General features: G+C 42.0%; 1 protein-coding gene, 1 long non-coding RNA gene and 1 pseudogene across 3 annotated transcripts; 1 reads left to right on the top strand and 2 right to left on the bottom strand.

Annotated features, from left to right (window-relative positions):
• Positions 1–24721: 24721 nt before the first annotated feature.
• On the bottom strand, positions 24722–28870 carry LOC147611985 (acetate--CoA ligase CCL3-like). Of its 2 annotated transcripts, XM_086783834.1 has the most exons (4): positions 28836–28870; positions 28470–28726; positions 27459–28049; positions 24722–25879 (listed from the first exon to the last, which is right to left on the bottom strand). In XM_086783834.1, the coding sequence occupies exons 2-4, from the start codon at positions 28668–28670 to the stop codon at positions 24986–24988; spliced, it is 1686 nt and encodes a 561-aa protein (XP_086639960.1). In that variant the 5' UTR covers positions 28671–28726; positions 28836–28870; the 3' UTR covers positions 24722–24985. The 2 variants fall into 2 exon arrangements, with proteins under 2 accessions (XP_086639960.1, XP_086639961.1); XM_086783835.1 differs by lacking the exons at positions 28470–28726; positions 28836–28870 and adding an exon at positions 28284–28449.
• Positions 28871–46604: 17734 nt separating this feature from the next.
• Positions 46605–54868, top strand: LOC147611986 (acetate--CoA ligase CCL3 pseudogene; annotated as a pseudogene).
• A 410-nt stretch (positions 54869–55278) lies between these two features.
• LOC147611987 (uncharacterized) lies at positions 55279–56169 on the bottom strand. Its single transcript, XR_015263695.1, has 2 exons — positions 55670–56169; positions 55279–55388 (listed from the first exon to the last, which is right to left on the bottom strand). It is a non-coding gene; the product is annotated as an uncharacterized LOC147611987 (long non-coding RNA).
• Between the last annotated feature and the right edge of the window lie 15920 nt (positions 56170–72089).

The raw sequence follows: 72089 nt of genomic DNA on the forward strand, positions 1-72089 counted from the left end.
CTCAAGTTTGGTTATCATTTCTGCTGCGTATTTTGACATGGTATCAGAGCCTTGGGCTCTTGATAGATCTTGGGAGTTTTCTGAGCAAGAGGGGGATAGTTACGTTGCTGATTGGTGGACTGTTAGGACTGTTCGGGAAGAGAAGTTGCAAGAGGAAGGCGGGCTTAAGTGTTGGACAGCCACTTGCAGGTTTAGAGTTTTTTTTCCCACCCACCTACCCTTTTTCAGTTACATCCCCGTGATGGCAGATTTGCTAGAGATGGCTGAGAAGCATGTGAAGATCCCGACTCTCCTCACGTTCCCAGTGGACCATCAGTTGGACGGGAATAATTACGGCATCTAGAAGGTGATGATGGAGTCTGTGCTGGAGTCATATGACCTTGCTGATTTCATCGTTATCGGGGTTCCACGGTCGGAAGCAGAGGAAGGGGAGTTATTGTCGATGAATAAGGACCGAGAGGCACAGGCACAGATGTGGGATCGTGTCAACGCTAGGGTCCGGTCATTTATTTTCCTCAATTGCAGACCACAAGTGATCAATCACGTAAAGCACATGATGCTGGCCAGAGGCATATGGCAACACTTAGCTTCTCTTTATAACAGGGTATCACCCATGAGGAGGATCTCCTTGGAAGTGTAGATGCGGGTTACAAATCCGGCTAAGTCATCAACGATGCGGGAGCACATTAACAAGCTGCAGGCTCTTCAGCAAAGTCCTCCAGGCTGGGAAGGAGATATCATCTGAAGACATGGCCATTACTTTGCTGTCCCACTTGCCTGCTCAGTATTCCACTTTCTACTCCTCTTTGATTACAAGTGGCAGGCTCAGCACCATTACTTGGGAGGAGCTTGTGCCCATGGTCTTGGACCAGGAGGAACGTTTCACGAACCCTCCTCACAGCGGAGGTTCGGAGGCCTTAACTAGCCAACGGTCGAAAGGCCGGAATAACAACAAGGGCAAAGGGAAGGCTTCACCGGAGAAGTCTTCTTAGAAGAAGCCCGACTCAGAACGAGAGAATCTGAAGTGCAATGATTGTGGCGAGAAAGGCCACTATTGGAGGAAGTATCCTAAGCGGACTGGGAAGAGTGCTGATTCTTCAGCCTTAGCTGCAAAGACTCCTGCATTTGTGCACTTAGAGATAATGGACTCCGATGCTTCATCGTCTTCGAGCGAGGAGGCAGTTGGCTTCACCGCGAAGGATACCCGGGAATGGATTCTTGATAGTGGTGCTTCCAGGCACATGACTCCGTCCCGTGACTTCTTTTTGGATCTGAAACGGCAGTTAGGTTGCATCTTTATTGGCGACAACTCCACTATTCCGATACGCAGTGAGGGCCGGATGGAGATTATTCCCGACGGCAAGGGGGGCAAGCATGCTTCCCGTGTTCTTCATGTCCCTGCTCTGGGTTTTCATCTTCTGTCAGTGCATGAAGTATGCAAGACTGGCTTTCGGGTGGAATTTGAGGAGCATTCAGTTGCTCTACGGGACCGTGAGACTAGGTTGTTTGGAAAGGCGGTGTGGAGAATGGTATCTACATGCTCTCTGCACTCTCCTCGTTGACAGGTTCTAAGGTCGGAGATCTGTGACACTTTCGTTTTGGCCACTTAAATGTGGACGCACTGCAGTGAGCTTTCCGAGACCAAATGGTGGTTGGCTTGCCAGATGTTGGCAGTAGGCAAGGACGTTGCAGTTCTTGCATACGTGGTAAGCAGCACAGGAAATTCTTTCCGAAGCAGGCTTCCAGGCGGGCTTTGAAACCGTTGGAGTTGATTCACACTGACTTGTGTGGACCTCAGCAGACACCATCATTGGGAGGATCTCTCTATTTTATGTTGCTTGTTGATGACTGTACTAGATTCACGTGGGTCTACTTTCTTTCACAGAAGGACCAAGCTTTTGCACGGTTCAAGGATTGGCACGTGATGGTGGAGAAAGAGTCTGGATTGCAGGTAAAGACTGTTAGGGCTGACAAAGGAGGTGAATTCTCCTCGACTGTCTTTCTCAGATTTTGTGCAGACCATGGCATCAAGAGGGAACTGGCCAATACCGGATTGCCCTCAGAGAATGGAGTTGTAGAACGCAAAAACAGGACTGTGGTGGAGATGGCGAGGACCATGCTGGAGCATCGTGATCTTCCTCGTCCACTTTGGGGAGAGGCTGTGGCAACGGCTGTCCATACCCTCAACCGATCTCTGACGACTTCAGTACCTAACATGACTCCGTTTGAGGCATACTTTAGCAGGAAACCTGATGTCTCGCATTTCCGTGTTTTTGGGAGTGATGCGTATGTACATATTCCGAAGAAGCAGAGGGGGAAGCTTGACTCCAAGTCCTGGAAGCTTATATTTGTGGGGTATAATTCTCTTTCCAAGGGATACAAATTGTATGATCCAGATAGGAATGAGATTGTTGTCATGTGGTCTTTGATGAGCATGTTCCAGTATCCATTGTCGAGGAGCCACCACTTCTTGGAGATCCAGAAGAGTCTGATGATGATTCCCAGACCATTGCTCCAGTTGATCATCCTCAGTCAACACAGGAGGTTGAGCCCGCAGTTGGAGTAGAGCCCCCGGAACCGCAGGAGGCTCCACGATCTGTTCGAGTACCTAGGTGGTTGTTGGACACCCTTTCGGGAGTTAGGTGTCACGGAGTTACCCTCCGAGTGGACCACAGAGGATGGCCCTCGAAGATCACACAGACTCCGAGACAAAAGCAATACAGGGAGCTTCTTCAGGTAAACTATGCTCTGATGTCTCGTATTATGCGGGACAAGGAGCCCACTTCCGTCAAGGAAGCCCTCTCACAGGATACTTGGAGAAAAGCCATGCAGGTGGAACTTGATGCCATCGAGAAGAACAACACATGGGAGTTGGTACCGAGGCCGTCGAAACGGTCAGTCATTGGTGTCAAATGGGTCTTTAAGACCAAATATGCGTCAGATGGGTCGGTGGACAAACACAAAGCCAGACTTGTGGCTAAAGGTTATGCTCAGTGGCCAGGCATCAACTACGAGGATACCTTTGCACCGACAGCACGGATGTCCATGATTCGGATCGTTCTTGCCCTTGCTTCTTCTCAGAGGTGGCCCATGTATCAAATGGATGTAAAATCTGCGTTCCTTAATGGTGACCTGTAGGAGGAGGTGTATGTTGAGCAGTCTCCAGGCTTTGTTCTTCCAGGATCAGAAGGGATGGTTTACAGGTTACGTAAGGCCTTGTATGGTCTTTAGCAGGCTCCCAGGGCTTGGAATCAGAAGATTGATTCCTTCTTTGTTCGGACTGGATTTCAGAGATCGGTTGCAGATTCTAACCTGTATCTCTTTCAAGAACGCGGCATGGTTACGATTATCATCCTTTATGTGGATGATCTCATTCTAACTGGCGGTCATGTGGAGCACATTGGTGTGACGAAGGCTGCCTTGTCAAAGGAGTTTGAGATGACCGACTTAGGCTTACTCCACTTCTTTTTGGGATTGGAGATATGGCAGACCTAGAGGGGGTTTTTTGTCTCTCGGCAGCGGTATGTTCATGAGTTGCTTGAGGCCTTTGGGATGGAGAACTGCAAGCCTATTACTTCGCCGATGGACCCCAACACAAAGTTAACCGTTAATGATCCTTGTGAGCTAGTTGATGCCTCACAGTATCGGAAGTTGGTTGGTTCATTGATCTGGTTGCTGAACACCAGATTGGACTTGAGCTTCTCCGTGGGGCTGTTGAGCTCTTTTATGCAGACGCCATTGAAGTCTCATTGGGACGCAAGATTGCGGATCTTGCGGTATCTGCAGAGTACGAAGGATCTAGGACTCTTTTACACATGAGGGGATGGAGTCAAACTCCAAGGTTGGAGTGACTCAGATTGGAGAGGAGATCCAGACACGAGGAGATCTACTTCAGGTTACAGTATTACCCTCGGCTCAGGAGCAGTTTCTTGGAGCAGTAAGAGGCAGCCAACTATTGCCCTTTCTTCGACAGAGGCAGAGTACCGGGCTGCTTGTGGTACTGCTTGCAAGGTTGTGTGGTTGCGGAGGCTGCTAGGCGAGATTGCGTTTCCACAGAAGGAGCCCACAGTCATCCAGTGCGATAACCAGAGTCAGCAAAATATTGGCCTCTTCACATGAGACACCGGCCTGGCCTCAAGTGAACGAGACACAAAAACTGGAGATGGACCAAATGTCGGCCAATTGGTGACACCTACCGACTAGCATCAGTGAGGGGTATAAATATCCACTGCATAATTAAGTTCCAATCATCTCATATTTCACCAAGTGCTGAAGCTGATCAAAGGGACAGGACAGCCAACGATAAGCTAATGCAGAAGGGGTGAGGGATTGAAGGTCAAGGGCAGAGGATTCTCCTCAGGCAAGAAGATTCAGGTTCAGTCTTTATTACAATTTTGCATCATTCTAATAAAAGCAAATACACCATTCGTGGTGGGGGCCCTACAGAGGGTATTCGGGACCCAATACTGTGTCCTCTTCTACCCCCCCCCCCTCTCTCTCTCTCTCTCTCTATTTTTCTGCACATCTACATTGAGTTTTGTGCGTTAATTTCATCGCGACAAGTGTGCTGTTTTTTTGAACATTGAAGTTATCAATGTTAGCATTATTCATCTCTTGGTAGTGTGCCCAAGTTGTGTATTAGGGGTGCCGAGATTTATCTTGGGCAGCACCATATTTTTTCCCTCTGTTCAGGGCCCCTGGGTTGGCCACCCATCTCTCACATGTTTATTTTGTCCAGTAGTGGGTCTTTTTCTAGAGTAAGTCGGCCAGCTCCAATAGGGGCTATATAAGGCCAGGCTCTTACTCACTTGTTGTCACATGCACTCTGCATTGTAGTGCATGGTGACAAACTGGCTCATCATCATCAATGCAACATTGTAACAATATTAGAACCCAGCAGGATGATATTTGTTGTATGCCGTGACCCCATTGTAATCCTCAGTCCAGGATAAGTCAGGCACGAGCTACGTAGGTCATTCTCAACCATAGCAAGTCAGTCAGTGAGTCTAAGTCCCTTAACCCACTTGAAGAGACGCATTCATGCATGTACAATCAGTAGAAACCTTAGGGTTTGCATTAGAAAGCATTCTACATATTGCACATCATTCATTCATGGCATCTAAACCATTGCAGAAACCCCAGATATCATCTAGTATTTATCAGGATATTTACTAGGAATTTTCTGGTATTTTTGCATCATTATTTATGCATTTATTGTGCACATGAGCAGTCGGCCAGCTCTATAGCCAACCGATTGGCTCATTGGGTCCATATAAATAGATCAGCATCATATTCAGCCATTCATTCAATCCTATTCAGCAATCAGCATTCAGGCGCATCAGTCTTCAGCCTTGCATTCACTTCAATCCTATGCGTTTTGGAGAAGCATGTCATCCTACAGCAAGAGGAGCATCAACGCTTGTGCATTCAGCCCTCCATCAGCAAACGCAGCAGTTCTCAGCATTCAGCCATGAGTAAACCTTGCGTTTTCGGCATCCACAGTTTTCAGCATTCATCATATCATCGTTTTGCTCTAGCCACTTGGTGAAGGTAAAACACAGCATTCATATTCATTTACAGCATTCATACTCAGTCTAGAACAGTCCCAAGCAGCCCCTCTCTGAGCCTCAGCTTTGCATCCCTCCCTCATTCCATTGGGAAGAGTGCATAGGCTCAAGATTGGACATCTTTGGTACTTCTACAACAGTGCATAGTTCAACGCAACACTTGGTCTTCAGAGGTCTTGCATTTGGCTTATTGTCAGTCACACCGTCAATCTCTTTAAAGATAATAAAGCAAATACTATCTTGGTAACGGGATAGGGGGCCCTTCAGTGGGTAATTCGGGACCCCATACGGTGTACAGTTCTCATCTCTCTCTCTCATATCTCTCTAAAGTTTGAAGTATTAAAGTGGATTGCTAAACTCGCGAAACTCAGGATACAGAAGACGGTGTGAGCATTTGTGTGACAGGATCCTCCAATACGAATACTTCCGCTGCATGTTACACTTGTAGACATCTTGACAGGGGCTTCCAGGCCTGGGTCCTCCCTCAGGGGAGTTGCTCATCATGCCCTCACTTAGGGGGACCACCCCTTGCATAGGGCTGCTTGTATCATTGCTTCTTCGTCATTATGCAGATTCGTTTTCTTTCTCTCTGTGCCTATGTCTCTCGCTTTCCGCTGCGCACTTTTGACATGGTATCAGAGCATCGGGTTGAGGCTCTTCTAGAGAAGGTGTTCTGGCGTTTTTTCTGAGAGAAGGATTTCTGCGTTTTCTAATACTGCTGGTTGTAGAGGAGGAGGGAGTGTTTTGGTCTTGTCTAGGGCGGCCGGAGGAGGTATAGGGCAGCCCCTTCTGGCTGCGTTTTCTGCAGGACTGGAGCGGCCAAAGCAAGTACTCTTCTAGCTGCGTTTTTTGCCCTTGTGAGCAGGCGAAGGGCAGCCAGCATGGCTGTGTTTTTTCTCTGAAGGTGGGCAGCCTGGCTGCGTTTTTCTCCTGAGGGGGTGCCGGGCAGCATGGCTGCGTTTTCTTCCAGAGGAGGAGGTGCTAGGCAGCCTGGCTGCGTTTTTTTCTCCAGAGGAGATGCTGGGCAGCATGGCAGCGTTTTTCTCCAGAGGGGGTGCTGGGCAGCATGGCTGCGTTTTCCCCCAGAGGAGGTGCTGAAGGTGCTGTGTTTTCCTCTTCCCTCTCTTCTTCTTGGTACACGTCCTGCCGGCTAGTTGTAGCAGCATTTTTTGCATTATCTCATCTGCGTTTTTGGAGGCAGTGGAGGCAAGTGTTCTTTTCCAGGAATGGTGCCTTCCCACATGGCCTTGAGCCCTTGCTCGGCCAATCTTTGCTTTGTGAGAGTTTTCAGACTCATGGGTGCACACTTAGATTCACATCCTTGAGGGGTGTGTGGAAGACAAACAGTCCTTTCTCAACAGCAGAGGGGGTCTACGAGTTTGTGCCAGTTCAGCATAGTTTTGCTGGTGTACAGGTGTTTCCTTTCTCAACAGCAGAGGGGGTCTACGAGTTTGTGCCAGTTCAGCATAGTTTTGCTGGTGTACAGGTGTTTCCTTTAGGTTCTCAAGGTGTTCACCTTGAGTGAGGGATGTGGTTACTTGGCAAGGTGAGCCACTCCTATTCCCCAAGCAGATGGCCTTCTGGATTACAGGGTACAGGCACAGGAGTCTTCATCCCTAGGATGAGCATTGATTTGGGAGCTTGGTGTACAGGTTGATTGATATCGGCATTCATGCAGAGGCAGGCTAGGTCAGTTGGTGACGAGAGCTGTTCTCGAGGTTCACAGGTACTTACTTAGTTGCAGGATGGGAAGAGGATGCATGGCAGGTGTACAGCTTCATTGGGTACAGGTAGGTACTAGTGGAGTTTGGAGTAGATGATTTACATCAGATTGTGCTTTGGGATGATGAGTTGTGGATGTTTGGTTCCACATGGACACGTGACTAGTTGGTTGGGAGCTTGCTAGCTGGGGGTGTCAGGTTTTGGCAAGAGAGCTTTCTTGAGCTCAGTGCCATAGTTAACACCAAAGAGCTCAGGGGGTGTTGCCATGTGATTGGGTGACTCATAGGGGTGTGTGAGTAGTAGTCCCATCACATGACAATGAGTTATGGATACAGGTTTTAAAGGTCAGGTGCCAGTAGGATTGTCAGCTACAGTGCTAGAGGTATGTTTCTTGCACTTGGAGTGTTAGCAAGACAGAGAGGCATTCTTGGACCGAGGGATACATGGAGATCCGGAAACTTGTATATGGAGATTGGTGCTCAACAAGCTTAGAGTTGGAGGCTTGAGTACTAGGGCTGATGTAGACATTGTGGGCCTCTAGGGTGTCTAGAGGGGGTGCCAATAGGGAGACAGTTCGGCGGTGTTCTCTAAGGAGCAGATTTTTTCTTGGAGGTAGAGAGTCAGACGACATCCTTTCTTGGGCTGATGTCGTCTTGGGCTGAAGAGGGAGCACATTGTGTGGACTGGTGTGATATAGATTGGGTTGGAGATATGGACATTTGATGGTTCATTTTTGGATTTTGCTGGACTTCTGGATCGGGAGAAGTTTCTTGAAGTACATGGCAGAGGCGGGAGCAAATTGACTTCTCGACTTGCTTTGGAGGTTTCCTTTTCTAGCTCCTTGGATCGGTTTCTCTCCCATGATCTTAGAGGGGGTGTTAGCATTATTCATCTCCTGGTAGTGTGCCCAAGTTGTGTATCAGGGGTGCCCATATTTATCCCGGGCAACACCATATTTTTTCTCTCTGTTCAGGGCCCTTGGTTGTAGGGTTGGCCACCCATTTCTCACATGTTTATTTTGTCCAGTCATGGGTCTTTTTCTAGAGCAAGTCGGCCAGCTCCAGTAGGGACTATATAAGGCCAGGCTCTTACTCACTTGTAGACATCTTGACAGGAGCTTCCAGGCCTGGGTCCTCCCTCAAGGGAGTTCCTCATCATGCCCTCACCTATGGGGACCACCCCTTGCACTGGGCTGTTTGTATCATTGCTTCTTCATCATTATGCAGATTCGTTTTCTCTCTCTCTGTGCCTATGTCTCTCGCTTTTCGCTGCACACTTTTGACAATCGATCTTCCCCGAAGCTTAAGCTTCTGCATATTACAGTGGTATTAGAGCCTACTTCAAGTGTAAAGATTCAACAAGAAACCAAATTTTTTTTCTCGCTCGTGTGGTTGGTTTTCAGACTCCGGTGGACTATCCCTTTCGGAGTGACTCCTGTCCCTCGAAGGATGCTTGGTTTTCAGCCTCCGGAAGTCTCCCGCACACAGTGTGGATGGTCAGATTGCGCTCTGGAAAGGAAGTGCGTTTTCCTGCTATGGCGAGCTTCGACGACGAGAGAGACCAAGAACCTTGGGACCAAAGTGCACCAGGCAACCTAGCTAGGGCATCAGGCATGAGTGTTACAGAGATGTTCCAAGAGATGATGCGAGCAATCGCAGACCAGAGTACCAAGTTGGAAGAGCAGAAGGCGCAAATACTGGCTTTGGAAGAGCGCACCCGTTCTCCAATGCCGCGTTTTCCATTTCCTCCTGCCTCTCCTTTCGTATCCCAGAATCCAGATCCTCTACACAGGGACCCTCTCGACGGGTCACAACCGCAGCCGAGTTCGGTGCTTGAGTTGCAGATGCGTGCATTGGAGACTCGACAACGCAAAGACGAAACCATGCAACATGTGGAACATGAGCGTTACCTTGCAGCTTTGGACGCTTGATTGACACCAGCGGCTTCCTCGAATCATTTTCCCGAGAAAATGAACTTCAGTAAGTATAATGGTAAACTCAACCCCACAACTCTTTATTCATGGTTGCATCAATTTGAAGCTTACTTTGTCGCAGTTAGAAAGAATGATACTGACAGAGTGATCTTAGCCAGTTGGTACTTGGAAGGTGAGACCATTCCTTGGTGGACTCAGTGGGCTCATGCCCACACCAGATTAGGTATGGCAACTTATGTTTGGGACGAGTTTGTCCGCGACCTTAAGCAGCTGTTTTTACCGCCCCATTATCTTGAACGACTCGAAGACGCGTTCAGGGGAGCACGTCAGAACGTGCAACCAGTCCTTCAGTTTGCCGATAGAATTTCGAACTTATGTTTGCAATTAGGCTTATCTAATATGGACAAGAAAGGGCAATTTCTGTATGGCCTTGACACGCAAATCCAGTGGGAGGTGCGTATGTTTAGGCTAGCCACATTCGAAGACGCACTCTCGCTTGTGCAGAGTGCTGAAATGAAGCACAATGGTGGTAAGCCCAAGACTTCCCAACCGGCTACTCCCAAGGCCACCACCTCGGGGGAAAAAGGCCAGAATCAGACGGGGTCTTCCCCAGGACAGAGCAATGCGTCCAAGAACTCGAACAATGCGTCTAAGCTTATTCCAGACGAGAAAGCAGAGATAGGTAAGACAGGTGGCAAGTTGAGTGCTGAGGAGATTGCTCAGTACAAGGAGGGTAGGTGTTTCTTTTGTCATACAAAAGGACACACTTCTCGGGAGTGTCCTAAGAAGACTACCGCTCCAAAGACTGCCGCCTCAGCCTCCACAGCTTTCGTGGTGAGCCTGTCAGAATACGCAGCAGAGATGATGACCAAATCTGGAAACACGAGCAAGTGCAGAAAAAACAGCAATGGAGAGAGGCGTATAACTCTACTATATATGCACAAGAAGAATCCCGAATACAAGATACAATGTGGCAAGGGGCTGTTGGGCCATTTTATATGGCCCCCAAACAGCAGTCAGCCTGCTGTAGGACAGCCGACAAGAGTCTAGAAGTGCCCACGACTGTATACACCAGTCGGCCAGCTCATAGGGGTATCGGCCAGCACCAAGAAGGTCCACGACCTGTCCACATATAGTCGGCCAGCACCACTAAGAAGACTGATGCAGTTGGCTACCAAAAAGGACATCCTGCCATAGAAAAAATGGGGAAAATGGGAGAAAATTACGGGGAGTGAGGAAAAATGAGAACAACACCTACAAGGGCGGGCACACCCACAACAAAGGCCCTGGTGTCTACATAAAGACAGGAGATGACTTCTAACACCCCCCTCTCAGCTCCTGGCTGTGAAACCAACCACAAGGAGTTGGGGTGCCGCCTGAGCAAATCCTGAGATAGTGACTTCGTGAAGAGGTCCACCATACTGTCCTTCGTCGAACAGAACTCTAGCAAGATGTCATCAGCAACAACGATCTGTTCACGAACAAAGTGCCTCTAGATAACCGTGGGTTCCTCCAGTGGAAGCCCAATCCTGCCATGCAACCTCTGCAACCTCACCACCTCACAAGCAGCATCACAAGCAGCCCGGTACTCTGCCTTTGTTGACGACAAGGCAAAAGATGACTGCCTCTTACTGCTCCATAAAACTGCTCCTGGGTCTGAAGTAGATCTCCTCGTGTCTGGATCTCCTCCCCAATTTGAGTCACTCCAACCGTGGAGTCGGACTCCATCAATCAATCCCCCTCCTGTGTGAAAGAGTCCATGATCCTTCGCATGCCGCAAAAACCACAAGATACACAATTCTGCCTCCCAAAGAGTCATCTGCAAACACGAGCTCAACAGCCTCATCAGGAAGCTCCCGTCCAATCTGGTATCCATCAACCAAATCAATGAACCATTCTGCTTCCGAGTCAAAGAGGCATCACACTGCTCACAAGGATCAACACCTGTTACGGTGGAAAGCCAAATCCTGGAAACCTGCTGAAGACCACGCAAGGCCTTCTGAAACCTGTCAACCACCCCCTCTGAATCCGGAACCACAAAGCCTGGAGAATCCACCTCCTTCTGCAAGTAATCAACTGCCACCTGCCTGGCTGTCCAAGAGGTCCTCGTGGAAAGAACATCCTCATCTACAGGAGTTTCTTTGTCTCGAATGCTACGAGACATCAGAGCATAGGTCACCTGTAAAGTTTCCTCTGATTGACGAACACAAGAATCACCAACATCAGTACTGGAAAGTTCCTGCCAACTACTGCCATCAATTGTCAAGCTATTCACCATCTAGTCCGGGAAAGCTTGCACCTGCACCGTATCCACACTTAAGTGGCCACTACCAGATTGCCACTCATCACAAAACTGAGAACCTGGGAGAGAGAGAGTGCTGAAAGCTTGTAAACTCCATTCTCCACTCTGCCTTTCCAAACTACCTGGCTTGTTGTCTTCTCCCGGAGAGCAACAAAATGCTCATCAAACTCCACACGCCAGTCTTGCAAACCTGATGCAGTGACAACAGATGAAAACCAAGGGATGGAACATACAACACCTGGGAGGAACGCTTCCCCCCTTTGCCATTAGGAACTATCTCCAACCTGCCCTCACTGTGAACTGGGATAGTGGATGTATCCCTAGTAAGAATGTGACCAGAATACCTGCAGAGATCCTGTAAATCTGAACAGGAAGGAGTCATGTGCTTGGAAGCACCACTGTCTAGAATCCACTTCCGAGTATCCGTAAAATAGCGGCGAGTCCTCCAACCTCCTCTCTGCCTGAAGAAAATGAAACATTGGTGTCCATCACCTCCAAGTGCACAAAAGCCGGAGTCTTCATGATTGCTGCTGAGGAATCTTCACCCTTCTTGGTCTTCCACTTGGGACACTGCCTCCAATAGTGGCCTTTCTCGCCACAATCATTACAGGTCCTCTCTGCCTTTAGTTTCTCGCGATCAGCGTCGGACTTCTTCTCAGAAGACTTCTCCGATGAAGCCTTCCCTTTGCCCGTGTTACGGCATTTCGACCGTTGGCCAGTTAAGGCCTCTGAACCTCCGCCCTGAGGAGGGTTCGTGAATCGTTCCTCCTAGTCAAGACCATGGGCACAAGCTCCTCCCACGTGATGGTGCTGAGCTTGCCATTGGTAATCAAAGACGAGTAAAATGCTGAGTACTGAGATGGCAAATGCGACAGCAACGTTATGGCCATGTCCTTTGACGATAACTCCTTCCCAACCTGGAGAACTTCCTGTCGAAGAGCCTGCAGCTTGTCAATATGCTCTCGCATCGTCGACGACTTTGCAAGCCTCATAACCCGCATCTGTACTTCCAAGGAAATCCTCTTCATGGGCGATACCCTGTTGTAAAGAGAAGCCAAATGCTGCCATATACCTCTGGCCAGCGTTATATGCTTTACATGATTGACTACCTGCGGTGTGCAGTTGAGGAAGATAAATGAACGGACGTTAGCGTTGACACGATCCCACAACTGTGCCTGTGCCTCCCCATCCCTACGAATCGACGGTAACTCCCCTTCCTCTACTTCCGACCGTGGAACCCCAACAACGATGAAATCAGCAAGGTCGTAACACTCCAGAACAAATTCCATCATAACCTTCCATATGCCGTAGTTGTTCCCGTCCAACTGACAGTCCACTGGGAACGTGGGGAGTGTAGGGATCTTCACATGCCTCTCAGCCATCTCTAACAAATCTGCCATTGCGGGGATGTAATCCGAAAAAGGGTGGGTAGGTGGGAAGAAAGAAGAACTTACACAGCTGCAAGTGGCTGTCCAGCAAATCAGCCCATCGTCCTCTTGCTTCTCCTCTTCCCGAACAGTCCCAAACAGTTCACCAATCAGCAACACAACAGTCCCCCTTTTGCTCACACAAATCCCAAGAACTATCAAGAGCCTAGGGCTCTGATACCATGTCGGAATACGCAGCGGAGATGATGACCAAATCTGGGAACACAAGAGCAAGTGCAGAAAAAACAGCAATGGAGAGAGAGGCGTATAACTCTACTATATATACACAAGAAGAATCCCGAATACAAGATACAATGTGGCAAGGGGCCATTTTATATGGCCCCCAAACAGCAGTTGGCTTGCTGTAGGACAGCCGAAAAGAGTCCAGAAGTGCCCACGATTGTATACACCAGTCGGCTAGCTCATAGGGTTGTCGGCCAGCACCACTAAGAAGACTGATGCAGTCGGCTACCAAAAAGGACATCTTGCCACCTCAGAGTTGCCACCCAAGCCAGAGAAAAAATGGAAAAAATGGGAGAAAAATACGGGGAGTGAGGAAAAATGAGAACAATACCTACAAGGGCGGGCACACCCACAACAAACCCCTGGTGTCTACATAAAGACAGGAGATGACTTCTACCAGAGCCCAGCTCACATACAGACCCCAGTGGCTGCCCCTAGCTCTTTAAATCCCAATGCTTCAGTTGTAGCAATCATTAGCTGGGAGCTCGAAGATAAGCAGAAGGGCGCCCATGACCAGGAGTATGAGTGCAACAAATTGCTCAAGACCTTTGGCTACATAGGTGGCCAGAGAGTCGTCGTCTTGTTTGACAGCGGCAGCACGGAGAATGTGGTCACGAAACAGGTCGCTCGTGATTTTATGGTTGCCCCTCTTGCAGAAGCAGACATAATATTGGGCATTCAATGGTTTCACAAGTTTCTTCCTAATGTCAAGTGGAACAAGCATACTTTCCAGATTAATCGAAATGTGTCAAACGCCCCAGTCGCCATTAAGTGTGAGTCAGGAATTCCGAACTTTTCGCTCATAAGCCACTTGTTGCAGGCTAAACGAGCAACCAGGAAAGGTGCACATTGTGCGATAATATACATCCAGATTGCCGAGAGAATGGCCAGTGCTTCCGAGAAGTATTTGGCTCTCCATAAAAAGTTCCAGAAGATTTTTCTACAGGACAATCTCCCTCCCTAGCTCCCCCCTGTCGAGACCGGAGGACCATAAGATTGATCTTCTCTCAGGCACGAAACCCCCTGAGCAAGTTTCCATATCGCCTTTCAAAGGCGACATGGAATCGGAGTTCGATCGCCAACTCCAAGAATTGTTGCAATCTGGCTTCATCCGCCCCAGCGTGTCGCCATTTGCAGCACTGATCCTGTTTGTCAAGAAGAAAGATGGGTCTTCTCGTTTGTGTGTTGATTATCGTGCACTCAATAAGCTGACTATCAAGAGTAGATTCCCGATGCCTTGGATAGATTATATTCTTGAGAGACTAAATGGGGCTAAGGTGTTCTCGAAACTTAATTTAAAGAGTGGGTATCACCAGGTGCGGATTGTGGAGGGGGACATCCCCAAGATAGGGGCCCACTATGAATTTGTGGTCATGTCTTTTGGCTTGACAAACACCCCAACCATATTCAACCGCATGATGATGCGTGTGTTCCGGGAATTAATTGGAAAGTATGTGTTCATATTTCTGTACGACATACTAGTATTTTCAGCTACGGTTGAGTAGCATGACATTGATGTGGAGAAAGTCTTGAAGTTGCTGGATAGCAACGAGCTCTACGTCAATGAGAAAAAGTCAGAATTTTATTTGTTCGAGGTTCATTACCTTGGATATATAATAAGTGCAGAAGGCATTCGACTTGATCCGGCTAAGGTGGTCGAGATCGTCAATTGGGAAGTACCTCAGACTGCTTATGATATCAGATCCTTTGTGGGTATATGCCAGGCATACTCTACCCACATAGACAAGTTTTCTGACCTCTCAGCGAATCTCACCGATTTGTTAAAGGGAGTCAAGACAAGAAGGCAACGGATTCGAATGACTCCACGAGCATTGGAGGCATTCAAGAACCTCAAGGTGGCTTTATCAGAAGCGCCTTGTTTAGTACTTGCCTCATGGGACGAGCCATTTCAGGTGATCGCCGATGCAAGTTACATCGCAATTGGAGGTGTATTACAACAGAATGGCTATCCAGTAGCTTACGTGTCTCGTAAGTTATTGCTCGCAAAAAAGAATTACTCGGTCTATGATCGTGAACTCCTTGTAATTATACAGACCTTGAAACATTTGAAACATTTTCTTTATGGCTGTGACTCTGAGGTTCGTATGACCATCAGGCATTATGCTGGATTCAAACAATGCCAAGTGCACAGTGGAGTGACCGACAACACCGCTGGAGCCAGATATTCCAGCAATTTGGTGGTATGATTTGTTGAAAAGTCAAGCTCGTATACAGTTGGAGGATAGCACATGGGTGCTGACAGAGTGACAGTATGGTAGATGGATATCGTGTGGTGTGTTTATGACCGCGTCCAGCTGGTCATGTGTGGTGTGGACATTACATTAGGTTTACTTTGTAGTGTGGACAGAACACTATGTTGTGTTCTCTTTTGTGTGTGTGAGAGAGATGATGACTATGGCTTTTCTCCTTCTTTATGATTGATGGATATGGATTAGGGTTTGCTTCTCTTGTGTGTGCTCCCTCCTTCGTCTGTTTTTTATCATGGTATCAGAGCCAAGAGCTCATTAGTTGTGTTGTGAGAGTGAGTGAGAGAAGAGGGAAGAAGAAGAAGAAGCTGTGAAGATTTCCATTGAAGATGTGGAGCAAAAGAAAGCTGTGGAGCTCACCTCGGTTACAGATCTGAAGCTTGGCCTAACTGGTAAGAGTAGCAAAACTCCCTTGAGCGGATTGCAGGTGCCAAAGAGCAGGTTCAGTGAAGATTGAAGTACATAAAGCAAGCAGAAAATTTCTGGTTTTGAAGCTTTCATGGAAAGCTTGTGAAGGAATGTAGTTTGTCAAATGTATTGGGGCAAATACAAAGGAAACACAGAGGTTCTCATGTATTGTGAAAGGGCACATGTATTAGCAACACTGGAGCAAACCATTGCATGAAACATTGATGTATTTCAGGAGATTTGTGAAAGAAAAGTTCTGGTTTTTTCGACTCTTCCAAAACAGAGAATATATGCCCCGTGGAGGATCAAATGCGGCAATACTACTCAAAATTGGAGCTTTCCCTTCATACCCATGATGCATTAGGTCATAACTAAGGATCCTATCAACTCAATGGTGATAACCCCTCTCTCCTAGAGCCTCAGGAGCAGGCGGCGCATTTTGGAGCAGGTTCTTGGACAGTTTGAAAAGTTTTTGGTCTAACTCACTCATTTGAACATCAAACTTGGTGCCTTAAAGCTTGGAGTGCTTAGCAAAAGTGTGATTGAGAGTTGTATTACATTTGGGGCAGCTCATGTGATGTATTTGGAGCTCATTGAAGTCATTTATCAGAGATTTGCAGGTTTGCAGAAGTTCTGTCCAGAAACAGAGCATTACTAATCAAGGCATTAATCTTTGTCTATATTAAATTGGACAAATTCCTTTGGTACAAGCAAGGAGCTATGAGTTGCTAAACTTTTGATTCAAAAAGTTTTGAATTTGGATCAGATTTGAAGGAGATAGAGCACTTTTAGTGAGAGGTGGTACCTGACATATGCAGAAAAAGGCAAACCAGGGAGATACAAAACTTGGTGGTTCTCACTCAACTTGAAGAATTTGATCAAACCCTTCTAGGATATGTTGGAGCAATGTGTTATGAAGCCAATGTATGCATAAACATCAAATTTGAACAAGATTTGAAGGAATTAGAGCAAGATCTTTGACTGGTTCTCTGGCGAGGAAAAAAACCAGAAAATTTTTTGTGAAGAAGTATCATTTGTTTTCAACTTTGATGGAGTATACATTGTTGATGAAACATTGTGGGATCTAAAAGCACATATATTGCAATCATTTGATGTGATTTGGAGAGATTTGGAGCATTACAGGTACTTCATACATTGTGATCAAAGGGGTGCATCTACTACCTTGCAAACATGGGAGATGGTCCGATACAAATTGTTGGAGAGAAGCTTGACAGAACTAACTTTCAAGTGTGGAAGTTTCGAATGAAGAGTTTTTTGAAAGGCAAAGGTTTATGGAGTCTCGTGTCGGATGAAGACCCGGAGCCATTCCTACCTCCTCAACCAAATAATGCTCAGTTAGTGACTCACAAGCAATGGGTAGAGCGGTCTTCGAAAGTGTTGCATTACTTTTCAATATGTGTAACAGATGCCTTGCTTATTCACATCCAAGATGCAGATACACCGAAAGAAGCATGGGATATATTGTGCCGAATGTATGAGACAGACACTGGTGCAAGGAAGATACAACTAAAGCAACAGATTCACAGTGTAACATGAAGGAATAGGAGTATACATGAGTATGTTCAGGAAATCAAGGGTTATGCAGATTCCTTGTCATCAATCCATGCCCCAATGGATGATGATGATTTGGTTGCCCTCACATTGCGTGGTTTAGGCAAAGAATACAAATCTTTTGACACTTCCATCTCAGTAAGGTTGGGAGGAATGCCAGACTTTAATGAGCTTGTGTCATTGCTCATTGTGGAAGAATTAAAGCTTGGACTTGGTGGTATGAATATTACAGGTGGTACATTCTCATCCAGTAATGATTAGCATGCAAGGCATCAGGCTTTTTACTCATCTAGAGGCTCTCGAGGCAGGGGGAGATTTACCCCTCGAGGCCGTGGAGGACGTGGTTGGAATGACAGGTCTACTCAACCACAATCAAATCAGAATTTTCAGAATTCACAGTCATCATTTGGACCACGTGGAGGTCGTGGATTTCAATCCCATAGGGGGAGAGTTGGAATAGGTGCTCGTGGTAGAGGACGATGGCAAGGTCCTCAACAAAATTTGAATGGGATTAAATGTCACTATTGTGGCAAACTTGGACATATGGCAAAAGATTGTTACAAAAAGCAGAATGATGTCAGGAATGGAAGGCCACAACATGAAAATTATGCATCTACTAGTAACAATGATGGGAGTTCAAATCATCTTTTTGCAATGAAGCACATTATGGGGATAATGGATTCTCAGAATGCTGGAGATGAGTCATGGTATATGAATTCGGGTGCCTCAAACCACATGACATGTCATGGTGAGTGGTTTGAGAAGATGCAACCATTGGGTACAAATGGTTATGTGGTCACAGGAGATGATACTCAGCATCTTATAACACATGTTGGCAGTGTGCCTTTAAGGATGCATGATGGAAATGTGAAGAATATGTCAGAAGTGCTATATGTACCATCCATTACAAAGAATTTGGCATCAGTAGGCCAAATGGTTGAGCAAGGACTACAAGTATTGTGGCAAACTTGGACATATGGCAAAAGATTGTTATAAAAAGCAGAATGATGTCAGGAATGGAAGGCCACAACATGGAAATTATGCATCTACTAGTCACAATGATGGGAGTTCAAATCATCTTTTTGCAATGAAGCACATTATGGGGACAATGGATTCTTAGAATGCTGGAGATGAGTCATGGTATATGGATTCGGGTGCCTCAAACCACATGACATGTCATGGTGAGTGGTTTGAGAAGATGCAACCATTGGGTACAAATGGTTATGTGGTCACAGGAGATGATACTCAGCATCTTATAACACATGTTGGCAGTGTGCCTTTGAGGATGCATGATGGAAATGTGAAGAATATGTCAGAAGTGCTATATGTACCATCCATTACAAAGAATTTGGCATCAGTAGACCAAATGGTTGAGCAAGGACTACAAGTAAGATTCAATGAGAATGGTTGTTTTGTGGAAGACTTTAAGCATGGCTGTAGATTGATTGCCAAGGGCAAGAAGGAAGGAAGGTTGTTCAAATTGGATGTAGGCATACCAGAATTGAGCTCAGCCATGTTTTCAAAGAGCAATCGGATTGTGCAGGATATTGATATGTGGCACAAAAGGATTGGACATGTCAATATACAGAGATTAAAGAACATGCAAACAAGAGCCATTGTCAATGGATTGCCTAGATTCAAATATGATGGACATATGCATGTTTGTGAAGCCTGTCAGTTTGGAAAGCAGGCAAGGTTGAGGTTTCCTAGAGAAGGAAATATGAGTAACATGCCACTTGAGATAGTACACAGTGATGTATGGGGTCCTGCACAAAACTCATCTATCAAAGGCAGTCTATACTATGTGACATTTATAGATGATTTCAGCAGAATGACATGGATATACTTTCTGAGAGAGAAGAGTGAAGTATTGGAAAAGTTTATGGATTTCAAAGCTCTTGCAGAAAAGCAATATGACTGTTGGATTAAATGTTTGAGAACAGATGGAGGTGGTGAATACACCTCAAAAGCTTTTGAGCATTTCTTGAGGAAGCATGGAATAAGAAGACAGTTGACTTGTAGGTATACACCTCAGCAAAATGGTGTGGCTGAGAGAAAGAATAGAGTCATATGTGAAGTGGCAAGGGCAATGCTCAATGAAAAGAACAAGCCAGATTACTATTGGGCAGAAGCATGTGCTACTGCAGTGTATATACTGAACAAAACACCTACAGCAGCCATTCATGGAAGCACGCCAGAGATGCGGCTTACAGGTTACAGGCCAGACATTGAACATCTCAAAGTCTTTGGATGCGTAGCTTATGTACATGTGCCTGACGAAAGAAGAAGGAAGTTAGATCCTAAGGCAGAGAAATGTGTATTTGTTGGATATGCACAGGATCGAAAGGCATCCAAATGTTATAACCCTCAAACTAGACAAGTGGTCATCTCACGAGATGTGGTGTTTGATGAGCTTGCTAGTTGGTACAAAGCAAAAGATGAGGGAGTCATTGAGTCACTTGAGGCAGATATGCCTGTGAACTTGCCACAAGCAAGTTCTAGTTCTACTACTATGTCTGGGCCAGCAGAGAGGCTGAGAGTAGCAGTGTACGTCCATGGTCAGGACGTTTGAGGCATGAGAGTGTGAGCACTGGGAGTAGTGCTATGGATAAAGGAAAGAAAAAGGTCGAAGGAATTGGAATCACAGGTTATGAGTCATCTAGTTCAGAGAGTTTGGATGAGGAGCCTGGCATACCTGTTTTACGCACACCTGGTGCTAGGCAGGACAGATATGTGCCACCACATGCTAGAGTTACAGGTGTACAGAGTGACCCGCATGCATTGCGGAGATCCCAGAGAGTCAGATATCCAGTTGAAAGATTGACATATCGAGATTTTGCTATGCACTATGCATACATGACATCTATGGTGAAGCATGTGGAACCTACATGCTATACAGAGGCTATTGGAGAGCATGTATGGGAGAAAGCCATGGATGAAGAGATGGATGCTTTGGACAAAAATGATACATGGAAATTGGCTGAGTTACCGCAAGGAAAGAATGCAATTGGTTGTAAATGGGTGTATAAGGTAAAGTGCAAGTCAGATGGCAGTCTAGAGAGACATAAAGCAAGGCCGGTCGCTAAAGGATATGCACAAACTTATGGTCTTGATTATGATGAAACTTTCAGCCCAGTGGCTAAGATGGCTATTGTGAGGTCTATCATTGCACTAGCAGCACAAAAAGGTTGGGCTTTACATCAAATGGATGTAAAAAATGCTTTCTTGAATGGTGAACTACAAGAAGAGGTGTACATGGAACAGCCAGAACGATATGTACATCCAGAATATCCTACTTTTGTTTGCAGGTTAAAGAAAGCAATGTATGGTTTGAAGCAAGCATCTCGTGCTTGGAGTGACAAGATCAGCAGATATCTTGTCAGTATTGGATTTGTGGTTGGAAATGCAGACTCTTCACTTTATGTGAAGAAGACACATGATGGTATCGTGATGATAGTCATTTATGTTGATGATTTGATTATCACAGGTGATTGTGGGAAAGGCATTGATGAGGTTACGGCCTCTTTATGCAAAGAGTTTGATATGAAAGACCTTGGTGATTTAAGGTTCTTTCTTGGCATTGAGGTGATAAGAACAAGCAAGGGTATATGGTTGGTGCAAAGGCAATATGCACTTGATATGCTGGCAAAGTGTGATATGCTGGCAAAGTATGGTATGACAGCATGCAAACCAATGTTGACACCATTAGAGCAAAACATGAAGCTTAGGGCTGATTTGAGTGATGAGCTTGATGATATCACCATGTACAGAAAAATGGTTGGTAGCCTTATCTACATGACCATTACGAGGCCAGATCTCAGCTATACAGTTGGTTTGGTAAGTCAGTTTATGCAGAGTCCTCGTAAACCTCACTTGGATGCTGTGAGACGTATTCTGAGATACGTCAAAACTACCGTGCAGTATGGTCTTTTCTATGAGGCAAGAAAAGACATGCATGTCTATGGATATACAGATGCAGATTGGGCCGGTACTGTATATGACAGGAGATCTACCAGTGGCTATGTTTTCAGCCTTGGTAGTGGAGCTGTGAGTTGGAGCAGTAAAAAGCAACCTACAGTTGCTTTATCTACCACAGAGGCAGAGTACCGTGGAGCAGCCATAGCTGCATGTGAGGCTATGTGGTTGAAGAAGTTGCTAGACGATGTCAGGTTACAGAGTGATATGAGAGTTGTCATTCATTGTGACAACATGAGTAGTATTCAGCTTGCTAGCAACCCAGTTTATCATGCCAGGACCAAACATATTGAGGTCCACTATCATTTCATAAGAGAGAAAGTGCTAGATGGGCATGTTGATTTGACATATGTACAGACAGATGAGCAGGTTGCAGATATCTTTACCAAAGCACTTGGTAAGGATAAGTTCGAGTATTTCCGTACTAGATTGGGAGTCCTAGAGATGGACATGTCGAGCTTGAGGGGGAGTGTTGAAAAGTCAAGCTCGTATACAACTGGAGGATAGCACATGGGTGCTGACAAAGTGACAGTATGGTAGATGGATATCGTGTGGTGTGTTTATGACCGCGTCCAGCTGGTCATGTGTGGTGTGGACATTACATTAGGTTTACTTTGTAGTGTGGACAGAACACTATGTTGTGTTCTCTTTTGTGTGTGTGAGAGAGATGATGACTATGGCTTCTCTCCTTCTTTATGATTGATGGATATGGATTAGGGTTTGCTTCTCTTGTGTGTGCTCCCTCCTCCTGTTTTTTATCATGATTGAGTACCTTCTAGGAAAGGCCAATCCAGTGGCCGATGCTTTGAGCAGGAACTTTGATTCAAACCACTAGACTCGACCTTGTTGGTATGGGACTAGACGACATGAAGCACACGTACGCGGATTCCAAGAAATTCGATACACAGTGGGAACAGGCATTGGATGCCACAGGATCATGCCACTTTTTGATACGCGATGGTTGGCTTTTCTACAAAGGCTGACTATGTGTCATGAAGTCGTTGAGGGCAGCTCTTCTCCATGACGCCCATGACGCCATTATTGGTGGTCATAGGGGCATGAATTCGACTTTGGAGAAATTGAAACGACAATATTTTTGACCAAAGATGAGGCGAGATGTGTTTTCATATGTACAACATTGTGATATTTGTCAAAAGGTGAAAGCTCCTCATGGGGAGAAGATAGGGTTGTTACAATCCTTGTTAATTTCTAAGGGATCTTTCCAAGATATTTCGATGACTTTGTCACGAATCTGCCTCCTAGTCCGAGGAAGCGTAATACTTAGTGCTTGACTATAGTTGATAGATTTAGCAAATTTGCTATGCTTATTCCATGCAGGGTCAATGTAACCACCGAGGATGTTGCTGAGTTGTTTATTCGGCATTGGTACCCGATTGGCAGGATTTCTAGGACCATAGTGTCAGATCGAGATGCCAAGTTTACCAATCATTTTTGGAGGGCATTGTTTGATAACTTTGGTACTAAATTGAATTTTTTCAGTACATTTCACTCACAGACGGACGGCCAGTTGGCCTTTGATGTGTTGAAGTGTTATGTCCATGATCAGCAAGGTAAGTGGGAATCATATTTGCCTTTAGTTCAAGCTGTTTTGAATGATTCTTTTTCTTCAGCTATTGGCAGGACTCTATATGAGACAGCGTTTGGAAGACCATTCCAGTCGCTATTAACCAGAACCTAGTCTTCAATACCTAAAGGGAACAAATTGACGGAGTCTTACCGGGAGATTTTGGAGTCAGCAAAGGATAGATTGGCTAAAGCGCAAGAGGCCTACACTCGACAGGCCAATAAAGACCGAAGGGATATGAAGTTTTCAGAAGGTGATTGGGTTTATCTTTGGATTATGAAGCAAAGGTTGAAATAGGTGGGCAAGCGATGCCCAAAGTTGTCTTTTAAGAGCTTCGGACCTTTTCCCATCCAGAGAAAGATTAACGAGGTTTCAATGAAGTTGAAGCTACCTCCGAGTTGGACTATGCACGATGTGTTTCACGTTGGTTGGTTAAAGCCATATCCAGGTCCGATCCCTTCAGAAGTTAAAGACGAGGCGGAACCAGATATCATTGATAAAGTTGAAGTTATGGTTCCAGAACATATTGTTTTGCACCGCTTCAAGCATGGCTCAGGCCGAAGACTAAAACAGTTCCTTACAAAGTTTCAGGATTGAGGGACCCACAAAGCGGTATGGCTTGACAAAGTTTTTTTTGACGACTATCCGACGTTATCGACAGATTATTTGGAGGCTATGAAACTTTCGTCAAGTTAAGCAGAAGGGGATGTCACGTGCATCCCGCACTTGGATGCCATGTAGACATATTTGTATAGAAGGTGTAGGACCTAGGATGGAAAACTGGTCCCATGTGAGCCCAGTCCAAGACGAGTCATCCAGGGTCCCACTCCAGTCATCCGAGGTCAGGTGTGCATTGTCCTGCACATGCGTCCAAGGTCAAGTGTGCATTGTCCTGCACATGAAATAGTGCCACTCCGCGCTGTGAGTCTCCCTCTGGAATGATGTCAGTGGTTCTGTGTATTTGGTATGATACTGGATGCCAGACTACTGTGTAGACAGTTAGGGTTTGCATATAGAAAAGGGGCCAGCCCATAGGGCTACCCCAAGGATAGATGTGGGCATAGGGGAGGTGTAGAACCACCCCCATAGGGGCCAAGAAGGCCTTGGCTGTGCCCACCAGCCATGTAAGGGCTGTAGGCCAGCCCTAGGGCTCCTGGACAAGCAGCCGACAGGGTACATAGCCCCTAGAGGACTGTAGACCAGGTATGGGGCAGCCTGTGTGTGGGCTGCTCAGCAGCCAAAATCTCATGCGCATGGTGGCCAGCACCCATATAAGTAATGCGCAGCAGTTTTTAGCATTAAATGCTGATTTTACAGGTCGTGAGGCATTTTTAGACAGCCGACTGGTTTTAATCCAGCCGACTAGCATTAGTGAGGGGTATAAATACCCATTGCATAATTCAGTTCCAATCATCTCATATTTCACCAAGAGCTGAAGCTGATCAAAGGGCCAAGACAGCCAAGGATAAGCTAACGCAGAATGGGTGAAGGATTGAAGGTCAAGGGCAGAGGATTCTCCTCAGCCAAGAAGGTTCAGGTTCAGTCTTTTATTACAATTTTGCAACATTCGTGGTGGGGGCCCTACAGAGGGTATTTGGGACCTACATTCAGTATTGTGCGTTAATTTCGTCGCGACAAGTGTGCTGTTTTTCTGAACATTGAAGTTACCGATCTTCCCCGAAGCTTCCGCATGTTACATTTTGCAACCCAAAAAATAAGAGAATATAAAGTTAAGCCTTCCACATTACCTCAGTTAGAATGTCCTAAAATCTTGTACATGCTCCTCTTCTGAGGCACTTTCAGAGAGTAGTGAACATTCATGCAGGTTCTACGGCATGGTCAAGCTAATGTAGCTCACATTGCTATCCCAATTTATTGCATTGCTATCTCAATTTAAGCTTACAATGTACAGTTATCATGACTTTCTCATTGAAACAATCGATCACAGCCACCTATGTCAGCAGTGAATCAATACCAAAGAAATTTACAGTTTGCTTCTTGTCAAAGAATGCTGATTCATGGTCTTCACTCGTGATCGCAAGACATGTTTTTGAATCTTTCCTGTTGCTGTCTTAGGTAATGGTCCAAAAACTACAGACTTTGGGACCATAAATTGTGGCATATTCGAGCGGCAGAAGTTAATAATGTCCTTGACCTGAGCAGAAGACTCTTCAATCCCCTGTTTGAGTGTGACAAATGCACATGGAGACTCCCCCCATTTTTCATCAGGCTGTGCTACGACGGATGCTTCAAGCACATTTGGGTGTTGATAGAGAATACTCTCCATTTCCAAACTGCTTATATTTTCTCCTCCAGATATAATAATGTCTTTCTCTCTGTCTTTGATTTCAATGTAGCCATCAGGATGCTTTACACCCAGATCACCTGTGTGAAACCATCCCCCTTGAAAGCATTTCTTTGTTGCTTCTGGGTTTTTCAAATAACCTTTCATAACTATGTTTCCACGCATAACAATTTCACCTATAGTTGTTCCATCTGCAGGAACAGGAGTAACAGTGCCACTGCGAACAACATCAAGACCTTCCATCCCAGTAGAACGCACACCCTGGCGTGCTTTAAGCCGAGCCCGGTCCTTCAAAGGCAGGCTATCCCATTCATTCTTCCATGCACAGATTGTGGATGGGCCATATGTCTCTGCGAGGCCATAAGCATGTGTAACTTTAAAACCCTCCATCTCCATCTTTTCCAGAACAGAGGCAGGAGGTGCTGCCCCACCTGTCATAACCTGCACACCCGCTTTAATAGGGATTCTATCAGAAGCTGATGCATTGATAATGGTATTGAGGAGAATAGGGGCACAACAAAAGTGTGTCACGCCATGTTCTGCAATAGCTGAATAGATTTCCTTCGCTGTCACCTGAAAAAAGTTCAAACACATCTGCTGTTAAGTTTTATGATTAAGGATTTATCCATGCAGTCAGGCAGAGAATGGGTACTTTCCAACTAATTGCAAAGACACTAAAATATGACTATCAAAATACAGATTTTCTTGATAAATGGAACATTAGCATAAGAAGTATGTTCTGAGACCAGTCTGCATCACATAATGGTGCAGATTGAACCACCAAAATGGATAAGGCAAGTTAGAATGTGAGACTAGACATAACACACTTTTCATCTTTGGCATCCACTACCACCGTCAAGCCCAGGGGAACCCTTGGCACTTGCAGCCCTGTCCCTTAAATTTTCACCACCTCTCTTACTGCAAATCTGTCTCTACCTTGTTCATTGCTCGATGTTTACCTCCACAAAACTTGGAATGCTTCACTCCTACTCACCTCCTAGGCAGATTTTGATAACCTTTGACCATCCAGCAGTGGTCACTCTCCTACTTCACGTTTGGGCAACTGTATGTAGATGAGCATCACGTGAAGACTGATTTTACCGTCAGGAGTGTGCTGGCCTGTTCTTAATTTTCTTTTACTTCTTTACTCTACAGACGGGTATTCACGACTTTCCAATTCTCAACAGTGGTATCTACTGATGAGCTCTAATCTGAAAATTTTCTAGGAGTTATGAGAATCAAATGAAGGCTGATTATGCTCTTGGGCTGCTGCTCACTGAGTTATTCAAGGCTGAATTGACTGATTCTTTGGATGGAACTAAGTTCTATAATTTTCAGATTTGAATGTTTGATAGTGTGCTACGTCTGTTTGGTCTAAATGGCACTGATCTTTCTCCAAGGCTCAAGCATATGTGTGAGTAGAGGATTCCCATGCGTAGTGACCTGCACAGCCTGTTCAAGCTCCCCCCCTACACATTTTCAAGGGGGGATCCCAGCGCTCCTTCTGCATGTTCAAAATGTGAAAGGTGCTGGGTGGATGCGAATAGCTAGCCAGCACTGCATACGCGGTTCCACACTCTATTGTTACTTAGTGCAATGAACTATGTGTAATCAGATTATGGATCCAAGGATCCACAAGGTGTTACAGGTACACACAGATGCACTTGAACACTGCATGATGGAGCGCAAATAAGCCACCCCAAAAGATGCAGGACTGGGCAGGTAGACAGAGAAGTGCAAAGGGCTGCCCAACCCGGAAATGGGTGCTCTGGACAGCCCAAGGGGCAGTTGGGCCAGTTTTTAGGAACTTTAAGGCAGGCTGAGTGCTACACGAGGCAACCCACTCACATAGTGCAGGGAAATCCATTTTGTCTTGTTCTCTCCCCCAATCATACACTCACTTCCCTGTTTTACAACCTTCCCCCCTCATACAGTTTGGTTATCCTTGAGTTCTCCACTGCATCCTGAAGATGTAAATGCACAATCTTCAGTAACGTGGCCTACATTCAGAAAGCCACAGAGGATGAACACTCCTACCAAGCAAACTATATGATGTGGAAATTATTACATGATCCAAATGCACATTATGACAGGAACACATGACACACAATTGTCCCAGCTAACACTTGGCCACAATAAACTGTAGTATTACCTGCCGCAAACACACATTCGTGCCCGCAATAGCAGCGACACCCCAAGAATAGGACCAGCCATTGCAATGAAAAAGAGGCAGTGTCCAAAGATAAACACAACCATCTGTCACACCCCAGATGAGGCAGTTCACAAGTGATGCTATATATGCTCCTCTATGGTTGGTGACAACCCCCTTGGGATCAGATGTAGTGCCTGATGTATAGGAGAGGGAAAGGCTTGCCCACTCATCTTCTGGAGGAATCCATGCAAACGACGGGTCCCCCGATTGTAAAAAATCCTCATACTTTTGTGCTCCCTTCCTTAGAGCGGCAAGAAGAGAAGCTTTCGGGCATTTATCATCTTCGATAACAATTAAAAGAGGTTGCTTGAAGTTATCCCCCTCCTCCTTTGCCAACATGAACAGAGCCTTGTCAATTAAAGCAAAGAACTCTTGATCTACCAGGATGACTTTGGTAGCAGCATGATGCAGAAGAAATGAGATGGTGCGGGCGTCAAGTCGAATGTTTATACAATTTATGACAGCCCCTGCCATGGGGATACCAAAGTGAGACTCATACATGGCTGGGATGTTGGGTGCAACCACAGAGACCTGCAGGAAAAGAAGATCATTAGTGCTCAAAGACCAATCTCTTTCCTCCAAGCATCTTCAGTCATGTAGGATGATCGTGTGAAGCATAGCTCTCTCTTGCATTTTTGAGCATGTACAGTAATATATTTTATGGTGCAGATTTTGGGGGAAAAAAAACCCCCGAATTATCAAAATGGTGCAGATTTTGAATTTAAAAGCCCAAATAATCCAAATGGAGCAGATTTTGAATTAAACCCGAGTAATCGAGATGGTGCAGGATTCGAATTTGAGTGCCCAAATCATCCAAATGGTGCAGATTTTGAATAAAACCCAAGTAATCGAAATGGTGCAGATTTGAATAAAACGCAAATAATCGACACTTTCGTTTGTTAATGATGGTTTTACGGGCATGAGCAAGGGCAAGAGGCGCTATACACAGACCGTGTCACCAGCCGAAATGGAAGATTGAATCAGGGCAGAGGCGAGGCGACGGCATCGCTCGAAAGTCTGCGCCCACGAGTACTTGTTGGGCCCATAAACGATGGAGGCGCGGTCTGGATAGACTTGTGCTGCTCTCTCTATAAATTGGATGGGCGTGAGGGCTGTGTAATTGGCTGCGCACTTATCAAGCACCATCGCCATAGCTCTCTGAAACAGAGTATTCACTTCCTCAGCCAGAAAGAACACATGGTTTTCCCCTGCACAACGAAGCACTTTATACTTTAAAACGAGAGCGATGCAGCTGCGAGCAAGAACCAGCTCGATCCATCACTGCACAGGACAAAGGGATTCCACACTTTTGCTTACCAAGGGCAGTAGTGTTCCTATTGTAAAAAACAAAAACTCTAGTTACGAAGTGACTAGATCACTATTCCCATAAAATTTCTCACCAACCTTTAAAATTTTGAAGTTTTTTTAAATAATTACATATTTTTTCAACTAAAATATAACATGCCTTTAATTTTAAAAAACTGAAATTGTAAATTTATAAATTTACAGGTGAAAATAAAAACATTACAAGTGCATACAGTTTGCGAGTTCTGTGTGAACATCATCACTTGAGCCCCCTCACTATCTAGACAAAAACATTTCAAAATCTACACATCAATTGCTAAATTTTTTAAAATTAGCCCTTGATTTCAAAACTAACTAGAATTTCAACCAAAATTTCCCAATCTTGGCTATGAAAAATGCACTACATAACTTCTTTTTTTTCATTTTATATTCCTCTAATATCACAAGTATGATTTGATACAAATTCCTTTTCAGGTGATAACTTAGATTTAAGATTATCTAAATGAATAATAAATTCTGTATTGATAATTGTCAGGTCATCTTCGATGCTATATTCCTAAATGATTTCCTATCGTTTTACCATGAGTCAACAACAACAAATGTTTAGAGTAAAAACTTGAGTATTGCCAATAGGAATCATGACAAAACACTCTTCATAATCTCGTATTCAGATTTTCGACCATTCTTCCTCTGTTTTGTTGTTGAAGATTCGCAACAATGTCTAGAATAAATTTAAATTTCATTCTAAGATACAAGCTAGTCGGATACACTTTGCCATAAGTCGTAGTAGTTCTAATGGTTGATAAGGATTATGAGGAGATGTCCGAGCCATTTCGATTTGAAAAAGATATGCTAACAATAGAAACTTTCAAATGTTTTAAGATTAAGAATCAATAAGGAATTCTTCTATTAGTGTGGATTTGGTCTCGAGTGAGAGCTTAATGAAAGCTCATTTGGTTTAAATTTACATATATAATATAAAGAAAATAAACTAAACTTTTACATCTTGCCAAAGATAATAAACACAATTAAACTTCACTACAAAATGATTGTTGACACATTTAAGATTTAAACATATAGGCATGGGTCTCTTCTATTGACTTATCTACCATGTGAATTCGCTAAAGTTAAGGAAAAAGTTTAATAATTTATCCCTCATCTACCTATCAAAATTCAGAATTCCTAGATATAGACTTAAGACATTTCCAAGAAAAAGTTTAATGTAGTAGAAGTCTGAGCATAGGTATAGTCACTTAAAGTGGAAAATGATCATGGTAATGGTCTCTAACTTTGTCATGCGTCAAAATTTTCAAAACAGCTTTTAAATGACAGGGGTTTGGCAATAAATTTTGAAATACCAAATTTCTATGGGGGTCTAGCCTTGTGGTGGATCCATGTATTACCATATGTGACTCATGGGGATTCAAATGATCCTTAAGTTTGCCTTTTGTTATCAGCATGGTGCCCCTACCATCCAAAAATGGAGCATTCGACAGGAGGATTTTTCAAAATATAAAGGGAGTCATGTGAAAGTTCTCCAAGGATATCTATCTAAGAGATTATTCATTCATCTCAATGATTTCCTCTCAGGAATTTCTCCTTTTCTCTCCATATGCTGGCCTTAAAGTGACATTAACACTTAATTGCTTGAATTTCTCTCACAATTGATAATAGCCAAAGTTAAAAACTCGTAAGGCCTTAGGAAAGTATTTTCATAAGGTATAAAGAAAAAGGAACTTTTAAACTTACAATAAATATGGTTGCCATTAGGTTTCAAGCTATTTTAGAATTATTTGTCTCAAATATTGGATCCGGTATAATTTTATGATACCAAAGAGGATTGGAAATCCGGTATAATTTTATGATACCAAAGAGGATTGGAAATTGTCTCTGGGAAATAAGGTCGTATGAGTGATCAACAAGGAGTAATGAAAGATTACTCGCATGTCTCTTCTTCTTCTTCTTTTTTTGGGGAACATAAGATAGTTATATTTATAAGATAAGAGCAGCCATTTACAAAAGACCTCTTTTTACAACTGTCATACCCATCCTACTTAGGTTACAAATTTGGTCCCACCTCTCCCCCTCCCAAACAAAGAATGAATGTTCCCAAGATACATGATAACCCAACTGCATACATGCCACAAGCAAAGAGTCAGTAGTGAAACCCTTGGGAATATGCTCATCCATGTCATCCTCCTTAGTCCATATCTTCACATCAGGTCTCATGCCAATAGGGTTCTCAATCAAGGCCATAAATGTATAAATCGGCTGCTTCTCCTTCAAATACCATCTTCTAGTTTTAGGCCCAAACTTTGGGTACCTTGTCTTCAAGTCTTTCCTAGTGTAACCCTGACACATGTCAAAATTTGTTAGGTTACCCTAGTATATACTAACATCTCGACAGCCTAAAAGTAACTCAACCTATCCCAGCTTGTAAGGCCTGAACTATCTCAACAAAAAAAATATCATTCATTTTATTTACATAATATACAGACCAACGTTGATGCACACATCTATACATCAGCTTTATCACATCCAGCCCCCCTAATTTGACCCTTTTTGAAAAACCAGCGAGTTCCTAGAGTTCCACATCTCCCATAGGCAACAATATCTACTAAGACTAAATACTAGATTAATAACCCCCTTCCACCCAACCTAAGAGCAATCCCAACAGTCACCCTGCCTTCTTAAACCTTTGTTATTAAATTTCCTAGCTATTCTTGCATCACGCTGAGCCAGGGGAGGGGTAAATTTGTGAATCCACCATATGCCAAGACTGAAGAAAGAGTTCCCTGATAACCTAGTACATCCATCCTACTTTATCGAGCCCATCACTTCCTTCCAATTTAGGCATAAAAACTTACAAAAGGGGGAACTCATAATTTTCAAAGGAGCATAGAACAACAACTTAGCGTTCCAATCCAGCCCAAGCCACCTACCTTTGAAGTGGACATTGCACTCTTTAATCACTTCTCTAACCATCTTGCCCCCCACGTCACCTCTTTCTTCTTCCAATGGCACTTTCTGAAATCTATCACATGACGACAAAGAAACAGAATGTATGCATTTAAAACTATGTTAGCAATGAGCACCCTATCATGAAAGGGTACCCTAATCCCTTCCCATTTCTTTATCTTATCAAGGAATCTTTCAACTACCCAATTAGTTACATCCTTGCTTGTCACCCCAACTCCAAAGGGAACCCCAGATGTCTAATCATATATCCCTTCTTTATAACCTCACACCCCCATCTTCCCATGTCAAAGTCATCCTCCTCAGTTAAGCTTATAATCCTGGATTTGTGAATGTTGCATCTAGATTCAGAAGCATCAGTAAACAATTGAACTATCTACAAGGCATACTTTAGATTATCATTATCATCCTTCAGGAATAATGATAATGATAATCTAAAGTGAATCATCAACAAAACACTGAATCACCAACTGCTCCCTATTCTTCAACCTCAGAGCCTAGCCACCAAAGCCTCTCTCAAAAGCATCCTCCAGAGCCACAATTAAGGCATGAGAGGCAATGGCAAATAGCAAAGGGGCCAAAGGACATCCCTACCTCACAGATCTTTTGATTTCAAATCCCCACACTAATATTCCATTTAGCACAACAGCTTGGAATGACCTCCAATAGTGAGAGTGTATATGCTGGTGGCCATCCTGCTTCTAAATACCAGCTTTTCCATGACCCTGGCTACAAAGGACCAGTGGACCCTGTCATAAGCATTCTCCAGATCCAATTGAAGGTTGTTTTGGGTACTTAAGGGCTTATACCACACACGTCATTGCACATATGTCTTTATCCTTCTTTGAAAGAAAAATTATAGCCGATGAAGTAGGATGGACAACCAATCTTGCCCGTTCAAGCCGTGGTCATTAAAAAGAATAGTTTATGTTTAGCTCAGCTCTTATTAACTTAAGGTTAAAGAATACATAAATAAGCCTAGATAACATTAGGCTTAAAAGATCTTAAATAGAATAAAATTTAAAACTTTTTGAAATGTCATATGAGAAAAATAAAACCTTTTGTTATAGGTTTTATGGAAAATCCAAGAAGCTTTATAGTACAACTTTATTATGGTCTAATTATCTCCAAGTGTCTCTTAGATCTTCTTGTTAGGTTTTATGAGAGGTATTTTATCCTATTAATCAACAATTAAAACCTTCTTTCGTGCCGACTACATAGAAGCATGAGGTTCGATTTTTATAAAAGTAATATTTATATATATTGTATATAAGGGTCATAAAAGTAACACACACACACACACACACACACACACACACACACACACACAGAGAGGATTAAATTAAGGTAAAGCGAATGTATATATATTTTAAATACCTAAGGCTTGATTTGCCTTAGGTTAAGGTTTTTATTAGGCTTTTGTATTAAGCATTTAGTAAACTAAAGAATATACCTTTAGTGAGGCTTTATAAGCCTTTGCAACTAAGGCTTAGTGAAAAGCCTAGATTTTTTTTTCAGCCTTATAGGCTTAGTCCCTTAGGCCTTACCACCCACCCCCAAAAAAGGGCACGCCGCAAACTATTAAAAGAAAGAAAGGACTGTTAATGAAAGGAAAGAGGTGAAACTGCAACTTTGCCGAGTTCACATATTGGTGATTACATCCATGATAGACGATTGGAGAGAGTGGGATTGTAGTCCAAAACCACTTTTCTGAAGGAGGACGTGGTTTTTTCTTGAGAGGTGGTAATAATTTAGTAGTGGTTTTTGAAAGATTTAAATGGATTAAAGCTTTGTTTTGAGATTTTAACTCTTGGACAAACTTTCCCTTCTTTACCCAAGGGTTACAAAAATGTTTTTTCCTTTTTACGTCAAAGTTATGGAGTATAGTATCTCTAGTACCTTCCACAGTTAAAGTCTTGCAAGTATGTATGATAAATTTCAAAGCATGAAAAACATTAAAAACATGAGAGTTTGGGTTTACCTCTCTTCGAGTAAAATTTCCAAAGTAATTTTTGAAGTATAACCTTCTTTGAGTGTGAACACCTATGGCCTTGTATATATACCAATTTATCTCATAATACAAACGACCTTCCCATTTAGCAATTTGAGCCTTGCTCTTGCTAGTCCTCTCTCTAATCACCTTCTTACTTCATGCTAGTGAGTTTGAGTGAGGAAGTGTGTATGTGAGACGTGAGGAGAGGTCCCTTACACATGGAGATGGAGCTGCGCCAGAGTGGCAACAGATGTGCGAAGAAGTAGTGAAGGAAGGAGTTCTCCACATGGGAGGGTAGCATCCTAAGATCAGCTTATCGTGACTAACACCCCACGACACTAAGCTTTGCTATTTCTTTTGGAGTCTTACCGAAGGTGAAGAATTCTCAGTTGTGTGTGTTTTCATATGTTCATGTGGGTAGTTAGAAAGCAAAAAACATTGTTTCCATATGTTCATGTGGGTAGTTAGAAAGCATTGTTTCCTGTTATTTTTGCCTCAAATCACTTGTAGGTTGCTATTTTGTTATGTTTTTAGCATGCAATTCATGCTGCTTGGGATTGCTTAGAAACATTCAGGATTTGAGTTTGCTTCAAAAATCTCTAGATTTGGTTAATTTAACCTTTTTTTGAGCATTTAGAAGAGGATTTATGCAGAAACATAGAGCTTAATTATCAATTTTAGGGATTTAATCTTGTTTTTTTATGGTTTTTAATTAGTAAGGGTGCTTAGCAATTGAAATAAGAACCTTAATCACTCTCTCTCTCTTCACTCAACCACCTCCCCACCTTTTTTAAAATAAAAGAAGACAATTATTATATTAGTACCTTAGGGAGTGTACCGTTATGTATCACGTGCATTCTTATTTGTGAATTATTTTATAAATAAAATGACCCGTTTTTCTTTATAGACTTACGATTTTTTTTTATATGCTCTTATGTGTGTGTGAAGTGCGTGTGTGAGAGCATATCTTGATACAGAGTTCTACACCCACTATTGGGCACTAATGACGTTAGTGGGGATGTCGTAGTATCTAGTCCATATTATGCATAATGGAGTTGATACTTATATAGTCTTGTGGGTTGACTACCATGAGTATATAACATGCACGTTCCTAAAAGGTAAATTTGGGCATGTTCATGGATTCATCTAGGTATATATATATATAACCTCTTCTATAAATATATTTTGAATTTTTGAATTAAAAAACCCCTTCATTCAAACTTGCATGCTATACATACATTTTTCCGGTGATTAATACTTACCTTCTCTCTCTCTCTCTTTCTCTCCCTTTGCTCGGCCACCTCTGCCGCCTTGTTTCTTAATAAAAGAGCACGGTTACTATATGAGTAATTGTCTTCTCTTTTTCTCTCTATGTCTGGACTCTGGTACTCACTTTTGTTCGGCCACCTCCCCACCTTTTTTAAATACAAGAAGACGGTTATATAATATTAGAAATAAGAGCGGGTCACTTTTTTAAAAAAAAAAAACAGGGATTTTGAATTAGAAAAAAAAAAGGGACTGACGATTACATAGCAGATACGGGCTGTGCCCTTTCAAAAAGAACCATAAGAACGCGGTTATATTATATTATTTTTTAAAAAAGGAGGCGGTGTATTATATTAGAAATAAGAGAAGACCGTTGCATTAGCGGGTGTTCCCACGTTGCAGCGTTTGCCATCTGTGGTGACGGAAGTAGACCAACGACGCCACACTTGCGCCCTTCGACGCCACGCAACATAGCCGCGGCACCCCGGACTCTCCGCGCCAACGCCGATGTGCCTGGCGCCAAGCACATGTTTTGCGGTCTGTGATCTTCGTCCGCCCAACGATTCGGCAACCCCGCCGACTGCAAGTTCTGTGAATTCCGACCCTCTTGTGAATATGTGCGTCTGCACCGCTCTACCTACACACGTGCATTTTCGTGCAGTGAGCGCGCCCCCCACATGTGGCACTCATGACCACCTGTTTGAAGCCGTAGATTTCTCTATTAAAAAGGGAGACACCGGAAGGGGACGTCATACATTTCTCTTTCGTAATTAAAAAAGGAGACACCGGAAGGGGACGTCATACATTTCTCTTTCTTAATTAAAAAAAAACTAAATCTCTCAATTTTATATGCTTTTTTTTTCTCTTTTGGGCTTGGAGGGTTGGCATCGACTAGGTAATTGGCAGAAGCAGTACGCACCTTAATGAGTGTTACGATCCCATGGTACGATTCATCAAAGTTGGAGAACTCTTCACCTTGTAGCTACAGCTCCATGTCGCCTTGACAAGCTACCTGCCCATTAATGGCTGCCCAAAGCTTCTCATCACTTTGCCTTGTATTTGGTTGCGGATCGGTCCTAAACTAACCACTTATCCTAGACTATCTACATGATCCACTTCTTGGCAACACCTTCACCACCGGCTTGGGATGCGAGGATGTGATCACAATTAGGAAGGAAGGTATGCTAACCACTCCATCGGTTAACATACCCTACTTACCACCATAAGGCGCTTCACCATCTTACTCGCGCGAATGGACACTCAACTTTTGTAAACGATGCTAGAATATAGGGAAAGTCTACATACTAGTAAGAGACTGGACCATTTTTAAGCTTGGCCAGTCTAGTGTGAAAGCTAGTCATTTGTATATAAGTCTTTTTTGACAATAAGCAATATACACAAGCATTCCCTTGAAATAGTTTTCTTGTGAGATCTTCTTCTTGCATGTGTAACCAAGCTACCTCACACGCTATCACCGTAGCTCCTCTGTACTCTGCCTCTGTGCTCGACAAGGCAACTGTGGGTAGCTTCTTGTGCTGATCCATGTCATAGCAGCACTCCCCAATGAAAACATAAATCCACTAGTAGATCTCCTATCTGAGATGCTACATGCCCAATCTGCTCAACGACTTTCTCTTTGCCTTTATGTGGTGTACCAACTACATTTTCAAGACCAGTATTATGACGTAGCTTGCCACTCCATGGTCTATCAATAGAACCACTAGATGAGGACTCTCCTGGTCCACTCAATGATGATTGTGATTTTGCTGACTTGCATTCTGTGCAACCACATTTCCACTTACATCAACCCCAACATCTTTTTTAGCAGCATACCAGCTACTCATCTCATCAAATACAACATCCTTGCTTACCCTCAATTCACGTGTAGCAGGATTATAGCATCTATATCTCTTTTGCTTACCCTCAATTCACGTGTAGCAGGATTATAGCATCTATATCTCTTTTGCTTAAGGGAATACCTAATAAACGCACATTTTTCTGCCTTTGGATCCAGCTTAGTACGCAACTCATCTCGCACATGCACATATGCAATACATGCAAAAACTTTCAAGTGAGATAAATAAGGTTTCTTGCCAATAAACTACTCCTCTAGCGTTACATCATGTATGGCTGCAGGAGGAGTTAAGTTCATGATATAAACTGTTGTAGACACAGCCTCTGCCCAATAGCTATATAGCATATTCTTCTGTGCCATCAATGCTCGTGCTATCTCTGCAATGTGCCTGTTTTTCTGCTCAGCAACTCCATTTTGCTGCCTTGGGGGGTTCACTGTATGTAAACTCTCTATATCACCTGCGTTCAGGGCTTAATTTAAAAACCCCTTATATGTAAATTTTTCATGAATAAAGCACACCCTTTTTCTATTCAATCTGTAAATACCCCCTTTAAATGGTACCCTTATATATGTAAAAAAATGTGTTAAAAAAGGGATTTAAAAAACCCCTTTTGTTGAACCCACGTGCTACGCTTACATATTTTTGAGTGACCCCCCGAGTTTGCTGGCAGAGTGTTCTACATATAAATTGTCTCTGAATGCCATTCTTTCGCAAGAATTCAGAGAACTCATTGGAGAAGTATTCTCCCCCTCCATCTGACCTTAGGCACTTCACATGCTTTCATGTTTGTTTTTCAGCCATCACACTGAAATTCTAAAAATGAGTGAACACTTCACTCTTCTCCTTCATAAAATACACCCAAACTTTCCTCGTGTGGTCATCAATGAATGTTACATAGTACCTGCAGCCACTCATAGACATAGTCTCTGCAGGACCCCATACATCTGAATGCACAATATCTAGTATATTCCTACTCACATTTCTATCATGTGGAAATACATGCTTTGTTTGCTTTTCAAATTGACATGCTGCACATACTTTCTACATACCTTCAACCTTAAACTTAGGCAGCTCTTTCACAATTTCTTTAGTCTACAGACTACATTCAATGTAAACATTCTGCCCACTTTGTTGCCTTTTGCAACCCCCAACTTGCACTTGTCTTTAAGTCTTTTACATAACGGCCATCAGAGTCAAACCGAACCTGGAAACCCTGCTCAATCATCTGGCCAACTGAAACCAGATTCTTTGTAATGTTTGGAACATAAAGTACATATACAAAAGGTATTCACCCTACCATCGTGCATAGACAATGGCACATCTCCAACATGGGCAATCGGATGAGCAGTGTCATCCCCTATTTCAAAACAAAACATGGTCTTTCAAGACTCTTCATTCTTTGAACCACTCCCCATGACTTGTCATGTGGTTCGAAGCACTTGAATCAACATACCATACATCATCCTTACATGCTACTACATCATTTCCAAACACAGCGTTAACAACATGTTGGATAACAAACAATCTCTCATTATCCTCATTATTTCTACTAGAGAATACATAGTTATTTTGCTACACTTCCATTTTGCATGTCACTCTGTTTCTTATAAATCTGCCTGCACATGTCTAGGCTTACCACAATAAAAACAACCTCATGTATCATTATGTTGCCTTTGCCAATTACCATGACCTCTTTGGCTCCATCTGCCTCTAAACTGGCCTCTTCCACCTATGTGTTGTTGTTGTGAATCCTGGGACTGTTGCTGCTGCTAACTATAATTCTAATTACCTGTTTGACCCCACCTTGGCCACATCCACGACCTCTACCTGAACTTGTGTAGAAGGCCTGCTGCTCTAAACTTTTTTTGTTTTGTGAAGACTGTTGATCTTCACCCAAATTCTTCTCTTCAAAAATCAGCATTGATACCAAATCTATGAAGTTGGGAATGTTCTCCCGAGTCTGAATAGACGACTTGAATCCTTGTATTGTGGCCCGAGACCACGTAGACACACTTCCACCTTATCATCAACAACAACAGAAACACCAATAGATGCAAGGGATTTCATAATGCCCTTGATCTTCAAGGCATAATCATTCACAAACATATTTTTCTTCTTCATAGTATGAAGCTCATTCTTCAACTGAATCTTTCGTGCCTTGGTGTTAGTTTCATACAGCTTCACCAAGATGTCCCATGCCTCCTTAGGTGACTTGGCATCCTGTATATGCCCAATCATGGTGTCATGTATACTAATAGAAAGTCAATACATGACTTTCCTTGCTCCTTGATTCCAATCCTTGAATTCTTTACATCTACAGCAGTTGGATTAATCTCCGGTATCTCTGGTGCCTCTTCATGTTCACCTTCAATGTAGTCCCAATAACCTTTTTCCATCAAAAAATTTATCAATCTAAACCTCCAAGCATGGAATTTCTTCTTGTCAAGCTTCTTTGCAACAATCTAGTTTATTCCATCATTCGACATCTTGTCTACAACACAAATTTACCAAAAACAGCACTCTTATTTGACTTGCACAAACTGTTGTGTTCTCTACAAGCGGTACTATACTCCTCCAAACTATCACAACCAGTGACCTCAATTTACATACATACACCCAATGGAAACTTTAAGATCTCTTTGCAGTATACACAGTATCTGCACAACCAATCGCTCTTCCTGCATTTCCAAAAACAAAGTTCTACAGAGAATCAAAACTTACCCGCAGTGCCCGTGAATGCCTAAAACGTGTTTTTGGCTCAAAAAATGCTGTCAAAAAATACTTTCCAACGGATAGTGTAGTTGCCCTCCTGTAGATCTGCTCCCGTGAAGAAAGCTCCTCAATCAGAGTTCGTTTGCCGGTGCCTCCCGAGGAGCTCCCGACGACAAGGGTGTAGTAGATCTGCTCCCCTGAAGAAAGCTCCTCAATCAGAGTTCGTTTGCCGTGCCTCCTGAGGAGCTCCCGACGACAAGGGTGTAGTAGCAAGCACAAAGAGGGAAGAGTAGATGAAGCTCTTACCCTCGTACTACTTTCTTTGCTTCTCTTGCTTGCTGCTCAGCCTTAGCATGAACCAGGCTCTGATACCAATAAAAGATGCAGGGGAGGAGAGAGCTTGAGCTCTTGCAAGCACACACAGAGACTCACACAAACCCTAGAAGAGAACACACAAGGTGAGAGGCTGAAAATTATTCTTCTTCACACAACAAAAGAGGTCTACAAAGAAGATAAAGTGACTAACACACATAATAGAGTATAGACAAGCAGTCCATAATGTGAACACGCTAAGTGGAGTGGGTAGGTGTGGACTAGTCGATGTAGTCCAGCTATAGAATCTCTGGCAAAGATATGTCGATTCTAGCTACCAAACATGTAAGTGATGTAAATGTCGAACGGTCATGCATGCGCCTTGTGAGTGTTAGCTCATGTTGAGCTTGACATCTCAACAACTATGGCACTACAGTACGAGATTAGAGGAGAAGAGAAAGCCTCTTTTCACCTTAACAAGCATCTAGCACTAATGACACATATTACCTCAGGCTAGGGTTTCCTGCCTAGGGAGAGGCATTGCTCAATTTGTGAGGGTTACTAAGGGGAGGCCATGGTGGAGAGTAGGCCGGTGGCAGTGGGGGTTACCTGGTGGATCTTGTAGGAGGAAGAGGGGTCGACAAAGAGGCTTCTATAAAAGTAGGTGTGGGTCGTATATAAAGGGGGATCATGTAAGGCACCGAGAGCTCGTTTTGGAGGGGAGGGGCGAGGAAGGGGGCAGCGACCCAATTGAGGGAACACGACAGGATGAGTGGCAGCTGTGGGTTGGTAGCATGGCTTCAAGTAGACTGGCATTAGGCGCATGGCAACTTTCGGTTTGGGTTACTAAGCTTTCAAATTCATGGTTGCTTCAATGCTGATGAAAAACTTGTTTCATGGAGGGCCAAAGCATATACTAAAAATCACAACCTTATGACCATGAGAAAAGAACAAAAGGGATAGAAAAATACCTACAACATTGCATAAACAGGAGATGCGAGGCTAAGTTAGTTTCAAAAGCTGAGATTCATCTCTATATTATCATAAGGAAGAGTTTCCCAAAGCTATCACATGCCACGAATTTGGAAGTTCGGGAAGAGGAGGAGGAGGTTCAAGGAGGTTGGGGTAGAATTTGAATTTAGAGGTGGGAGCCTAAGCTCTCTTCTAAAATGCCATAAGAAAACCATTCATAGAGGTGCAAGTGCAAGCTTCAAATGGAGGAAGAACCTATAAGCAGTGCAAGAATACATCATGTCTATTTAAAAAAAAATCATGGTCGACCTTTAGCCTTGTAATCACAAACGCTCAAGTAACTCATTATGTAGTACGCTAATAAACCATTATCAAAAATATTTTGCAAGATTGCATGCCTTCTCTAGCCAACCAAGCTCACATTACAAAAATAGAATAGACGTTATGTATTTGAAACTTTCATGTGGGCTACATGCCCACACCTTATTATATCTCTTGTATTGGTGCAATCTCACTTGTCAAAGGTGCCTCTAGTATATTTAATCAATCATGATTAGGGGTGTGCTGAGTGTCTATTATTTAGCTAGCTTAAGCACAATTTAATTAGTCAATCATGATTAGGGGTGTGCTGAGTGTCTATTATTTAGCTAGCTTAAGCACAATTTAATTAGTCAATGCGTGTAGATGATGCACAATTTAATTAGTCAATGCGTGTAGATGATGCACAAATATTGTTCACAAGAATTCATTTATGGATTACGGATGATGTAAATTGTTTCAAGTGACACTTTCAATTACAAGTATATAAGATGGACCTCATATGTGAACATAATGACATCAGCTACATCTTTTTACTCGAGACGCCTACATCCCAAGGCTGTTACCTTTGCTCCTATATTGATGTGCCCATTCTGGAGATTGTAAGTTGTCTTAAAAGTAAGCTTTTTACTTGAGAGAGAGAGAGAGAGAGAGAGAGAGAGAGAGAGAGAGGGGAGGGGGGGTGTTCTGCTTGTTTAAATATCTCTTCAATCCCAAAGCTACACGATCATGCCATTTGTTGATAATGATTTCTTTCCTGATTTTATTGTCTTTACATTCTTGTACCTTTTAATTCTTTGGAGGGATAGCTCTTACATCTTTGGAGGGATAGCTCATATCTTTAGAGGGATTGCATCTTGCTACTTGAACAACTTCCCGTTTGGGATTAGTTTTTGTCATGACCTTTATGACGAAATTCTAATTCTTAAGCGTAAAAATTAGAGCATAACATAGACTTGCATAAATTAAAAGTATAAAGCTTAATAAACCAAAATTAAATAAACAAGAGAGAAAAAAATAGAGATCACCGTCGACACAAGATTGGGTTGAATTCCCTCTGGATGAGTGTGGCCCTTGTACCACTCACCCATATTTATATGTATTAGAAAGCTTTATTTTCAAGAAGATAACTACAAAAATAAAGCACAGGGCTTTTGAGTTTTTGAGCATAAAATCTCTTACAAAAATATAGCAAGCTACAACTATAAAGTCTTGGGCCTACCAAAAGTATAAAATAATAATTGGTATGTACAAAGGTTTAAGGCCCTAGCCTTACAAAAAATACTAATGCCAAAATATGAAACCATAATAGGTGTTTACATATCTTCCAAATTATCTCATGGTAGTCCAACACACGTTTCACCCACGAATTAACACATAATCCGCTACTTGATCATTTCCTATATCTAAAATAATATTAGTCAGTACACATATGTGATTAATCACATTAATCTTGACTATATCATACCAACACACATAGCTGAGTAAACACATTAATCCTGGTATATGACATAAATAAAAGCCGTATGTAAAATAAAATATCCCGATATAAAATAATGGACGTCCCCATAGAGGTTATGACTAATATTCCCTCTTGCTCGGATTGCAATTAACCTCAATTACGTGGATGGTAAGAGTGCATGAGGTTTTAGTAAGAATGGGAAAAATTTTATGGCATCCATTTGGCATCTTCAATAAGATGATTCTTGAAAGTTACAAGATACTTAACATAAGTGTTGCATGTGCATATAGTGATGATCTCATGGTCAATGATAGACTTAGGTACAAGATGTTCTTCTTCATCTACCAATTCAAGAGGTTGTTCTAATATAGGTCGATGAGAAGGTAGAGGTCCTCTAAGAGGTCTCAAAAGACTAATATGAAAAGAATTATGAATATGCCAATTAGAAGGTAGCTCCAACTTATATGCATTATCATTTATCTTTGCAATTATCTTGAAAGGTTCATAAAATCTAGGAGCTAATTTTACTACAAGATTGGTCTCTATAGACTTAGTCTCCTTTTCTCAATACAAAGCAGTACATAATCACCTTCATTGAAGATGACATGTTTTCGTTTACGATTTGCGTACTTCATGTATTTTTCTTGAGCTTTTTGAATATTTAATTTTACTAAAATGAATTTGGTCAAGTTCTCTAAAATAAAAGAATCTACAACCACTATAGAATGTGAAAGTCTAGTAACAAGAGTTGGCAAAGCCTTACCATAGACTATCTTAAATGGTACTTTCTTAGTAAGCAGCATAAGAACAATTATTATATGTAGATTGTAAAAGACATGATTTAAGAAAGTCAAGAATTGCACTATTCGTTACTTCGATTTGTCCATTTGATTGAGGATGAAAAGCAGTAGAGAAATCAAGTTTTGTTCCAAGATTATCAAAAAAAGTAGTCCAAAAGTCACTATTCTCTCTATTAGAAACAATGATCTTTGGTAAACCATGATGCACAAACACTTGTTTAATGAAATAAGTAGTCAATGTTTGTTTACAAGAAATAAACTATAGTCCAAATCATATCATTCTTATTAATAGTCAAAGGAAAACCAGTAATAAAATCCATACTTATTTGGTCCATACTTTTGGTAAGCCCAAGAATTTATATTTGTAGCTTGCTATATTTTTATAAGAGCTTTATGCTCAAAAAATCAGAAGCATTGTGCTTTGTTTTTGGAGTTATCTTTTTGAAAAGAAAGCTTTCTAATACATATAAATATGGGTGAGTGGTACAAGGGCCACACTCATCTAAGGGCCACATATAAATATGGGTGAGTGGTACAAGGGCCACACTCATCTAAGATTCAACCCAATCTTGTGTTGATGGCAGTGTTCTCTTCTCTATTTTCCATCTCTCTTATTTATTTGATTTTGTTTATGAAGGTTTATGCTTTTAATTTGTGCAAGTCTATGTTATGCTCTACTTTTTGTGCTTGAGAATTAAAATTTCTTCTCCAAGTGTCTAAAGATCCTGATAGTAGTATCAGACCTTTAGGAACCAATCAAAGAGAAGGATTTTTTGGAAAAATTCAAAAGTAAAATTTTAGGGAATTATTTGGAGAAAACAAGGTCAAGGATTTGATTTTTGGTAAATATTAAAGTTTTAGACAAAGGAGGAATACTTGCACAGAAAGGCTAAAGAATTAGGACACTGTCAAAAATTGTTGGTGAAGTAAAAGGTTGATTTCCATACCATTGGGCAATAGCACAAAAATTAGAGCATAACATAGATTTGCATAAATTAAACTTTAATTAACAAAATTAAATAAATTTAGGACCGACTTATAACCATGGAAGAATCTAGCTTGAGGCATGTTGGTGATAATATTTGGCTAGCCCTACGGTATGAAAGGTATACGCAATGTAGTTCTTCATGCGAGGCCTTCCTTTAAAATGTCTTGGGCCCTTATCCTAGTAGTTATAGTTTTCTCAAACACAAAGGCACAGAGGGTGGAACCTAAAATCCTATCCCTCAAATTCAAGCAGAAGTGACCTGCACCCTTTGATTTGCAGAATGAGTGCCAAGACCACATAACATGACCTTCTTGGTATGTGATAGGATATTATGTCTAGAAATCATAGCATGATTCTTAGAGAGTGGGATTTTCATGGATGACATGTTAGCCAAGGCAAGGTTTGAGAGTGTGAAATTGAAGTCAATGTAGAGGTTACATGCATTGAAGCTTTTGGAGGTACCTTCAAGGTTGATGGTTCTCACTAGGTCATGGGCCATTTTATCATGGTCTAAAGGCGTTGTTTTTTGGTCATCTTATGGAGAACATTATGAGCCTCCAAAAGAAAGACTCAATCAAAGGGAATAGTCATGGGACCTTCTTGCATAGTTGCTATTTGACGGAAGCCACGCTCGGTTTTTAACATTTTGGCCGTAAATTACTTGCAAATTTTTAAAATGCCTATCAAAAATGACACTAAATATAAAAGAACTTGCTATATTTCACCAAAACCCGTCAATTTTAAAAGGGTGCTCATAAAAAATAAAGCCTGGACCCAAGGGTAGAATTTCTTTTTTAATTTTGATTCTTAAAAATTAAGATTTGGTTTTTGATTAATATATAATATTGTGTGTGTGTGTGTGTGTGTGTGTAAGAAAGAGTATTTGGCTCATAACATAGTGCCTGTACTCTTTGAAAAAAGTTGCCTCTAATAATTTAGAAAGAGAAAGACAAAAATAGAACCATAGATATTTTTATTTTTGGTGATAAATATTTCCATGGATTCAAATTTGAAAGGAACATATTAACAGTGTGATTTATTGCACTTTCTTGTGATTATTCTTTTTTTTTTGTACAAAGAAATATATTCTAGCTTGTGGATGTTCTCCTCTTTGTCACTATCATCACCATCACTATCTATGGTAATGTTGTGTACCTTACCAATTCTATGTGTTTACTCTTCCTCCCTTATTTCAATTGTTTGATTATTTGTTTTATATACATTTTCAACTATTTAATTCTTTCTTGATAAGGTTTTATCCAATAGGAACCACTTAGAAGATAGGCACGTGCAAATATTATTGCCTACTAAAGAATACTTTAAATAGAATTTCCAAAACATCAATGCTATATCAAAAATATTTGCGAGAGTGAGACAAACTCTGTTCTTGAGATCATTCGTACCATATTGCATGTAAATTTCTTTTCCCATCGAAATATCGTGTGCACTAATATTATGTGACACATTTTTATAATGAGGCTTGTCTAGATCTTTCATACAATAACCTATTAAACCATAAAATGTGTGCATATTTTTTTCCCCTTAACGCTCTGAATTCCACAAATAGGATTCTTACTATCCCATCCAAGATACTTTTTGATGAGTTTATTAACTGAAATAATAAACTTTGCATGAATTCTAATTACCATTTGATAGTGAAGATGGAAAATTGTACCCCCTCTTTTCAATGAGCAACTACTAACAAGGCATTCTTTTGTGATAAAATAATGAAGGTTATTTAGTAATGCTTCATCAATATCACTACCACCTATTGATATTGTCACACTTTGAAGTTGACATTAGGTTGATCATACAATGCATCTCATTAGATAACTTCTTTAGACCACTATTTTTCTTTGCTTCTATGCTTGAAACCTCATAAATTGTTTGAATTAGTAAATTTTTCAAACCCTAATTCTCTTGCTCTTTTTTTCGTTTTTGACATTTCACTACATCATAGGCAGAGAGAGTAAAGAATATACTAACATGCTCAAAAATGCTAAGGAAAAAGCTATGGTTTACATTGATCATTCTAAGATGCTTGGAGAAAGAGATGGAGAGGACTGCCTTATGAAAGACCATTGATCTTTGAGCACTAATGATCTTCTCCTCCTGCAGGTTCTGTGGTTGCACCCAACATCCTAGCCATGTACGAGTCTCACTTTGGTATCCCCATGGCAGGCGCTGTCATAAATGGTATAAACATCCGACTTGATGCTCGCACCATCTCATTTCTTCTGCAACATTCTGCTACCAAAGTCATCCTAGTAGACCAAGAGTTCTTTGCATTGATTGATGAGGCTCTGTAGAGGTTGGCAAAGGAGGGGTCTGGCTTCAAGCATCCTCTTCTAATTGTTATCGAAGATGACAATTGCCCAAAAGCATCTCTTCTTGCTGCTCTAGGAAGGGAGCACAAAGTATGAGGATTTCTTACAATCCGCGGACCCATTGTTTGCATGGATTTCTCCAAAAGATGAGTGGGAAAGCATTTCCCTCTCCTATACATCAGGCACCACATCAGCCAAGTCATGGACAAATAAATGTCCATTTGCTACAGCTGACAGAACAAAGGTCCTTATATGTGCTGGCCGACAACCACCTGGACTCTCCACAAGCCTTCCCTGCCCATACAAGTAGCACAAGCTCGTGAGTCTAGCCCAAAACGGGTTCTTTATCTGCCTCTCCCTAGATCAGATGACCTCATTGACCGGTTAGAAAGAGCAAAATATTTCACGAAGATAGATTTACGTACTGGCTATCACCAGATACGTATTCATGTGACAGGCATGTCGAAAGAACCGCCTTTCGGACTAGGTATGGCCATTATGAGTTTCTCGTATTACCTTTTGGGTTAACCAATGCTCCAGCCACTTTCCATGAACGATCTTTTTCGTGAACATTTGGAAAAATTTGTGGTTGTATTCCTGGATGATATTTTGATACATAGTCATACTCTTGAGGATCATGTTAGACACCTCAGATTGTCTTATCTATTTTAAGATAGACTCGACTATATGCTAAATTAAGTAAATGTCAGTTTTTCATGACAGACATCATTTACTTGGGAACACAAGATCACTAGAGATGGGTTGAGCATTGACTATGACCGAGTTCAGAAGGTTCTGGACTGGCCTATACCGTGAAAAGTGAAACAACTTCGTTCTTTCCTCGGTTTTTGTTGTTTTTCTTTGAAAATCTGTGCGAGAGTACTCTCAGCTCACACTACCGATGACCGACTTGTTGAAAGGTCGTGGATGTAAGTCAAATCAACCTATCACTTGGAATAACGAGTTAGATATGGCCTTCAGACTTTTGAAAGATAAAGTCAAGGAAGCACCTATCTTAGCATTACCCGCGGCCTTATGTTCTTGAAACTGATGCTAGTGACTATGCCATCGGGGTTGCTCTATTTCAAGATGGTAAACCTGTTGCTTATGAAAGTAAAAAGCTAGACAACACTCAATCTCGTTGACCAACCCTTGAGAAAGAGCTTTATACTGTGATTCATGCTCTCAAGGTTTGGAGACATTATTTATATGGCTCCAAGTTTGTGGTATTGACTGATCATCAGTCAATCAAGTATGTGTGTGATGCGGATGATTTGAGGAAAGCTCGTTGGACCGAGTTAATGCAAGATTTTGATTTTGAGATTCGTTATCATAGAGGGTCCATGAATAGTGTTGCAGATGCGCTTAGTCGAATTAGAGAGGTGAATACTTTGTTGTTCACCAAGATTTCTACTGACTTATTTCAGTGATTGAGAGGGCTTTACAGGACTGATAGTTATTTTGGTCCATTTTGGCAGAAGATCCAGGACGGGAGCTCATTGATTGACCAAGACTCGATGACTGAACAGCCTACCATTTAGGCTACAGGTGGCCAGTGGATGATTCGGAATGGTTTAGTATTCCGCAATGACAAAATTTGTGTACCACAGACCCCGGACATTCGGTCCAAGATTCTTAAGGAGTGTCACGATGCCCCTTTTGCTGGACACCGTGGGGTACACAGGATGCTATCGTTAGTGAAACACACTTTTTGAAGATTATGTTCTCAAGTGTCAAGTTTGTCAAGCAAATAAAGCTGAACGCTTTAGACAGGCTGGGTTGTTGCATCCTTTGCAAATCCCAGGTAATAAATGGGAAAGTATTTCCATGGATTTTATTACCAGATTGGCAAGAACACATCAAGGCCACGATTCAATTTGGGTTGTGGTAGATCGCTTGACAAAAATGGCTAGATTTTTACCGACCTGGAAGACTATTACAAGTACGCAATTAGCACGACAGTTTATCGAGTAATTATTTAGACTGTACGGGTTACCACAGGACACAATGATAGGGACTCTAAGTTTATGATTGATTTTTGAAAACTTGTTTTTGAGAAGTTGGAAACAACTTTGAATTTGAGTTCCATTTCAGATCATCCTCAATCTAATGGCCAGACTTCATGGGAGGATTATCTTCCTATGTTAGAATTTGCATATAACAATACTAAGCATACGAGTACAGGTTTTAGTCCTTTCATGCTTATGTATGGTTTTCAACCTAGATCACCTGTTACAGTAGGATTCTCAGGACTTCAGCATGATGGAGCACATAGATTTTTGCAAGATATGCAGGAAATGTTACAAGTTGCGAAGGAATCTATTAGAAGTGCTCAAGACCGAGACAGATTTTATTCTAATAGACATCGTTCACCCAGAGAGTTCTCTGAAGGAACGATGGTGTATTTGCGAGTTCCGAAAGATTCCGAGACTTTACAGACTCCGAAATTATCCCCTAGATACTGTGGACCATTTCGTATTATACGACGGATTGGTTCACTTGCATATGAACTGGATTTGCCTTCTAATGTGAAAGTTCATCCTGTATTTCATATCAATAGACTTAAGAAAGTACTGGGTGGAACAAACCAGTTAGTTACTCCTCAAGAAATCATAGATGTTCAGGACATGACATTTGTTCCACACGAACATGAAAAGATTCTTAGATTTCGTGAAAAAAGATTGCGTAATAGGCTTATCACGGAATACAAGATTAAGTGGAAGGATCGTGTTGAGGAGAACGCTACATGGGAGACATTGACTACTCTTCAGAGAGATTACCATGGCTTTTTAGTGAGCACAGGAGAGTGAGCTCTTAGAGGAAGGGGAGTATGTCATGTGCACAGTGTGTATCTATCGTGTGGTGCTACACGCACACAAGACTAGCTTCGAGGTTTGGAGAAGCTTGGAGCTAGGCAAGCTAATTGGCGAGCTCAGTTAGGGATAGACTAACGGGAAGGCACCCAAGTATGGACGGGCGGGCGCCCAAGTGTGAGACGCCGATGACCGGCCAAGAGCCTATAAAAGGGTGGCCAAGGTTAGTCATTAGTCATATAGAGTCTCGCGTGATTTGTGAGAGCTCTATGGTCTGGAGCCTGACGTGCACCTGCTTCATGCAACCGAGACCGGCAGCAGTCTTCTCGAGGCCCGCGAGGGTAGCTTCGTGGCGATATGGGACGTCGCGAGGTAGAGATTGGTCGGTACGTCCATCTAGTTAGCTCAGCTCGTGGCTCGGTGGGGACAGCCAAGTCTGTGGGCTTGCCCACAGCTGTCATGGTTGGGAGGTGAGTCAGGCCTGCACCCCCTTCTTGTTTGTTTGGTTTGTTTGCAGGTTTCGAGTCTCGTACCAGGAGCGTTCTACGAGGAGATCCTATGGGGATTTGACAACAGGTAACCCTAAGATTACTTTCGTTCATAGCACAGTTCTTGATCATAGTTCTTGCATGGATTGTAACTTTAGTATAGCAGTTTTCGGGCCCAATGATCTCATACGTATGTATGGATCAGGCTTGGGGAAACCTGTACATATCCTATTTGATCCTGGTAGCACTCTCAATTTTATTAATGCCAAATTGGTGCAGATATTGGGAGTGACCAAGTGATCATGTCTACCATGCGAACCTGGCAGTGGAGCATGGACAGATTTGGGACATATGTGTGACCCAGCTACCTATATGTACCCAGAGTTATTTCGATAGTCTAGATTTTTTGTTGATGAATCTAGATAGGGTAGGCATTATTATAGGTAAAGAATTGTTTCATAACCATGTGTCCATGTAAACTGCAAGGATCATACATTGTCTTTTCTACTGGAAGATCCTCCAATTTGTCTTGAGGGTGATTTTGGAGTCCCACCCTCTACTCTGCAAAACTTCATTATATTATACAGAGTTCGTATTTCGATTATGAAGTCAATGTGTTCTTGATCTTCTTTCATTTATGTTACTTCTAATTTTATGTCTAGTAAGTTAGATGTTTGGGAGACACTTGAGTTAGAAAACATCAAAGTAATGTTCGCTAATGTTTTTCTCGTAGAGTTACCTCATGGTTTACCGCCCAATCAATCAGTTCCATAGGATTGAGTTGATTCCAAGGTCTCAGCCCCTGAGTATTGCACCTTACAGGTTAAGTCAACTAGAAGAGGATGAGATTGCGTGGGACAGTTGTTGGAATATATTAGGAAGGGACAGATTCGACAGAGTAAATCCCCGCTCAGTTTGAGTTCCTCTAATCATCCTCAATCCAACGGGCAAACGGAGAGGGTGAATCACGTTTTGGAGGATATGCTTCGTGCATACGACTCCAAGAGGAGATGCTAGCCAGAGGTAGAGATTCTATCAGGAGTTCTTTGGATAGAGCATGGTTTTATGTTGATAGACAACGTTCGCCGGGGGACTTATCCAAGGAAATGCTCGTGTATTTGCAAATACCCAAGAGTTTAGAGACCTTATGAATGGGGAAGGTTGGGAAGTTACTCCCTAGGTACTATGGATCCTTCAAAAGATCGGAGAGGTAGCCTATAGACTAGAACTGCCTCAGAATGTGAAAGTTCATCGTAGTCTTTTCATGTTAGTAGATTGAAAGAGATACCGGAAGTTGACGATAGCATTGTGACTCCTCAAGAACTTATTGAGGTTGAGGACTTGTCCTATGTTCCAAATGAACCGGAAGCTATGGTTGATTTCAGGGGAAAAAAACTTAGAAATAAGTTGATACCTGAGTATAAAATTAAGTGGAAACATAGGGCAAAGGATGACTTGACTTGGGAGACAATTGCTAGTATACAACATAGGTTCCCCGGTTTCCTTGCTTAGACAGATTTTGTTTCAAAGAGGAAGGGAAGCATGCTATGTACCTGGAGCTAATCCTCGGATTAGCATGCCTAATCCAATAGGGTTAGGGGACCCTCCGATTAGGAGATAGTAGGCAAATACAGAGGGCTAAGGTTCAAAATTAATAAAACAATGCTATTGGCTATCTATAGCAAGTTAGCTATTTGTAGCAGCAGTTATAACTATATAGATGCCTTCGGTTATTTGGTAGTCAATTGTGCGTTGCACTTTTGATGGGTATGTGCATGGACTAGAGTTTCTACTACTGCCATGGACATGGCAGATTGCAGATAGTCTTACCGAGGGCCCCTATGGGCAGGCACTAGTGGTATGGGATGCGAGTGCTATCTGGAAGTATCTGTGGAGTGGAACCTTAGTCCCTGGCTTGAGGGTGGATCAAAGTACTGATCCTCAGTTGGGTGATGCGCTTGCCTGCACCCCTTTCTCTAATCTTGTGTTGGACTGTGTTTAGGAGACAAGCCTGGGAGGCCTCTTATAGGAGATGACAACAAATTGCCACACCACCTGACCTCGAATCAACACTTGTGCATCCACAAGCGTTCGCATAGCTATTTGCATCCGCTCAAAGCCTTTCACATCCTGGACAGCTTTGGCTGGGATTCCCACTTGTAAATGTTCAGGGAGGCTTGAACGGGACGTAGAGGTCACTGTGGATGCATATGCTTGAGCCTTGGAACAAGATGTATAAATTTTAGATCAATCATCAAAAAGAGATGCTCAAACAGAAAATTATACAATTAAGTTCCATTTAAGAGAGTAAATTAATTTAGCCTTGAATAACTCAGGCAGCAGCCACCTGGGAGCATAACCAACCTGCATCTGATTCCCATAACTGTTCGAAAATGTTTAGATACAGCTTATCGGTAGATACCACTGTTGAGAATTGGAAACTCATTAATTCCTGACTGTAGAGTAGAGGAGTAAAATAAGATTATGATCAGGCCAGCAAGCTTCTGACAATATAATCAGTCTAAGCATAATACTCCTATACAAGGGAAAGGGCTGCAAGGGCTCCCATGGGCTGACATGGAAATATGGGTACAATGCAGACTGAACCATCAAGTGGATAAGGCAACTTAAAAAATGAGTCAAACATCACTATATTTGTTGATTAGCCTACCTAAATCCCCGCACTCTTCAAGCTTTGGCATCCACTATAAGTTATATAGACTGGAAGATTAGTACTCATATTGTGTGAAACCTCATAACGTACTTGTTATTGCTAATGTTCCATTTATATGGAGATTCTGTATTTTAAAGTACATCTGAATATTAATGGCCATACTATAGTCTTTTTGATAGGTTGGAAAGTTTCAGTGACCCCATTCTCTACTTAATTGCATGATGCCATGACAATGTAAAATAAACTTCTAGCAGATGTGTTTGAACTTTGTTCAGGTGACAGCGAACGGCATCTATTCAGCTATTGCAGAACATGGCGTGACGCACTTGTGTGCTGCTCCAATTGTCCTAAACACCATTATCAATGCACCAGCTTCTGACAAAATTCCTATCAAAGCGGGTGTGCACCGGCCTCTGTTTTAGAAAAGATGGAGATGGAGGGATTTAAAGTTACACATATCTATGGCCTCACAGAGACATATGGCCCGTGCATAATCTGTGCATGGAAGAGTGAATGGGAAAGCCTGCCTTTAAAGGAGCGAGCACGGCTTAAAGCACGCCAGGGTGTGCGTTCTACTGGGCTGGAGGGCCTTGATGTTGTTCACAGAGGCACTGTTACTGCTGTTCCTGCAGATGGAACAACTATAGGTGAAATTGTGATGCAGGGAAACATGGTTATGAAAGGTTATTTGAAAAACCCAGAAGCAACAAAAAAAAGCTTTCAGGGGGGATGGTTTCACACAGGTGATCTGGCTGTAAAGCATCCTGATGGCTACATTGAAATCAAAGACACAGAGAAAGATATTATTATATCTGGAGGAGAAAATATAAGCAGTTTGGAGGTTATCAACATCCAAATGTGCTTGAAGCATCTGTCGTAGCACAGCCTGATGAAAAATGGGGGGAGTCTCCATGTGCATTTGTCACTCTCAAACAGGGCATGAGTCTCCTGCTCAGGTCAAGGACATTATAAACTTCTGCCGCTCCAATACGCCACATTTCATGGTCCCAAAGTGTGTAATTTTTGAACCACTACCTAAGACAGCAACAGGAAAGATTCAAAAGCATGTCTTGCAATCACGGGCAAAGACCTTGAATCTGCTTTCTTTGTCAAGAAGCAAACTGTAAATCTTTTTGGTATTGATTCACTGACATAAGTTGTTGTGATGGATTGTTGCAAGGTGCAAGTCATAATAACTGTACATTGTATGCTAAAATTCATATAGCAATGCAATGGGAGCTGCATTAGGTACTTAAATAGAGATAACAATGCGAGCTTGGTTTTCTTGTCGTTACAATCAACATGAATTAATCACTCTCCGAAAGTGTAAACAAGATTTTAGCACATTTTACCTCATGCACTGAGAAAGGCTTAAACTTAAATTTCCTCTCTTGTTTTTTTGGGTTGTAAAATTGGATGCTGTCTGTTGAGTTGCCCTCGGCCTAGGCAACTGCGGTATTTTTGTCAACATTTTAAAGTAAGGGAAATTCATCATGTTGTCCTCTCATACACAAGCTGGACCTTGTCACATGCTGTACTTGGGCCTTTTATACCATACTTGTAAATCATTTGCATATGGTAGCTTTAGGGTAGAAATGACTACAGGTCTCCCACGTGAAAACAATTCAGGAAAATCAAGGTCGCATGTGGATAATGTGCACTTTTAGTATCTACCTCTCAGTTTTGCACTTGGAAAATGAATGGAGTAATTACAAGCTGGGACTAATCCTCAATGCCTACATTTTTTGGCGGCCTGTGTGAACAAGTGGAGGACCAGTTTTGTTCATTGACCTGGATGGTATCTTGGGCGGGCACTCTTTTTAGGGTGGGCAGGACAATTTTAAAAGCACCGCGCTGACCAGGTTGACTAGCCTGCAGAAACTCTTGGTACACCTTCTTGCAACCTATCTCCAGCGCGTTGAACCTAATAAAGCCAACTCCATGCTATTCCATCACTAAAACCATTGTCTAGCTTGTTATCTAGGATTAGGTGTCTAACTACTCATTCATGGCTTCTCCCCAAAATAGGGGCCTTACAAACATGAGCTATCTAGAACCTTACAAAAACCACCAATGGCAGATCATTGATGTTTATAACATTTATAAGACTATAAAAGCAGGTCTCGTACATCAGATTGCACATTTATAAGACTATAAGCAGGTCTCGTACATCAGATTGCACTATTCAACCTTCAGCAAACCATACTAGGGTTACTGCTCACACTCAGTTATCAGCCAACATGGGGCCCTGCAGACCCAGTGTGCTGGAGATAAGATAGAAGACAATTTAAGAGAGAGGCGATGATTACGGCATTCGAGAAACCCCTCCCAAAGGGGATAATCTCATATTTCAATGTAAATTTAACGAAAATTTGAGCTTGTAAAATAAGGGTTGCTGATAACCTCAAGCAAACTCATGCAAAAACATGAGGCACATAAGCTTTAAAAGACAGAAAGTTACAACACATTAAGATAGAACTTGGTTACCATGTGCTGTAACCCAAACAAAATCCTCCTCATTCTCTCTCAATACATAGGGATACATTAAGCCCCATCCTCGACATACAACAGCACACAAGCTGCCGAAGTGCATGTCCTGGGTTCGAGCCTACAGTAACCCAAAAAAAAACCTCACAATTTTATTTTGTTTTTAAACTATGCATGACCTCAAGGGCGAAGATGTGGTTTACTCCATCTCGAATTAGATACAGATTATGCGAAAGCATGGTAAATTAGAAGGGCGAACATGTGGTTTGCTCCACCTCTTTGAGATTGATGCTGCCCGAGCATCTGTAACTAAGGATTTGATTTACATAGGGATGGAGGGACATGCTGAGAACACGAGTCACGAGGGAGGGAGGGAGGGAGGGAAGGAGGGAGGGAGGTTACCTGGAGCAAAAAAAGAACACAGAGGAGTCCCTTCTCAACATTAAGGGACATTGGTCCCCGGTCTTGTTGAAGCGCTTGAACTCCTCCTTGAAGGTTGAAACCCTCGAACCAGCGCTGGATTACTGGTGCGAGGTCATGGGAGGTGCACACGCCTCTCTTCCTTGCGGAGCCACACCTCCTGGAGGGCCTCCCGCAGTCAGGGAGCCTTGCTTCTGCTGCTGCGAATCTCCTCCTCCTCTTTCTGGTTAGCGACAACAAGAGCATAAGGGCCTCCTTGGGCGAGAGAAGTAGGCCAGGGAGAAGTAGAACTCTGCCGTGGGGTCAGCCAGGCGGCACCTGGCCCCGTCATCGCTCTCGAACGCGAGAAGATCCCGTATGAAGATCTTCACGCGGAGCCTCAGGCCATCGGGAGATCGCGATTCGCCACTGATGTAGGTAAAATATGGACCCTGAAAAGAGTGCCTTCTTTAATGCTTGCGATCGAATCGATCGCAGGTCAAATTGGCATTTGGCTTTCTTGTAAGTTGTAAACCCGGGCATGGAGAGCTCACTAGAAAAACGGGACGACGTTGGAAAGTGGGGCTGGGCCCAAGCAGTGGCTTGCGAGTCGAAAGACTTAACCGACAGCGACGGGGCCCGCGACCGCTAACGCTGTCCGTTGATGGAAATGACTGGGGAGGATGGAAACGTGCAGTGGCAGCCCGAGTGGGACATTAAATGGCACTCACAAGTTGCGACGTGCATAATTTGAAATGGAATCTATATTCATGGCGCTAATTTGAAAGCCCGCGCTAGGGTGGGCGAATTGATCTCTCTCCTCCTACAAGTGTTGCCAACCCCAAACCAAAAATGCATTTTTGCCTGCATATAGGTGCCCCAAATGTAAACCCGGGCACGTCCGGTATCTCCACCTCAGTTAAGGGCTGACTGCGCGCAAGGATTTGGGCATCCTGGCAAGGTCATGTGGCAGGTTCGTATGAAGGGGGAGTGATTGAAGAAATGGCACACGCTCACCTATGTGTAAGCATACTGATCAATCAAACGAGCAGATAGGCTTGCTCATGATGAGCGACCACGACAAAGTATACTATGACGAGGATTTAAATGAGACTCCACGCAAAGAAGCCATAGAAGATAAATTGTTATTGGGAAGTATTGGGGATTCAATAGATGTTGATTTCCACCTCCTTAATCAATGCCCAACAGCTAATAACAGATTTTCCCCCTTCAGTGAGTCTGGTGAGGACAAAGATGCCTCTTGTGACAACATGGAGATGGAGGATCTTTTTTATGGCAATGGCTTTTTGCCAGTCGTGCAGTCGATTCAGGAAATTGACACATTCGCCTTTATGTCTCCAAGGTTCTTTTTATTTAGGGGGATTAGGTACATTGGTGTGAACACTTGGCCCCAACCTTTGCCTTGAGGCCCGAACTCGGTAAAGGGGTGGGAAGGCTTGGCCGGGAGATCGGCAAGAAAAAGCGCTTCATCGGCACAATCTATATCAACACTTCTACATCGACATGCAGTTGTGTGTCAGGATAGGTCAGCTAATGTTGTGAAAATATAGATTTTGTTTTGTTGAACACGTGAAGTTTGGGCTGACAATCAAAACCAGTGAGAAGTCAGTCAGATAGGTTGCCAACCTGCCTCTATAGCCCATATCCAAACACACCACGATGAGGGAGCTACCACCCAGCACAAAACACCAAATGAAAGTACCAGTCCACTCAGCTGACGTCTCCTGATCTTCAACTGACACAAGCAGATACTTGAGCACTCTCCAAACCCTTCAAAATAGCCCAGCTGACTACTCTAGTGGTCCTCCTAGGTCATCTTTGATCTCCCAAAGCTTTGATCTTCACTTATAAAACTTTAGCAACCCTTAGTTAACTACCTCCTAGGTCATCTTTGAAATCCCAAAGCTTTGATCTTCACTTATAAAACTTTAGCTACCCTTAGTTAACTACCACCTGATCACAAACTCTCCCAGCTGACACACACTGGTCAGATGTTCACTGGTCAGATGTTGATTGTATGCTGATTCAAGTTTCGGATGCTGACCCCAACCAAAAAACTATTCACCAAACTTCCTAAGAGTTTCTCTAGTACCAGCAAACTACAAGAACTTGCTTCTAGACTCCACTAAGCCTGTCAAGCACTCCCCAACTGACCTTCTGCTGACTATCTATTGATTGGGAACTCACCCACCTATCCTCTTATGTTGATTCAATCCTAAGATTTCAACCCTCCAGTGCTCGCTGCATCTCCAATCCCTCAAATACTTCAAATCCCACTAGGACTCAACTCCCTACACTCACAATTGACAGTACTGACACCCTTTTGACTCTGGAATGCCTTTCCCTTCAATTCTACATGACTACTGACACAACTGATTTATTGACTTGACTCAAAATCTCTTCTCTCCAACCCAAAAAAAACTAGATTTACCATCAAATATCCTCTATAAATTCCTTTTGGTACTCAACGGATCCCGCTGACTCTCTTCTAACCTGACACACACCTAGACCACTAGCAGTGCCCCCCTGATACATCATTGTTTTGGTGCCCCCACCTGAGGAGGGCTTTGAAGCACCCTTCAGTGTATTTGCAGGATTGAAAGTTTTCACTAGAACTGATGGCAGCCACATGATGACATATCATGTGTTCCATGGACATGGTGGAGAGGATCCAAATGAGTTCTTGGCGGGAATGGAATTGGCAACATCCTTTACCTTTGGAAAGGATAGAGATAAGAATAAGTTGACATTATTGTCTAGGTTGCTGAAGGAAGATGCCAAAAGGTGGCTGCAGACATGGAGAGATCAGCTAAATCAAGGGCAGGCATATAAAGACATCAAAGTGGCCTTGGTGCCACATTATAAGCAGGGTGAATCCCCAGATTCTTTGTGGCAAGAAATTCAAAAGTTAAAGCATAACATGTCTGATGTGTTTGATAGATTTATGGACCATTTTGAAGACCTATGGGGAAGATGGGACACTTCTTTGGGAAGAACAGAGCACTCGCATGTTCTACTTAAGAAAGACATGTTTATCCAGTCCCTTCATGTAGATCTAAAGGAGAAAGTGGAGTTGAAGAGACCCGAAACCTTTGAAGAGGCCTGAGAATAGCCAGAGAGAAGGAGTGGAAGCTATAGAGGTTGGCTCTAAAGGAGAGGGAAGTTTAGACTGAAAGAAGGCCAACTACCCCTAGGGAGAGAAGAGCAAAAGGAGCTGCTCTAGTAGTCCTGGTGGTTTTTGATCAGCTGATGCAAGGTATTAATCATCTGACTTAGCAGATGGAAAATTTGAATTTGAATCTATTGCAAGGAGGCATAAATGCCCCTAGGGTAGGAGATAGAGATGGTATGAGAGGCAGGGAAAGAGGAGGCCCAAACATGAATGTTCAGTGTTTTAATTGTATGGAGAGGGTATATCTCCCTTGTGACCTTATCCCAGGAGGATGGGAGGTGATGTTTATCCCTTGGCACCTACGAGAGAGGAAAGGCAAGGATGTCAGGAGAGCAGAGGAGATGCCAAATTAGCTGGGTGCCATGGGTCCAAAGCAGCCAATAAATGGACCAAGACAAGGATAAGTTATCTTGATTGGAGTGGAAGAGGAAGTAGACATTTTAGCCAATAAAAGGACTAGAGGGGAAGAGGTGGAGGATGAACCAGGGCCATCTAGGAGGAAGAGGTGGAGGATGAACCAGGGCCATCTAGGAGGAAGAAAGGAAAGAAAGTGGAAGATCAATCCAAGAAAGGTAAGAAGAAGACCATGTCCAAAAGACACATTGGCATGTACGATTTTCCTTTGGGTGTCCATGAGGAAGAGTATGATTTAATGAAAATCCTTCAACAGAAGGGTCCTAGTCTAACATGGCCCCAAATTTTGCAACTAAACTCAGGAGGACATGGAGTAAGCTGGTCAGCACGAGACACCCCATGAAAGAGAAGAAGGGAGGTCAGATTAATATAGTGCAGGTGAAGGGAGATAAAGATTATTTGCTAGTTATGGATGCTTGGGTGAACAAACACAGAGTACCCAAAGTATATATTGATGGCAGTGCACAAGTTTGTGTAATGACCTAGCAGACAATGGGTGGAGGCTTTAAGATTGAAGGTTGGAGCCCCATCAGAGTTTAGAGTTCGAATGCCAAATAGTGCAAAAGTCAGATGTCTAGAAATTGTAAAGAAGCTGTGGGTGAATGTTTTGGGACTAGAAGCAGAATTAGATGTGCATGTGATGCTAGCAAAGTCTGAAGCATATCCATTAATTGTTGGGAGGCCAGGCTGATTGCCATGAGGGAAGGGTAGGACTGGTGAGAGGACATCTAATTTTGGGCTTGGAATAGCTTGTGAGAAAACATCTCAGATATGATATGGCTAAAGGAAGGGAGTTGATTCCAGAGAGTAGTACATTAAAAGAAGATGAGTAAACCAGCTCCATAGAGGATTCAGAAACATAGGATGTCAATTTAGACAATGATGGGGAAGAGGTCTGTTGGACCCTGATTTTGACCTTATGTGTATGTTTGTACAGCTATGTATAGAGGAAGGGAAGGAGCTGAAATCTAAAGTTGAAGTACAGCCATGTAGAGAAGAAGTGTTACAAAAGATGTTGGCCAAGGATCTAACTGAGACTGAGAGGAAGGAGTATATAAGTATGTTGTAGAAATTTCCAGACTTGTTCATCTCCTCTTATACAGAGGTTAGGGGAGTGTCTGCATTGCAACATCAGATCTAGCAGAAGCCAGAGGCTAGACCAATTGTATAGAGGTTGAGAAGATTGGGAATTGTACAACAGCAGAGGTGTTGAGAGAGGAGGTGGATAAACTATTGAAAGCAGGTTGATAATTATGAATGGGCTTCACCAGTAGTAATCACCCCAAAGAAGAATGGTAAATAGAGATTATGTGTTGATTTTAAACCTCTAAATGTAGTAACCAAAAGAGATCATTACCCACCACTGCCTTTCCAAGATGAGATTTTGGTTAGTGTGGTTGGACAGATGAGATTTTGGTTAGTGTGGTTGGACATAAAAGATATAGTGTATGTGATGGATATTCAAGATACTTATAGATCTCAATTGCTCTAGAGTACCAGAGGAAAACCACCTTTATTACCCCCCGAGGGTGTTTTGCTTACAGGGTTATGCCCTTTGGGCTAATAAATTCCCCTGCAATTTTCAAAGGTTTATGAATTTGGTGTTTGAGCCCTATCTAGGGTCCTTCATCAGAGTGTTTATTGATGATTTTTGTATCTACAGTGGTAGATGGATCCATTGTGAGAAGCTGAGGTTGGCTTTAAAGAGACAATGATTTAGGTGGGTAGCATAATCCAGATAAATGTCATTTGGCTCAAGCCAAGGTGACTCTTCTTGGTCATGTGGTTTCAGAGAATGAGATTGAAGTTGATCTTAAAAAGGTGAAAGCTTTGCTTTTATTGGAAGCTCCTCAAGATGCGAAGCAATTGCCGACTTTTACCCACAAGGTGAGATATCTTGCCAAGTTCATCTTTCTTTTGTCTCAAGATTTATATCCATTATAGATTTACTTTGAGTACTTTGCCAGTGATCATGCCTCTCTGGACTGGGGCAGAGAATTTTATATAAACCCTAGTGTGGGTGAGGATGTTGTGGGAGTAGTAATGTTGTTACCGGAGGGGAAGGAACATTCTTATATGAGGCCTATATATTTTGTTAGCAGAACAAAGATACAAGGGCAGATGACATATTCTGAGGCGGGCAGAGTAGGTGTGATGGTGGCTGTGCTATTCTTACCCAGTATTCTCTGCTTCCTCATCTGATCCAGTCAGACATTCCTTCTAAGAGATTGTCCAAGTGGTTGATTTAACTGCATGAGTTTTAGTTTACTTGCATGGTGGAGGATAGCTCTAGGGCTACACTAGTTAGTATTCTAACATATAGGTAGAATCCAGTGGTGTTGAAGGAGGAAACAATGGCAAAGAAGAAGGTGCCCAAATGGAAGGACCCAGAAACAGGGCTGTCGGATGCTTTCACTCTATTCTTTGGATGGGGCTTTTAAGAGGAGCTCAGGAGTGGAAAGTGGAGGAATAGTCTTATTGAATCCAGAAGGTAAAGAAGTATTTAAAGAAGGGATTAAATTGTAGGTGCAAGCCAACAATGAAGCTGAGTATGCTACCTTTGAGTATGGGCTTTAGCAGTGTATCAAGAAGGGAATCAGAAGACTTATCATCAAAGGAGATAGCTTGTTGGTCATTAGACAACTTCAAGCTGTTTGGAAAGCAAAAAAAACCCTAAATTTAAAGAATGGAATTTTCAAATAAAAAGGATTTTGCATAGATTTTAGGAAGTACAGATACATGTGAAGAGGAAGCTAAATCAAGCTATAGATGCATTAGCAAAAGTGGGGTTGGGCAAGGATATGGAAGTGCATGTTATCCTTGTTGCCCATCCCATCTATGTTGGAAGGAAGAATTTACAAGAAATTGAAGATCTTTTACACACAGGTCTTGTACCTGCAAATTTATCCAAAAGGCAAAAATATGGTTTTATAAGGAAAGCTTTACAGTACACTATTTTGAATAATCAACTGTATATGAAAGGCAAGGACTTGATTTTGAGGAGAGTTCCAAACAAGGAGGAGACCTTTGCCATTATGGCCTCCTGCCATGAAGGGATATGTGGATGGAATTTTGCCCTGAAGCCGACATTGAGAAAGAATTTGACAGCTAGGTATGTATGGCCCAGTTTGAGAAGAGATGTATATCACTAGTGCACGAGCTGTGAGCCCCCTATCAGAAAAAAGAGAGAAAGGTTTTGCAATATGAATTGAGGAAGAGTATTGTATCATATGGGGCTTTTGAAAAGTGGGGATTCAATGCAATTGGTCCTCTGCCCACTACTGCTACGGGCAAGACCTATATTTTGGTTGGAGTTGACTATTTAACCAGATGGGTTGAAGCTAGATGTGTGAAGAATGTAACTGCTAAAGAGGTGGCCAAATTTTTATTTGAAGACGTATGTGCTAGATTTGGCATGCCCATTGAGGTTGAGATTCCCAGTTTACAATTTCTTTTGAAGCATCAAGAAAAGGGTTTGGATGAGCATAAAGAAAGGTTGCTGGATCTTCAAGAGTTGCAGTTAGCTAGAGAGAAAGCCTTGGACCATTATATTCAGTTAAGCAATCAGAGAGCTGAGTATTTCAATGAGACTATCAAGGACAAAGGAATCAAAGAAGGGGATCTGGTGCTCAACACCTTCCAGACCAAGTTCTAGATTAAGTGGGAGGGTCCTTTCAAGGTTGTACATATATATGAGAATGGTACTTATTAGCTAGCTAACTTGGATGATCGGCTACATTCAAAAAGAGTTAATGGTTACAAACTCAAGCCTTATCGATGTAGAATAATGACAATTCAGAAGGATTAAAAGATGTTGGATACAAGCTTGCCTACTGATGCAGATGTTCCAGTTGATGTAGTAGATTCTTGTTGGGATATGGAATGTACTTTTGTTTGAGGATTATTTTGGTGAGCTAGTAGCATGTGGTTGAGCATGAATGCTCTAACCATGGGGGGTTGGGCAAACTATGATAGGTTTTTTTGTGCCCAAGGAAAATTCCCAATAGAAGTGTCAACCCCAACCCCAGGAAAATGAAATAAATTCTCGAGATGAATGGTTAGAAACTTTAGAATAGAGAACTATTTCATGGCCAATTATGGAACTAGTTGTTGTCACTTCGGCCAAAAGAAGAAAGAACATTTGCATGCACAGAAGAGGAGGAGAGATTGTGAAGGAGAGCACATAGTTGCGAGAAGCTGGGAGAGAGAAGAATTGGCATGGTGTGTGAGCTGGGTTGCAGAGAAGAAAGAACATTTGCATGCACAGAAGAGGAGGAGAGATTGTGAAGGAGAGCACATAGTTGCGAGAAGCTGGGAGAGAGAAGAATTGGCATGGTGTGTGAGCTGGGTTGCAGAGAAGAGAGTTGTGAAAGAGCCAATGTGTTTTGGTGAAGCAACTCTGAGATAGCTGGCTATTGAAGTCTGTTTTATTTTGAGAAGAAGGCGACGCAAGATTTGTTTGAGGCAGGTGACTTAAGTCTGCCTAGAGCAAAGGTTGCATAGGTGGCAGAGGGTCTTGTAGGAGGTGGGTTCCCTAGGACCTTTGAAGCTGCAACTCTGTTGGAACTTGGACTAGCTCAAAGCCTTACTCAACAATCCTCTGCAATATTTGTTGGTGGAAGTCTGCAGGGTATAGCTGCAACTCTTGTTGTTGTTGTTGGTCTTGGGGATTTGAAATACAAGAATTTTTTTGGGGATAATTGTGTGGAGATTCCTTGCTTCCATGATGCTCTCTTATCTGCTAAATCCCAAAAATCTTAGGGTTGTTGAGATTGGCTCAGTTTTATATATACACAGGGAAGTCTGATTGTGTTGGATTGATGAATTCCTATGCTTTGGTTTTATATGTGATTGTTTTGATAGAGTTTGTTGAAAAGAACCAACTGTGAGTAAAGAGCTGACTTGTGTTGAATTAGAACTGTGTCAACTTGTGTTTGAGTTAGCAGGTTCTGACAAAGGCAATTGGAGTCAGTTGTGTGTCAAGGTAGGTTAGTTGATGTTGTGGAAATATAGATTTTGTTTTGTTGAAGACTTGTTAAGTCTGGGCTGACAATTAGAACCAGTGAGAAGTCATTCAGATAGGTTGGGCACTGCTAGTGGTCTAGGTGTGTGTTAGGTATCTATAGAGGATATTCGGGGGGGGGGGGGGGGTAGATCTAGTTTTTTCTGGGTTAGAGAGAAAATATTTTAAGTCAAATCAGTAATCGGCATCAGTCAGGCAGAATTGAAGGGAAAGGTATTCCAGAGTCAGAAGGGTGTCAGCTACTATTTATGAGTGTAGGGAGTTGAGTCTTGGTGGAGTTTGAAGTGTCTGAGGGCTTGGAGGTGTCGATGAGCACTAGAGGGTTGAAATATGAGTTAGGACTAAATCAACAGAAGTGGATAGGTGGGCGAGTTCCCAATCAATAGATAGTCAACAGGAGGTCAGTTGGGGAGTACTGACAGGCTCAGTGGACTCCAAACACAAGTTCTTTCAGTTTGTTGGTACTAGAGGAACTCTGAGGAAGTTTGGCAAATAGTTTTCTAACTAGGGTCAACATTCGAAACTTGAATCAAAACATAGTTAGCATTTGATCAGTGTGTGTCAGTAGCTTGGAGAGTCTATGGTCAAATGGTAGTCAGCTAAGGGCACCTGAAGGTTTGTAAGTGAAGTTCAAAGCTTTGGGATATTAGAGCTGACCTGGGAGGACCACTAGAGTAGTCAGCTGGGCTATTTTGAAGGGTTTGGAGAGTGCTCAAGTATTCGCTTGTGTCAGATGAAGATCAGGAGACGTCCAACTGAGTGGACTAGTACTTTCATTTGGTGTTTTGTGCTGGGTTGTGGTGCTAGGTGGTAGCTCCCTCCTCACGGTGGTGTGTTCGGACAAGCTATAGAGGCAAGTCTCCCTGACACATCAACGTGTGTAATTCCTTCTCATAATACCATTATTAAAGTCTTAATACTTGAAAGTATAAAATCCCGCTCAATCCCTTCACTTCCTTAGGTTAATGTCTCTAATACAATTAAGCTAATTTTTTAGAACTCAATCATCCCATTCCCATTCCAATGCTTTACTCCACTCAAGACAAAGACCTCAATAAGATGTGCATTCTTCCTATAGAAATATAGAGCTTCAATCACATGATGAAGCCCATGATAAAGTCACAATATCTCACAAAACCCATAAGTAAGATCTCAAGAGCTAGATAACTCTTCAAGCACCATGGTGCTTACAAATTAATGAAATCATACTAAGATATGGAATAGAAAAAAAATAAAAAATGAGCAAATAAAAGGGAGTGAGCTTAATGAAATCATACTAAGATAGAGATGAGCTCTCAAATTATTTATACTTGTAAATGTCAATTAGAGTTAAGATTTAACATGTAAATGTCCATAAATATATGTATATAAAAATTATCAGAACTTACTTATGCATTGATCTATTCTTTATAATAATAAGACAATAAAAGTGAGATGAGCTCTCAAATTATTTATACTTGTAAACATCAATTAGAGTTAAGATTTAACATGTAAAAGTCCATAAATATAGAGAAACTGATGTATATAAAAATGATCATCACTTATTTATACATTGATCTATTCTTTATATTCACTTATACAAAAGAGTAAAAATCAGTAGCATAGGCATATTAGTAATTTGAGCGCACCATTGTGCCATCTTATGGTTTACTCTATAGTTATATCTATAGTTATATCTTATGGTTTACTCTATAGTTATATCTAAAAATGGTGGTTCGCGCACAAGGATCATTCCCATCAAGATTGTACATGTTTTGTCCTAGCCAAATTTTTACACACGAATGATGATATATTGATGTTGTGAGACTAGGTCCATGGCATTGATTAATAGTAAATTGTGGGAAGTGGATTTTAGTGAAGCATTACCTTATTGTTAATATGTTTTTCTTAAAAAATAAATATAGTGAAGCGATCTTTCGTTTGCTTGGAGGTTTTTAAAATTGGCTTTGTCTAGAATTTAACTTATTAGCATTTAGTCAAGCTCCTTTCTTAGTTGCTCCTCCTTTATGTGTGAACCTCAACCTCATCTATAAATATTATCCATCTATATTTCTCTTAATTATACAATAAGTACCTTTTGTTGGCCTAGTATGCATATTACACATGCATTATTGTAATTGTAATAATTAGTTATATGTAATTATTACCATGCTTGCACTTCAAAACTATTAGTGTAAAATTTCTTATAGTATACTCACCTTCACTATCACACTAGAAATTTTAACATGGAGTAGTAGGATAATGTAAAGGGTCTTCAAGACAATATCACCATCTACCCAAAGATCGTCATTTCCCTCTCTTTGTAATCTAGAGGTTGCTTGTGCATGAGTCTTTTCTTGTTATATGGACTTATACAATGTACTATTGACCTAAATATTTAGGTATACTTGGTAATGTCATACTACAAAAGCTGCATGATGAAGAGATTTTTGTGATACACGAGGATAGGGTGGGAATAATCTATAAGGGGGAGAACGATTAGCAATTGAGTCTATTCAAGGTGCCAAAAGCCAAAGTAAGGATGAATGTCAAGGAAAGAAGCTCTTAGTGAAGAAAAGGAAATTTTTCAACACATGTGGAAAACTTTGTAGGTCCTTTGTTGCTATGATGGCTTCTACACTACCTGTTAAAGGGAATGCAAGAAGAGCTTGAATTCTTTGCGAGAGAAAACCACACACAAGAGAGAGAGCAAGACATAAGAGAGAGATGGATGGCTTAATTTCCTTCTATCTTCTTCTCTTCTCTACAACCATTTACATAAAGAGATAAGAGTATATAATATAAGGAAAAGTACTCTCTCCTACTATAACTTACAATGGTCGATCAATAGTGTGAACCCGATTATATGAGCTAGCACTATAACTATGCCATACTTTAGTAAGCCAAATGTGGATATCACACACCTACCGGTGCCATATCAACCATAATCTCACCAACCACGTTTAGTGACATAAGTGTGAAAGCTATCACCCAAGCGAATCATCAATGTCCAGAGCACTAGTTGAGCTCAATATCTCAACATGGATGAGAGAAAAAGAGAGAGATGCAATGAGATTAGAGAGAGTGTCACAGTATCACTAGTTGGGTGGGTGAAAGATGACACTAAGTCACCCAATTGGGTTGAGCAGTGCAAGGACAGGTTACAACTTCACCAAGGTTAGTTGCAATATGTAGAGGGTCACATTTTGAGTTGGAAGGGATTTTTCCCCTTACTACAGCTCTCTGATATTATCATGTTGATGATTAGAGATACATGATACCACCATGGTGGGATGGACGAGAGAAAAATAGAGAGATGTAACAAGCTCAAAGAGAAGAAGCTATGTAACAAGCTCAAAGAGAAGAAGCTATGTACAAATTCAATGATAGTTTGATTGATCAAAGTGATGAATAGTCACCAAGTACAATACTTTTGTATGCTAGGGAGTATCTTTTGACACATAGTAGAACACTTGTCACATATTGAAGACACACACATACACACACTAATACCACATGACACACTTACCTTATGACTCATAAGGAGTGTTCACATGCCAATACGGGACACATGTCACACAGACACACACACATAGTTGGACACATGCCACATACTAGCGACGAACACATGCCACATACTAGCAAACACACATACACATACGCATTAATGCCACATGGCACACTTATCCTATGACTCATAAGGAGTGTTCACATACTAGACACACACAGAGACACTAATTCCACATGGCACACTTATCATATGTCCGCAACACTAATTGAGCTTGATATTTCATCACTTCCCCTTGAGCTCAACTCCACACATTGTACTCTAAGTAAGCTCCTAAACTTGTGGAGCTTCTCTGTACTAAGTGCCTTTGTGAAGATGTCAGCTACTTAATCCTCTGTGTTGACACATACCAAATCCACATCACCTACTAGAACCTTCTCCCTTATAAAAGTGATAATGCACCTCAATGTGCTTTGTCCTAGTATGATAAATTGGGTTATTGCTATGTGCTACTCATGTTGTCACAATAAATGACAATGGCCCTATCCCCAAGGACTCGCCCATATCACCAAGTATCTTCTGAAACCTATCTTACAAGAGCTGCCATGGCACTACCCTCATACTCTACCTTTGTACTCAACAAAGAAATTGTTAGCCATTTCTTGCTACTCCAACTTATAGCAATACTCCCAAAAGAAAAAGATGGTGGTAGATCTCCTATTTGTGACACTACCAGTGACACTAATAGAAGTCAACATTTATGTACCCATGTAGTTGTATCTCTATGCTAGCCTCATAGAAAAGTCCATAATTAACTATGAACTTTATTTACCTGAGAATCTGTCTAGGCTAAGTGTGGATTCCTAGGGGGCTTGTACAAATTAACTCAAAAGTCTAATAGTATAGCTCAAATTTGTCTTAGTAATGGTATGTAGATTAGGCTACCCTTTATATGCTTGTACATAGTGGGGTCCTCCAAAAGCTCACCTATATCTATGTAAAAAATTATGTTCTACTCCAATGGTGCTGAAAATAGGATTATAGCTTGTCATACCATACTTGGACATATAGCTATACTACCTCTGTTGTAACAACAAAATGCCATGAGGTGATCTCACCACCTCTATACCCAAGAAATATAGTAGCTCACCCAAATCCTTCATCTTAACCTTCTGCTTCAAAAGTATGTTAAATGTTAGCATCACTATCACTAGCTCACCCAAATCCTTCATCTCAAAATTTTGCTTCAAAAGCATCCTAAATGTCAGCATAAATCAAGTATTTTGAATGTTAGCATCACTATCACCAGCTCATGTGAATCCTTCATCTTAACCTTCTACTTCAAAAGTATCTTGAATGTTAGCATCACTATCACCAACTCACCCAAATCCTTCATCTCAAACTTTTTCTTCAAAAGCATCCTAAATGTTAGCATAAATCAAGTCATCTACATAAATGACTAATACCATGATCCCTCTATATGTCTTTTTCACATAAAGTGAAAAATTTCCATTGGATATCTGAAATTTAATGGTAAATAAGATACTCCTCGATCTTGTTTGACCATGGTTTGGGTGCCTACTTCAAGCGAGACAAGGCTTTGTGTAACCTATACACAAGATCTAGGTGTGTATCACTCTCATACCCCGGTGGCTACATTATGTATACTTCTTCTTGAAAATCACCATGCAAGAAAGCATTCTTTACATCCATCTAATGCAGAGCCATAGTAATGACAGATCTCATAGTTTCCATTCTCGCAAACTGGGCTAAATTTCTCGTTATATTCAATGCCATAGGTCTGTGCATAACCCTTGGCAACCAATCTTGATTTATACCTTCTCCACTTATTCATTCTCAAAAAGTGGGTTAAATCTCTTATCATATTCAATGCCATAGATCTGTGCATAACTCTTTGGCAACCAAATTTGCCTTATACGTGCTCCGCTTATCCATTCGAGTTATGATTAACCTCATACACCCACTCCAATTGCCTTCTTTGTCTCATGCAAAGGCACTAACTTCCATGTTGCATTTTCATCCAAATGTTGCCATCTTCTTGAGGATCCATGGAATCTTCCCATTTTTTATTTTCAAGTGAGTGGTGAAAACAAGCAGCTCCAACTCCTGTATTGCGGTTAACAATGTAAGCATAATGATGGGTTGTTGTATATTCATCATACCTTAATCTGTCAATTTGAGGCTATCTAACCATCATAGACTTGTGTACACCTAGATCGTTGTGCCATGTGTCCTCAAAACAGCCCTAGTTCTCCTTGCTCCAGGCGTAACCACCAATGACGGAATGCCAAGCTCCTCATTTACTTGGAGCACCTAGAGTCTACCATCCATATGTGAGTGACTTGCTGATAGATCAAGTATAAAAGGTTGATCTACCTTATCCTTCCTTTTGCATGATACATGTGTACCTAATCTGTCCTCAACCTACTTGACTATGGACTAACACTGGATCCACTACTAGAGAACTCTTGAGGTCCACTAAGCACTTGTGGCTATTGCTCTCTATATATGGGACATCATTATTACTTCTTATATCTAAATCTTTTGTTGCCTTCACTAGTGTATCCTAGGTGCATACTAGCTATCATCTCATCGAAGACAATATCTCTGCTTACATGCATCTCACAAACGGTAGTATTACAACATCTGTAACTTTTCTCCAAAGCATAACCAATGAAGATGCACTACTGTATCATGTATCATCGGGAATATGTACATATGCAATGCATCTAAATAGCTTCAAGCGAGACACATCTAATTTTATGCCTATAAACTTCTGATCATGTATCATGCCATGAACATCTACAGTGGGGGTCATGTTCATTATGAAGATTAGTCTACTTCAACCCAAAAATAATTTGGCATATTCTTTTTAGACATCAAGGCATGTGCCACTTTTACAATAATGTGCCTATTTTTCATTTCCAATACCATTCTGTTATGGAGTGTACTGCATGTAAACTATCTCTTGATTCCCTACTTTCTTAAGAAATCATTAAACTCATTAAAAAAATACTCTCCCCCACCATCTGATCTTAAGCATTTTATTTACAAATCTTTTTCCTTCTTGACCATGGCTTTAAAATCTCTGAAAGTGAGCAAATAACTCACTTTTCTCCTTCATGAAATAAACCCACACTTTTCTAGTGTGATCATTAAAAATGAATGTAACATAATACTTACAACTTACAATTGTTCTAGGCTTGGTCGGTCCCCATACACCCAAATACATAACATATAATGTCCTTGCACTTACATGCTTTTCATGTAGGAAAGTAAGTTTGGCCTACTTACCAATTTGTCATGCTTTACATACTTTGTGCATACCATCAACCTTAAACTTCGGTAAACTTGCAATAATATTTTGGGCATGTATATACTTCAACCCTATCACTGTATATTCACATGACTAATGCACTTATATATACTTCAACCCTATCACTGTATATTCACATGACTAATGCACTTGTTTCATATGATGCTAATATCTGCAATGATACATGTTCCATGCACAAACATGGCTGCCTTCACCTTTAGGCATGTTAACATCTAAATTAAACGTATTATCATTTTTGTTACCCTTTGCAACCAAATGGCATCACTTTTTAAAGTCTTTCACAAAACACCCTTGAAGATTTATGTAGACCCTGCTCAACAAAACCAGGTTCTTCGTAATGTTTGAAACATGAAGTACGTATGCCAAGTACATTTTGCCATCCTGCATAGATAATGGCACTTTACCAACATATGCAATGCGATACATGATATCATCACATGTTTCTACATAACCTGTTTTTTCCATTTTTTGTATATCTCTAAATCACTCACCATGATTGGTCATGTGGTTAGAAGCACCATAATCCACATACTAAATATCTCCTGACCTTGACACATCTCCTATCCTGGAGTTAAGCATATATCCTCGGGGGGGTCACTATATGTAAAATATCCCTATCGCGTGCATTCAAGGCCTATATTTTAAATCCCTTATTTGTGAATTTTTTAATCTATATAATATCCCCTTTTCTTTATGAATCTGTAAATTTTTTTGAAAAAATTTTAAATCATACCCTTATGTAAATATATTTCTGTAAGTTTCATAAATTAGAATTATGCTTCTGTTGAACGCACGTGATATTCACATTTTTTTGTGAGTGACCCCCCCGAGCATATATCATAAGCAACTGCTCACTTCTATCATCACCTTGTTTACTTTAGCTGCCTTACTGCTGCAACTTACATTCTTAATATCATTTTGCTTTTTATAGCAGTCCTTTGCAATGTG

Source organism: Cibotium barometz, chromosome 46 (assembly GCF_041138505.1).
Source record: "Cibotium barometz isolate CiBa-2024 chromosome 46, ASM4113850v1, whole genome shotgun sequence".
In the NCBI taxonomy this organism is placed as follows: domain Eukaryota; kingdom Viridiplantae; phylum Streptophyta; class Polypodiopsida; order Cyatheales; family Cibotiaceae; genus Cibotium; species Cibotium barometz.

Excerpts from the sequence above, each read along its gene's own strand:
- LOC147611985 (XM_086783834.1), bottom strand. The coding sequence starts at position 28,670 with ATGGCGATGGTGCTTGATAAGTGCGCAGCCAATTACACAGCCCTCACG. Across the intron at positions 28,050-28,469 it reads CCATTTCGGCTGGTGACACG|GTCTCTGTGGTTGCACCCAA; the intron begins GTCTGTGTATAG and ends CTTTTCCTGCAG. Across the intron at positions 25,880-27,458 it reads CGAATGTGTGTTTGCGGCAG|GTGACAGCGAAGGAAATCTA; the intron begins GTAATACTACAG and ends AACTTTTTTCAG.